This window comes from Falco rusticolus, chromosome 6 (assembly GCF_015220075.1).
Source record: "Falco rusticolus isolate bFalRus1 chromosome 6, bFalRus1.pri, whole genome shotgun sequence".
NCBI lineage: Eukaryota > Metazoa > Chordata > Aves > Falconiformes > Falconidae > Falco > Falco rusticolus.
The window spans coordinates 17711112-17776192 of NC_051192.1; the positions used below are offsets into that span (position 1 = coordinate 17711112).

The window sequence follows — 65081 nt, forward strand, 5'->3', positions numbered from 1 at the left end:
CCAAGAGGAGTGATCAGAGACCCAGAAACCTTCACTCAAGGCATCAGAGACAGAGGGCTGGTTGGTTAAGAAGTGTCTAGCTTCCTATGGAAACAGGCACCTAGCCATCACCGCCGTTCAGAGTTGCATTTTGAACTACATATCTTGCCTGAATTCCAGTAACACTTTGCACAAGTGGTCACCTTAATTGATGTTCAAGAGATACAGGTGTCTTTTTTACACTTTCCTAGGGACGATGGTTGACTTGGTCTCTAAACACTTTGTGAACTACAGTAGGTTGAAGGTGAATAATTCATGGGGGTGTACTGGTACAAGAGTAGCTGCCTGGTGTTGAACAGATCTGGAATAACATTTTCAATGCAATAAGACCAATATTAAAAAAACACCAAAACACAACACCAAAACACCATAGGATCCCAGAATAAATTAGGTTGAAGGTAGTCTAGGAGTTTCTAGTCTGAATCCATGCTCAAAGCTAGGCTATTTAGGTCAGGTTGCTTTGAGGTATATTCACTGAAAGTTTTCATATCTCCAAGGATGCAGTTTATGCTTTGTTCTTTGTTTGACTCTGTAGATTTTGTAAAATTTGTCTTTGTTTGGTGAGGGCATGTTTTAAGCAATTCCTTGTTCAGTGTCTTTCAGTCTTGCCTCTGCTAATTGCAGGTAAGGAATTCACATCCCACCTGTGGTCATGAGGATCCTTTACCATCTCCTGTTTGTCTTCTTTGTGGAGGCAGGGGCACTTCAATAGGCCGTGCTGTCCCGGGGCCAGGCTGGGATCCCTGGTGCAAGAGAGACACCCTGGTGTCCCTGGCTGGTGCGAAGCTGTCGTGGTTTAACCCTGGCCGGCAACCAAGCACCACGCAGCCGCTCACTCACTGCCCCTCACTCAGAGGGATGGGCAGGAGAACTGGAAAGGAATGTAAAAGTCAAGGGGTGAGATAAGATCAATTTAATAATTTAAACAGAATAAAGAGGTAAGAAGAACAATAATATATAATAATAATAATAAGAAGAAAATGCAAAGGTGGGGAAAAAGGGTAAAGCAAAAGCTGTGCACGCAAGCACCGCAAAGCAGGGAATTCATTCCCCACTTCCCACGGGCAGGCAGGTGCTCGGCCATCCCCGGGGAAGCAGGGCTCCATCACGCGTAACGGTTACTCGCAAAGACAAACGCCATAATGCCAAATGTCCCGCCCTTCCTTCTTCTTCCCCCAGTTTATATACCCAGCATGATGTCATATGGTATGGAATACCTCTTTGACTAGCTTGGGTCACCTGTCCTGGCTGTGTCCCCTCCTGATTTCCCCTGCCCCTCCAGCCCTCTCACTGGCAGGGCCCAAGGTCCAGCTGGTACCTTCCCCCACAGGCGGATGATGGTCCTTGGAGGAAAAGCGGGGAGAAAGCAGCAGCAGCGAGGAAGGAGCCTCTGCAAGGGAGCTCCCCGAGGAGGCGGGAGGCATGGCTCAAGGCGGGCCTCTCAGTGCTGACACCAGCTCAGAGCACCTCAGGAACTGGCCCTCCATCGGCAACATGCAGGAGCTCGCCAGATCCCTGATGGCGTCCCTGGACATCACCAAAATCTGCCGCAACCTGCTGGAAGAGCTGAAGAAAATGCGGCACAGCAGCACTTCAATCCCACCTCAAGCCTTTCAGGAAGAATATCGCGTCTGCCTGCAGTGCTGTCGATGCCTCATCAGCACCTGCCCGCACCACAGCGAGCCCGCGGCAGGACAGGACTTGCCCACGCTGGTCATCACCCTCCACAACACGGACATCCTGGTGCACGAGGAGGACCTGCAGCTGGACCTGCGGCTGCGCTTTGAGCTGGCCGTCGATGGGGAACCACCCTACGTGTGGGACACCACCCAGCGGCTCCCCGAAATAGCCCCTGAGAGGTGCTGCAAGAACTGCAACGCGCCTCTGCCCAGGAGCCCTGGGGACAGACGGAGCTCGCAGGCATCACACCCTGTCCTCAGGCCCCGGAGAACACAGAAGGGACAGAGGAGACGGGACAGGCAGGACGCAAGGGCTCCTGAGCGGGCAGAACACAGTGACACCAGCAGCACGGACCTGCATCCGGATGGCCAGGAGGACCCTCTCCCCACCGTGGTCCCCACGTCTGCCCCATCCCTGTCCTCTGCAGTCCTGGAGCCGGTCCCCATGAATGCCCTGTTCCTGTCCTCGGCAGACCTGGAGCCAGTCCCCACGTCTGCCCCGTCTGTGTCTTTTGCGGTCCTGGAGCCGGTCCCCACATCTACATCACCTCCATCCCTGTCCTCTGCGGTCCTGGAGGGGACGCAGAGTGTTGAGAAGCAGGCCCTGCCCCACACGGATCAGAGGGACCTGCGGCAGAGGTCTGCTGTGCAGCGCGTCGTGCAGTCCTGGCAAATGCTGAAGGCCAGCATGCAGAGGAACATCGGGGATAAGGTGGATGAGCTGTTGGAGCCAGAGAGCCCGGAACCCAGCAGCACCACGGAAGGCAAGCAGAGGCTGACATTCAGCCTCTTGTCTAAGGTCGACACACTCTTCCACGCTGCGGATTTGGAGGATTGAGGAGCACCGGCAAGAAAAGGTGGGATGGGAGAAGCGTCGGCAGAGCAAGCGCTGCACGGGAGGATGGGGATGGTCTGGGCCGCCTTGTGCAGCTCTCACAGCTGTGTCATTCGGGAGGTGTTTCTGTAGGACAAGATACTGTGGTCTGGGAGCGTTGGGATGGCGGTGAGAGCTGCGATGGCCTTTCACCGATGCTTGGTGTGGGCAAGAGGAGACGGCCCGCTGGGCACCCACCCAGTGCAGGTGGCAGATGATGGAGAGAAGTGCCTGGGGCTTCCCTGCCCAGCAGCTGCTCCTCACATTCCATGCTGTCCCCAGGTCATTGCTGCCTGCCTGCCTGCTGCTGTCCTGCCCAGAGGGGAAGGTAAAGCAGCCATCGGGGGACCAAGGATAAGAGAGGCCCTCAAGCGCCTTGTGCTCTGCTGGGATGGAGCAAAGATCATCCTGTCATCTCTGGAGGCCTCCAGCAGCAGAGAAGCCCAAAGAGCAGCCGTGAGCACTTTCCCCAGGAACGCGACACCTTGGCAGAGAGGTCGGCTGTGAAACTAAGCTTTTATTTGAATAAAGCAGCAGTGTCCTTCAAACGTCCACGAGAGCTCTTCATGTCTTGAATGAATGGGAGGGGGGGGGCAGTGACCTCCAGGGCTACGAGGGTGTCAGCGACAGTGCTGGCAGTAGGAACAGGCATTGAGGCAGCTCTGTGCCTCGTCCCCACCATGGGGGAGGCTGGCATGTCCCCAGCTGCCCCCACCAGCTTCATACCAGGTCCTTGCTTCATCCTCGTTTCAGACTGTCCCTCCAAGGAGCCTTTTGGGAGCACTCCTGTAGCTCCAGCCATGCAGCCCCAGTTGTCCTTCCCCTTCCCCTGGGGCCAGGGGCTGAGCTCCCCACCAGGGCACTGCCCATGGCCCCAGTGGGCACAGGGCTCTCAGACTGCCAGCCTGGGCAGTCCCGCAGTAGCCGGCTGGGCACCTCTGCCGGCCCCGGTGAGGGATGCACAGCCTTGGCATCGACACCATCCTCCAGCCCATTTCTCCGGGACTAAAGCTGCAACGGAGACCCACAGATGAGGCATGCAAAAGAGCAGCAGCAGCAGCAGCAGCAGCAGCGAGGCTTGAGTCTGCCAAGTCCCTTGAGGCTGCCAAAGGGCTGCAAGGAGAAGAAAGGCAGGGCGCACAGGGCACCCCCCTTTCCCCAGTCCAAGTGCTCCCCACCAGCAATGGGGCCCTCCTGGGCTTTGTTGGGGACTGGCACCCAGGGCCTGTGGGGATCCTGGCAGAGTGGAGACGTGCCTGGCACAGTAAGGCTGCTGGGCATGGGGTTCACAGCGGGAGGAACGGCTGAGGAGAGACTCTGCAACTTGCTGACGTCGTCCTGCTGATGGCATGGATGCAGGGCTGTCTTCTGCTGAGAAGTCACTTGTGCTTTGGCCGTGCACCTGCAGCTTTGGAGAACGGGGAAGCTCCACTTGGCATGATCCCTCCTTCCCACCCCCTGGGCAGGCCACCTGGGGTCAGGGTGGGCTACCGAAAAACGTGGGCTTGCTCTTTCCTCCTGGTCTGGGCTGCTGGCTGCAGCAGCCTGTCATCTCCTGATCTTCCCCCCTTGCTTCACTTTGGTTCTGTGTGACTGGGCTCCAGCAGGTCTGGACCTCGGACCTGTGAAGCTGCTGAGCCAGCTCAGGATGGGGTCTCATTCCAGTTGCCCACCCCAGACCTAATCCCGGTCCCGAACCCGCCTTGGCGATCAAATTCCGTGCTGCCTCTGGCTGGGATGAAGTCAGCTTTCCTCCTGGCAGCCCATATAGTGCCGTGCCCTGGAGTTGTAGCTGGAGCGCTGCTGAGAGCGCAACGGTTTGGCTACCACTGAGTACTGGCTGGTACGCCAGTCCCGAGAGACTCTGGCAGGCGGCAGAAATGGGCTGACAGGAACTGCATGAAACCCAACAGGGCCAAGCGCCAAGTCCTGCACTTTGGGAGGAACAAGCCCAACAGGTCACAGGAGGGGAGCCTTCCCTTCTGCTCTGTCCTGGTGAGGTCACACCTGGAGCTCTGGGTCCAGTGCTGGGCTCCCCAGTTCCAGAGAGACATGGACAGACAGGAGAGAGTTCAGGGAAGGGCCATGAAGGTGACAAAGCCTCTGGAGCATCTCTTCTAGGAGGAAAGGCTGCAGGAGCTGGGGCTGTTCAGCCTGGGCAGGAGAAGGCTGAGAGGGGACCTGAGCGATGCACACAGGTACCTTAAGGGCCAGTGTCAGGGGGCCGGGGCCGGGCTCTTGTCAGCGGTGCCCAGCGACAGGACAAGGGGCAACGGGCACAAACTGCAGCACAGGGAGCTCCGTGGGGAGAGCAGGAAAAACTTCTTTCCCTTGAGGGTGCCGGAGCATGGGGACAGGCTGCCCAGAGAGGCTGTGCAGTCTCCTTCTCTGGGGACGTTCAGAGCCCGCCTGGATGTGATCCTGTGCAGCTGCTGTAGGAGAGCCTGCTTGAGCAGGGTGGGCTGGGTGGTCCCAGGGGTCCCTCCAACCCCACCGCCCTGTGGTGCTGTGATTCCGTAAGCTAATGCCGTGTGGAATATTTTCACACGAAAAGTGTTTGGCTGGTGGCAGCCCTTGCAGTGCTGTGGCTCTGTTGGAGTATTGTGGCCTGCCTGTTCCATGGTGGACTATTTTCACAGTTAGTTGGGGGATTTAATCCCTCTGCAGGTCTTGGTGGGGGGGACGATTATGAGAGAGCAGCACTGTGAGCTGTTGCAGGTAGTGGCTGGGTCTGTACATGCTCAGTGGGGCAGGGCTGCATCTCTTCGGGATGTGACTGATCCTTGTGGCTCATCCTGCTCCTGCCTGCTCCTGCCTCTCCCGTGTCCCTGCACCCAGGAAGACCCTCACCACCACCATCCTCCTCATAGGTGAAGCTGCTCAGGTGCATCCCACACCCATCTGTGTGGAAGGTGCTCAGGGTGAATGGGGAGGGCTGGCTGCAGCAAACTGGGAGGTGGCATGGAGAAACCTTTGCGGAGCTCCTTCCCTGGCTCTTGGTGTGGACGGAGCTGGGCTGTACTCTCCCCTAGCCCAGCCTGGGTCTCACCCTCGGCTCCCTGAGATGGCCAGCAGTCCCTCGCAGCCTTGCGGTGCCACTCACCGGGGGCTCTGGGCTGCTAGGGTGTGCACAGGGCTGTGCTCACAGGGGCATGGCTGGGGAAAGGTTTCTTTCACTCTTCCGGTGTTTGGCACTGACCCAGAGTTGAGGTGCAAGGTGAAGGATGGTGAGGAGGAAGGGGTCAGGCCAGGGCAGGGGTCCTGGCTGGGCTGGGGGACCCGTGCTGTGCTTGTGCATCCCCCCTTTACTCATGGAGGTGGCGGATGTGAGCAAGCTGGGGCTGATCTCACCTCCTGGGTATGCCAGGTTCTGCATGCCCACGTGGCGGGATGGGCAGTGGGGCCTTGCCACAGCCCCTTGCCTGGAACCCTGGTGAGCAGCCACTTCTCCTGGGGGACACAGACTGGGTGGCATCAAGTAGGACAATCACCCTGACCCACATCCCCTTGGTGAGTCAGGCAGGGACCATGGGATAGGGTGCTTCACCATGGCAGGTGGCTGAGAGGGTGACTTGGCTGGCAGAAGAAGGTGGGCTAGCCTGGGCACAAGCTGCAGTACCCCTGGCTGACAAAGCCCCATTTGCAGGGAGCCTGAGCTGCCCCAGTGCCCAGCCTTCTGCCCCACATGGACCCCCCACTGCAGGATAGGGTCAAGGCACCACCGGAGCGATGCCCAGAGGCTGAGGTGAGCATGGGCAGGGGCTCAGGGGATGGAGATACCCCACAAATAATGGTGACTGGGAGACCCCTAGGGCTGGAGGCTGGAGCCACGGGTGCAGCCACCAGCATCAGCGCAGGGATGGGACCAAGGGTCCTGTTCAGCCTGGGTAGGGGGTATGTAGGTGGCATGGAGGAGCCAGCTTAACCCTATAGCTTCCATAGGGGCTGGAGGGATGAAGGGACATCCCACTCACCCCTTTCCTCCCAGCACAGGTGTCAGAGGGGGCCTGGTGGGAGCAGCGCCCATTGGGGCAGTGGACAGTGGCAGAGGTGGGTGTGTAGCTGGCTGCACGGAGCAGGGCCAGGGAGCTGGCCAAGCTGGCACACAAGCATGCCATCTCAGGACGGGTCCTGCTGCGGCTGACAGAGGGGACCCTGTGGCACATGGGGGTGGCCCCATGGAGCCGGCGCCGGGAGCTGATGTGGGAGCTGCTGCAGCTGAAACTGCAGCAGGAGCTCAAGGAGCTGCTGAGCATCACTGGGGGTCAGCATTGCCCATGCTGGGGCTGTGATAATGCCATGGGGTGCGTGGGCTGGTCCCGCCAGGTGGGTGGTGGTCACCATCACCTTTCTCTCCAGAGTGAAGATGATGTCCCTGTGGATGCCCTGGGGCCTGTGGGAGGAGAGATGATGCCATGGGAGAACAAAGCAGCAGCTGGAACTGAGCACCCAATGCAGGAGAGGTGCTGGAGTCATGAGGAGATGTCACCATGTCCCCCTCCAGAGAAGCTCAAACCTGGCTGGTGCCAGCAGGTAGAGGTGGCTACCAGGCCCCAGGTGGCACAATTCATCCCACTGCCAGCTTTCATGGGGTTCTGCTGGCCTTCATGCGTTCCCACTAGAAAAGAGTCCCCCATGGAGAGTCGGCCAAGTCACGACAACCACACCAATACGGCTACATGCCATGCTCACTTTATTAAACAAACAGGTCATATTTGTAACTTAAACCAACCGCTCACACGACTTTACACATAGGTGATTGGATAAAGGTTGCTGGTCACTTGGGCGCCCGTGTCGCTGATCGGTGAGCATGCTGCAGGTGCCGCTGAGAGTGTGTTGATTTCGCAGGACTTGCTCTGCACCTGGCTTCTTGTTTGTGCATAGCTTGTCTTCTTTCTCACACTCCTTGTTTCAAGGACAATTTAAAGTTGCTCTGCAGCTTCAACTAATAGGCCTGGGTTGTCCAACCCGGACAATGGTAACATATGTCATCGGTCCTTTAAAAATCCCTCTACATATCCCCTTTTTCTTTTTGGACTACCCATGTCTGTTTCACAATAGATGTTAAACCTTTCTTCACACAAGAAAATAAACAGTTAAAACCTAAAAACATTACAACAATGATTATAACAAAGCATATTCCTTCCATCAACAACATCTTTAAACAACCTGTTATCCCCAATCCTCTCAACCATTCATCGAAGAGATTATCATCAGCAAGAATATGCTTCATGTTTCCCTGCAGTTGTAACAACTTCTTGTGCATCGATATGGAATGATCGGAAAGGTTCATACAACACATCCCTTCAAAATCCTCACAACTGTGTCCATGTGCTAATAACAAAAAATCTATTGCAGCTCTATTTTGTAACATAGCCTGCCTAACATTATCTACATCAAGCAATAACAAACTTAAAATCTGCGATGTAAGATTAAATTGTTTTTCTCCCCAGCATGCTAACCTTCGTATATTCTTAGCATTTAATGCTGCCATTGCCCCCGGCATAAATATGGAGGCTAGGATATTTGCTGTTACAGAATGCAGATCGACTCGGTCATTACATGTTTCATCAAAGGTGCGCAGTGTCCTCTGTGATCTATAATATTATTGAGTCATTTTTAATAAGTCTTTCATATTTGGAGCAAAGTCAAGCGCCCTAAATAACATGGTCCACCGAGAGGATACACAGGAATCCCTGGCCATGCTCTGTCCCCCCATATCAAAAAGACTCCTGGTGGCAACTGATAACCCCCTGATACATCTATATGGAAACCCCCAGTTTTCAATTCACCCCAAATAGGTGAACCGGTTAGATCTTGAAACACTGTATAAAACCCCGTTGACGTGTTAGCCATAACTGCCACGGGTCACCAAACCAAATTACTCCAGTGCCATTCATGGGTTGAAGCGGTGATAACATGTGGGTACAGTCTGCCATATCAGTTGCAGTAACATTAACATATTCAACAGGTACAACGCTAGCCAATAGGTCTAACTCCTGCAAAGGTAAATGATGTGGCTGATTTAAATTCTCAAATACTGTCTTCTGCCATGCTGCATTATGCATAGAAGGCCAAACAAATTGCCCATTCGGACTCATACATGTACCATTCTGATTGGAAGTCAGATCCACTGTTTTAACATTCCAAAAACCATCAAAATTTGTTTCATTCTCTTGCAGGGGAATACCAGTTAAAGAAGTTCTAAAGGGGTTGTCTGCTTGTTGCAGACTTAAACAAAAGTCTGTTACTCCCGTGATATTGGCCCATGTCACCCATATGTTTGTCCTAGGCAAGATGTCAAAAATACTTAGGCCAATGGGTAAAAAATTCATCAAGACCGTAAACCAAGTCCACCACTCAAACATGTGTACTCCTGCAATTTACACTTTTTTTTTTTTTTTTTTTTTTTACATTTCACCCCACAAATCTGTGGTTTCACAGATTCTGATGATGTATATTGTCTCCAATCAGCATGGTATTACACTAGTCGTATGCTTTCTCTGGCTTCATGCCTGGTTACTAATAAAACACATAACTCTTTACACAATTTACATTTAAACTTTGGCTTACAGAACTGTTTTACCCCACATAGGATACATTGGCACAATACCCGTGGGTTACATCTCTTACAACATAGACAGTTTATTCTGTCTGCTCGCTCTGAGTCTTCTCTTCCATCTTCTGATCTTGACATACAGGTCGCACAAACTTGCTAGGGACCTTTATCTGTGGAGATACAAAAATAACCTCTACCAATAAATAACACCGGATTAGGCTCTTCCCATACACCTGAAGCCATATTTTTATACAAAACATTCAAACCAGGAACTGTAGTTGTTTGGTTCCCTCGCGCTGTTTGGTGATGTATAACAGGTGGTCCCTCTCTATCCTCTGTAAGGGAGAGAGAGTTTAAGGTAAACAACACCTTAGTCAACTGTTTAGTTACATCTATGTCCTGTGATACTTTCTGTCTCTGAAGATAATCCTTCAGGGTACAGTTTGCCCTTTCAACAACTGATGCAGGGTTGGGGAAAGGAGGATTCAAGGTGGATTGGATGGATGGACTATTTAGTGGATGAAGAACTGGCTGGATGGTTGCATCTAGAGAGCAGTGGTCAACAGCTCAATGTCTGGACAGAGAACACTGATGAGTGGTGTCTCTCGAGGGTCCGTACTGAAGGAAGGACTGTTTAATATCTTCATCAATGACACAGACAATGGGATTGAGTGCACCCTCAGAAGACTTGCAGATGACACCAAGCTTAGTGGTGTGGCTGACACATCTGAGGGGTGGGATACCATCCAGAGGGACCTGGGCAGGCTTGAGAAGCAGGTCTGGGTGAACCTCGTGAGGTTCAACAAGGCCAAGTGCAATCTCCTGCACCTGGATCAGGGTAACCCCTGGTATCAATGTGGGCTGGGGGATGAGAGGATGGAGAGCAGCCCTGCCAAGATTGACTTGGGGGTGCTGATGGATGAAAAACTGATTGCCCAGAGCAGCTGCGGGTGCCCCATCCCTGGCAGTGCTGAAGGCCAGGCTGGATGGGGCTGGGGGCAGCCTGGGTTGGTGGAAGGGGTCCCTGCCCGTGGCGGGGGGTGTGTGGGGTGGGACTAGATGGTCTTTAAGGTCCCTTCCAATCCAAACCAGTCTATGATTTGATGATTTGGGGCAAGAGGAGCAGGTCGGGGAGGTTTCCAGCTGAGAGCCCCAAGCACTGCCCAGCCCCTGCTGCCTTTCACCCCAGCTGCAGGCCCCAGCTTTGCCATGGCTGGATGGGCACACCCAGCACCCTGTGCAGGGTCCAGGACATGGTTTGGGGGACCTGGTGTGGGTGTCTGGGGCTGCTGCAGCTTTCTGAGCTGCTTGGCTCAGCTCCAGCTGCCACATTACTTTCACATTCTGTTTCTGGGAATGGTTTGATTTACAGGAAAGCAGAACATTTCCTCCTTGCCTCTACACATAAAACAAGCGGAAGCCAGCCTCTGAGGCGGGTCTGTATGAAGAGCTGGGCTGGGCTGACACCAGCTCAGGAGCTGCTGAGGACCAGACTGAGACAGTAGGACTCTGCTGAGGATCTGTGTGGCTGGGAGCTGGGGATCAGCAGAGAGCAGGGGTCTTGTCATCTTCTTATTTCTTGTGTTTTCCCATCAGTTGAGAGATACCAGGGAAGGTAAGAAAGGGGTTTTAAGGCAGTGGGCGAATGGTCTCTGCTCTGAGTGTGGGATGGAGCAAACAGGCTTTGCTCGTCTGTCTGAGGGAGCTCTGAGGACCTGTGTGTGCTTCCAGGGTTAACCCTGCCTGTTCCAGGCATGACCCAGCCCCGGGAGGGTCAGGCTGCGTGCCCTCGACAGCCGTGCCAGGCAGTGGGCTGGGTGACATGGCGGCTGCAGAGCTGTGCAGGCATCTATAGTGACCGTCCCCCTGCGCTGGGCACCGGTGCGGCCGCCCCTCGAGCCCTGGGGTCCGTTCTGGCCCCTCACTCCCAGACAGAGCTTGGGGGTCCGGAGCATGTCCAGAGCCGGGCAGGGGGCTGGGGCAGGGGCTGGGGCACCAGTCTGATGGGGGGGCTGGGGGGTCAGCCTGGAGAGGAGGGGGCTCAGGGGGGACCCGATCGCTCCCTACAGCTGCCTGGGAGGGGGCTGCAGCCAGGGGGGTCGGTCTCTGCTCCCAGGTCACAAGTGACAGGACAAGGGGGAACGGCCTCAGGCTGCACCAGGGCAGGTTTAGGTTGGAGACTGGGAAACATTTCTTCACCGAAAGGGTGTCCAGCACTGGGACAGGCTGCCCAGGGAGGGGGGGGGGCACCGTCCCTGGGGGTGTTTAAAAGATGCGCAGATGTGGTGCTCAGGGCCATAGGTTAGTGGTGGGCTTGGCAGTGCTGGGTTAAAGGTTGGACTTGATGACCTTAAAAGTCTTTTCCAATCTAAATGATGCCATGATTTTATGGTCACTGATAATGACTTTTTCCGTGGTATGCTCTCTGTCAGCATTAAGAGGGTGCAGAAGCAAGTGGGTGCTGGGCACAGTCCTCGGGCTGGCGGTGCCAGCAGCTTGGGTGGCAGTGCCTGCCTCCCGTGACACTCGTTAGAAAGCGTAGCAGCACTGGGGCGATAAGTGGCATTTGTGGGACATCCTGCTCTGTCCCCAAGCCTAGGGGGAGATTTTTTCCTATTCCTCCCTATGGAGTGATGGTTGGACTCACCTGTCCCAGCCTCTCCTACAGTCTATACTTCACCACCCAAAGTGCTGTGGTGCCTGGTGCAGCCCCTCAAAGGCACAAGTGCTTCCAGAGCCTGCTTCTCCTGATGCAGGGCTGGGGAAAACACCCTCAAGGGGGCTGTTCCCATGAAATGGGGTGCACGCAGTCCCATGGCAGGTCATACTGCCAGCCTTGCTGCTTCCCTCATTTGCTTCCAAGGAAGAAAGCAATCCCATGTTATTCCATAAATACGCTTTAGTGGTCCTTCGCATGCACTAACACAATTGCATGTGAGTTTTTTCCTTGTTCTTGAAGAAATATGAAACCATGCTGGGACTTCAAAATGCACAGGGGTGACAGATAGTTCAGGGTCCGGCAGGGCTGGTGTTAATCTCCACCACAGCCGTGCAGTGCTCTTTTGGGCATCTGAGACTGGAACAGCACAGGTAACAGGCCAACGGGTTAGTAGTTGGGAGGGGACAGAGCTGGGACAGGTGGCCGGAGTGGACCATGCTGCACAGCAATCACAGCTAGGGGGAAGAAGGAGTAAGGGGAGATGCTGGTGGCAGGGCATTTGTCTTCCCAAACAGCTGAGGTTTTGCTTTCCAGGGAGCAGCTGGACATCTGCCCGCTGATGCAAATTAGGGAATAAACATCTTGCTTTGCTTTAGAGCATGCACAGCTTTCCTTCAGTTGCTAAACTCCTGTCTTGACCCAGCAGATTTTCTTGCTTTTGCTTTTCTGCTTCCATTTTCCTCCCCATCCTGCTGGCAGGTGGGCATGAGATGCTGGTGGGGGTTTAGTTGCTGGCGGAAGCCGACCCCCACGATGTTTTTCCTCCTCTTTTGGGGGGCTTGAGCTTCACACACAGCAGCAGATGCATGGTCTGGCCAATGGTGGGATAGGGCATGTGCTTCTGCATTGTCACTGCTGTTCCGCTGGGCTCTGCCACATCCAGACTTTGTCATGAGGCTGGCTGAGCCTGACAGGAGAGCACAGATGTTGACGGGACTGCCCGCGTATCCAGAGCTGGGACTTTTCTGCAGGTCTCCAGGCTTAAGGTCCTGTACTGAGGGCGGAACAACCCCACATACCAGCACAGGCTGGGGCTGACCTGCTGGAGGGCAGTCACTGGTGTGAAGCTGGCAGTGCTGGTGGGCAGCAAGTTGCCCATGGGCCAGCAGTGTGCTCTTATAGCTAAGGGGCCAGTGGGATTCTGGGGTGCATTGGGAGGAATGTGGCCAGCAGGTCGAGGGAGGTGGTCCTCCCCCTCTGCTCTGCCCTGGTGGGGCCCATCTGGAGCTCTGGGTCCAGTGCTGGGCTCCCCAGTTCCAGAGAGACATGGACAGTTCAGGGAAGGGCCATGAAGGTGACAAAGCCTCTGGAGCATCTCTCCTAGGAGGAAAGGCTGCGGGAGCTGGGGCTGTTCAGCCTGGGCAGGAGAAGGCTGAGAGGGGACCTGAGCGATGCACACAGGTACCTTAAGGGCCAGTGTCAGGGGGCCGGGGCCGGGCTCTTGTCAGCGGTGCCCAGCGACAGGACAAGGGGCAACGGGCACAAACTGCAGCACAGGGAGCTCCGTGGGGAGAGCAGGAAAAACTTCTTTCCCTTGAGGGTGCCGGAGCACGGGGACAGGCTGCCCAGAGAGGCTGTGCAGTCTCCTTCTCTGGGGACGTCCAGAGCCCACCTGGACACGATCCTGTGCAGCTGCTGTAGGAGAGCCTGCTTGAGCAGGGGGTGGGCTGGGTGGTCCCAGGGGTCCCTGCCCAGCCCCACTGCCCTGTGGTGCTGTGATTCTTTCTTTGCTCTCATGGACCAGCCTATTCTCCATCATTCAGCCTGTGCTCTCCATCGTTCCACATCTTCTCCCCCAAATAAATCTGGTGTGAGCCCCACACCCTCCCTTGCTGGTGCCTTCTGGGTGGTGGCAGGAAGGCAAATATTTGAGAGGTCAGCAGGTAGTTGGGTACTGGGGGAATGATCCCTGTGCTGGGGGATCCTTTTTAAATTATAGTCAGATTGAACTTTGACTGCATGGCCAGGCTTGTTCTTTCAAGCTTGATGTTGTTATGGTGTACAGGCATTACAGTCCTGTCCCCTGAGGCACCTTCTGGCCACCTTTTGTTGTGTGCAGAAGAGACTCTTAAAGCAGGAGATACATACTTTGCAAACTTCACTAGGCTGATGTCCACAATGGTGTAGAATCATTGAATCACAGAATGGTTTGGGTGGGAAGGGACCTTAAAGACCATGCAGCTCCCACACCCCCCGCCATGGGCAAGGACCCCTCCCCCCAGCCCAGGCTGCCCCCAGCCCCGTCCAGCCTGGCCTTGAGCACTGCCAGGGATGGGGCACCCACAGCTGCTCTGGGCAGCCTGGGCCAGCGCCTCGCCGCCCTCACAGGGAAGAGTTTCTTCCTCATCTCTCATCTCCATCTCCCCTCTCTCATGTAAAGCCATTCCCCCGTGTCCCATCGCCACCTGCCCTTGCCCAAAGCCCCTCCCCAGCTTTCTTGCTGGCCCCTTTAGGCACTGGCAGGTGCTCTAAGGTCTCCCTGCAGCCTTCTCCTCCCCAGGCTGAGCCACCCCAGCTCTCCCAGCCTGTCCCCACAGCAGAGCTGCTCCAGCCCCTGAGCATCTCCCTGGCCTCCTCTGGCCCCGCTCCAGCAGCTCCGTGTCTCTCCTGTGCTGGGGACCCCAGAGCCGGACGCAGTGCTGCAGGGGGGGTCTCATGAGCATGGACTAGAGGGGGAGAATCACCTTTCTTGACCTGCTGGCCATGATGCTGGTGATGCAGCCCAAGGTACTGTGAGCACACAATGCTGAGTCACGTTCAGTTTTTCATCTACCAGCACCCCCAAGCCTTTCTCCTCAGGGCTACTCTCAGTCCATTCTCTGCCCAGACTGTATTTGTGCTTGGGATTGCCCCAACCCAGGTGCAGGAGATTGCACTTGGCCTTGTTGAACCTCATGAGGTTTGCATGGGCCCACCTTTCAAGCCTCTCAAGGTCTTTCTTGTATGTGGGTTTAGGTCCCAGGTGAAACCCTAGTTTGGTCACCACCCCAAAAAGGCCCTGATTAACCTTTGTTGGCTGGGCAATCATCACTGGTGGAGAAGGGATGGCCTCCACTTCTCCCTGGAATGAATCCTTCACGTTGATGGGTTGCCATCTCCTGTCTGGTCTTCTCTTTTAGGATTTTGGGCCTTCCTTCCTGGTATTCTTCCTCTTGAATTCTTGAGGTGGTCCATATCTTCATCTTACATCCCAGCCTTGTCTACCAGGCCTGCCATGTGACCGTGTGCTCTCTTGGCTGAGCTGGGGACCTTGGCTGCCTGTGTCCTCTGGAAAATCAAGCATCTGACCAAAAGGATCATCTACCGTGAGGTGAGATGAACCAGACCCCACATTCACTGAGCATATTCCCTAAAGGTTCACTGACTTTAAAGGAAAAGCTGACACTTAAAGGCTCTGAAAAGGTTCCAAAGTCCAGTCACAAGCATCTCAGATCAATGCCTGTGTTGGTAAGAGTCTTGTGCTGTTGGTGGGACGAGAGCTGAAAGCACAGGAAGGTTTTGTGCACTGCATAAATCTCTTCAGTATCTTACTGAATTGAGACACAGACAATAATCAGGTTTATATGACAGTGTAAAAAAAGGTGTAAAAGCATGTGGACAGTGAGAGCACCAGCTCCGTTAAGGTTAGCAGTCAAGGACCTTTCCAGTGCATATGGAATAAGTGAAGGGGTAAACGATAAACAAAACCACACAGGTACACAAACTGGATAGACAGGGGTTCCTGGACACAATGCCAAAGACCCAAAGTCTCCAGTCACTAATGATGGGCCAACAGGATGCTCCAGGCAAAACTCTGGGCAGGGATAACATAGCTTTTTCCTATCCATTGGGGTGGGAATGATGTGTGTCCCGAGAAGCAGCTCCTAGGGGGAATGGGCATGAGTGTGGGGCTCCGTGCTGGCAGCTGGAGCAGGACCACAGGTCACAGCCCGTAGGTGTGGTGCTGAGTATTCAGGGTGAGTGTGGGGTGCCTGTAAGATGAGTGTGTGAGCACATGCCTCTGCTGGTGAGCACCAAGCTGGACCACCCAGTGAGCAGTAAGGCTGGTAAGAGGGTGCACGATGCAGCAGGGGTGTTGGATGGACAGAGGGGCTGTGCTGGTGCTTGAGGGATTCAGGAATGACCACAGCTGTCTGTACTTAGGCATTTATGAATCCTTTTGGCTATACATGGGTGTTGTTGAAGGCAGCACCTTGTCCATGACAAGTTGTGTGGCCAAGTCAGGGTGTGTGAGGGTTCAACCCTCAGCTTCAGGGTTGAACCTGCAAATGGGAAAGTAGCAGGCATAACCACTGTCCCGAGACGGAGACCCCCCAGGCCTTAGGCCACCCAGGCTGGGCTCCAGCAGCTGAGTAGGAGGAATTCCCAGGGCCAGAGCTGCTGGAGACCCCTCTTATAAGAGGCTGGGGCCTCTTACAATATACCTTAAAGAAAGTGTTTTCTTCTTCCATAGCCATGGGTTCACAGGAGGACATACTAGAGGCCGATCAAAAGGCACATTCTGCTAAAATACAGCTGGCAGAAGCATGTGAGAAAGAAGGACTGGATGATGAATACTGGGTCCCCAAACTGTCAGAGCTACTGGGAGTGAAGTCCAAAGAAGCCCTGAAACATATGCAATATGAAGACTACCTTAAGCTGGAGTGTGCAGTACGGTACCCCTGGGAAACAAAGGCTCTCCAAAAACTCCTGGAACTAACAGACAACAAAACAACTTCTGAGGACCTGCAGAAAGAGCGCTTGGAGAAGATAAAGCAGAGACAAGAAGCAGCCAAGCTAGTCCTGCAGGAGCTGAAAGACATGCACAACATTCGCAGCCATAGCAGGGATGCCATAAGAAAGAAAGAGGAAGCTCTGTGGCAAGCCATGGAGATTCCCAAAGAGTACTGGATCCCACCAGAGAAGTCACTGCTGGATGTGCTGGAGAGCGTCCAGAAGCAGCTGGAGCAGCAGGAGTCATCAGTGGGCAGGGGTGAGAACGTCTCTGACACAGAGGTCCTGAGGCGGGCGTCGGGGGGGACTGGCCCTGCAGGGCATTTACAGAACCAGCAGCCTGGCAGATGTGCTGGCAAAGCGAGACCAGATCATCAGCATTCCCGATGGATTCAAGCTCACCGGTCCAGAGCAAGGGATGCTGTTTGAGAGGAAGGAGTTCTCCTCCTCTGCAGAAGAAGCCACTTTCACCAAGTCCATGGAGCAGCTGGGGTTCAGCATCAGCGTTTCTGCCAAAGCCGGCTTCTGGGGGTTTAATGTTGAAGCTAATGTAGATTACAGCAGATCCTCGCAGCTGGAGGATGTTCACCAGTCCCGCTCTGAACAGAGCTACATTTGCACCACCAAGTACCAGTACATCCCTTTGGCCTCCTGCTACTTACAAAAGCATCAGCTTCGCCTCTCAGATGCAGCCCTGTGGGAGCTGCAAGACATTGAGCATCTTTTGAACATCACCCAGGAAGCAGACAGGCCTGACATGCTGAAGAGCAGGTGTGCGAGCTTCTTCAGCAGGTTTGGGTCCCACGTAAACCAGGGTCCCCTGCACTTTGGGGGGATATTCTGGTGGAAGGCATCTACGGAAGGATTCAGAGCTGAACAGCGGGAAGAGATGAAGCGACAAGCATCTGAAGCACTGAACAGCTGCATCGGGGCCAGCTATAGCAACTTTGGTGTCAGCGCAGGGGTGAACGTGGACATTTCAAAATCCAGCTTACAGGCTTCTTCTCAGGGAAGAGATGGAAAAAGTGCCTACACAGCAGTTCAGGTCTACGTGGCCAACACAGGGGGCCCATCAGAGACAAGTTCTCTTCCTCAGTGGAAATTTGGGCTTGTAACTAACAACACAACCTGGTGTGTTATTGACCGAGGCTTTCAGCTGATCCCAGTGTGGGATATAATCCAGTTTAATCACAGCAGTGACTTTAAGTCTGTCTATCAAATAAGCAGCAGCCTCAGGGCAACATACGAAGCCCTAACGAATTGCTGTGTTGGCACCATGTTTGGAGAGGAATTGATCAGTGCAGTGGAAGAGGCCAAAGCTTTTGTGGATTGTGTGAAGACCTGGGCGGTGACAGGTGATGAAAGGAAACTGCTCACACTGATAGATTTCAAACAGAATCTGAATGAAAAAACCAAAAACCATAGTGTCTGGATCAACATATGCCTGTCAGACAAAGCACTGCAGGAGTTCCTGGTGAATACCGTTCTGTTTTGCAAGAAGTCACCTCCAGAAAATACCACCTATATCAAGTCTCTGTTGAAGTGCCTCCTGGATCCTCATGTCTATTCTGTCAAGGACTTCCCCAGGTCTTCCTTCATTATGCAATGGATCTTCCATACTGAGCACATGGTTCCCGAAACTCCCCATGTTGCTGAGCTTGAAGATCTCACCAAGACACTCCTGCAAATGAAGGAGTACATCCAGGAAGTCACCTATGCACCAGAAACCTCTGCATCTGCCATTCATGAAGCAAAAATAAAAGCCACCTTGACTGCAAGCCTAGCTGTTTATTCTTTACTCCAGTTTCTCCAGGAAAGGGCACAGAAAGACATAGAACTCTTGGTGATCTTAATTACAACCAGCACAGGATACCAGGTGGAAAGGGGCACTTTTCAGTACCTCCTTGGATATCCAGAAATTAACTTCATGATAAATGAAATGGAAATGGGACATAAGGAGTATCTGGGTCTGAAGGAGCAAGACATTTACAGAGCTCAGGCATTCCTGCTGCTGATGGGTCTAACTGTAACTTCTGAACATAAAGAGGTGCCCCCTGAGCAGAAGAATAAACGTTTCATTTTCATGGAAGATCAAATGAAAAACCTATGGACAACAGAGATAAAAACTCTTCTTGAAAAGCACAGTGCATTCAAAGACTGGGAGATGCTGGAAAGTGACTTGCTTTCCTTCATCAATGGGCGCTTGGATGACACACATGATGATCTGAAGAAACACAATATAATCAAAGACATGGAAGACACTTTTCAAAGAATACAGCCTTCCAGTGAGTCCAAATCCGAATCAGATGGCAGCAAATCCAAAGCAAATCAAGTCATTGCAAATCAAGAGTTCCTCCACTTACTTAAGCGCCTTGGACTAGAAAGTTACTATCCAAGAAAAATGGGGACGGAAGATTTCCACATCATATACAACACATCTTTACATGACAGCCAGCCTAGCAAGGACAATGAACTACCATTTTACTTCTTGCAAAAACTGTTAACTGTGGATTATCGGGTGAGGTACCTGACTTACAAGGATGAGAGCAACCCAGGACTCACACCTGTGCCAAAGAACACAGAGCAAGAGCATGAACCCTCAGATTCCTTTGATGACTTTTTCACTGATTTGGAGGAAGAAGCCCCTAAATCTCCAACCAAGGAAAATTGTGTGCACCCTATGGACCTCCAGATGGCAATATTTCATTGTGCTGATGATTTCATGAGACAGTACATTTCAACAAAACTGGCTTTCTGCCAGTTTGCACTACCTCTCCTGGTACCCAACCCATGCACTTCACAGATAGAGTTCCCCCTCTGGTCCCTCAGCCAAATAAAAAAAAGCTGGAAAGAGGCTGAGAAGTCAGGAAAGGAGGCCAAAATGAACAGTTACAAAAACAAACTGTTGTATCAGGCAGAAACACCCATTGTGTCCTTCATACGGATTGGCAGCTCTCCCTCCTCTTCCAAGTCTCAGATCCTGAATGCTCTGCTGAGCAAACAGAAGCATGACGTCTTTTTCCACCGACATTGCAAAGGCAGCACCAAAGACTGTTTGCTGATGAAAGGTGTTGTGGAGATCTCCTGGTACTGTCCCCGGGGCAGTGGTGATGACAGCTTTGACTGCTGTGTGGCTTTCTGTAACCTGCATGGAGATGCAAGGGAACACAAAGAACAGCTGCAGTTTTTACAGGAGATATCTGCTGTGAATGTGGTTTTTGTATCTGAGTCTGATCAGAGCGATGAGAGAGGGGTGAAGATTTTACGTGATCTGTGGCAGTCACAAACGCCTTTGGTTTGTCTTTTCACTGAAAAAGAGAACGTTGCAGCTAGCCGATCTAGCCAAAAAATAAAAATAGCTATCAAGAACAGAAATGAAGCAGAATTAATGGATGAGCTGACAAAAAAAATCAGGGATCTCCTGGAAGGGTCTAACATGCTTTCCAGCCTTGATGCCTGCCTGGACAAAGCTCGCAAGTACAGATTCTTAGTCGACCAAGATACAGATGCGTGTGTGACAGCCAAAGAAAAGGCGAAGGAGCTGGTGAAGCTTCTGAAGCAAGAGAAGTTGTCTGAGATCAAATCCCATCTTCTGCCTCTTCAAGGAAAGCTGTGGTACATGTGGTGCAAAAAGGACAAAGAACTCACTCGGTTGCAGGAAAAGAGAAACAAGAGCATAGAGCATCATCGGAGCCAAATTGAAACAGAGAAGTCAGCAATAAGAAGAAAGCAACTAGCAAAAGCTTTCCCCCTCAATCAGCTGATGAAATCAGTCCTTGGCTTTCTCCAGTCACAGCCAGCAGATACCAAGAAATACTTCCTGCAGTGGATGAAGATCTTTATGGATGACCTGTCCTCTGGTCACCTTGATGAACTGAAGGGAAAGTATCACCAATTATGGTCTCAAATCCTGGCAACAAAGAAAAGCAATGAGAAAAACAATCTGAAACCTGTGTTGCTGCGCCAGTTAGATGACCTCTCCAATGAAATCAACGATTCGTCCATTGGCCTTGAGCATATTTTGAGAGAGGTAGGGCAGATTTATGAAGCTCTGGAATCAATGGACTCACAGGATATATGTTTTGCCAAACTACCTGAAATTGCAGCTGATCTGATGGTTTCAGGATATCCTGTAGAGCTGATGGATGGTGATGCTTCTTACGTACCATTACGATGGGTCAGCGCAATCTTTGACAGATTAATTGAGAAGCTAGGGGACAAACGAATATTTGTTCTCTCAGTGCTTGGCATCCAGAGCACAGGGAAGTCAACCCTGTTGAATGCCATGTTTGGTCTTCAGTTTAGTGTCAGTGCAGGGAGATGCACTCGGGGAGCATTTATGCAGCTAATTAAAGTGGACAAGAAGCTGCAACAAGATTTGGACTTTGATTACATGCTAGTTGTTGACACAGAGGGACTTCGTGCCATAGAGATGGCAAATAAACAGTCCCTTAATCATGACAACGAGCTGGCCACCTTTGTCATTGGCATTGGCAACATGACTCTGATCAATATCTTTGGAGAAAATCCTTCAGAAATGCAAGATGTCCTTCAGATTGCTGTGCAGGCTTTTCTGAGGATGAAGCAAGTAAATCTTTCCCCAAGCTGTCTGTTTGTACACCAAAATGTGGGAGAAATAACTGCCAAGGAAAAGAACATGGAAGGACAAAGACGTCTGCAGGAAAAGCTGGATGAAATGACTGTGACAGCTGCCCAGCAGGAATTCTGTGATGCCTCCTGCTTCAGTGATGTCATCCGCTTTGATGTGAACACCCACATTCATTACTTTGCTCATCTGTGGGAAGGAAACCCCCCCATGGCACCACCCAACCCCACCTACAGCCAAAACGTCCAGGAATTAAAGAGCAAAATTCTCCAAGCTGCCAAGAAGGAGTCACAGGGCAGCATTTTGAAGCTTTCGAGCTTGAAAATTCGTATTACTGACCTCTGGAATGCTTTGCTGAATGAAAACTTCATTTTCAGCTTCAAGAATTCAGTGGAGATTGCTGCCTACAAGAAACTGGAAACCGCATTTAGTCAGTGGACCTGGCAGCTGAGGAGTCACATCTTAGACCTGCAAATGAAACTGGACAATAGAGTTCGGAATGGGGACTTGCAGAATATCACCACAGAATACCTTGAAAAACTAGTGCAAGAGACAAACGATGCCATCATGAAAGACATGGAAAAGTATTTCAGTGAAGACAGAGATTCTGAGATACTGGTCCAGTGGAAAAGCAGCACAGAACTGAAGCTGAAAGAACTAAAAGAATCTCTTCTTTCTGAAACTAGGAAGAAGTGTGAGCGTCTTATTGAACTAAAGAAGAACCAGTGTAAACTGGATGAAAAGAAGTCAGAATATGAAGACAAGTTTCTGAAAAGGAGTAGACAGTTGGCTCTGCGTCTAAAAGGCAAGAAACTAACCGAAAGAGAACTGAGAGACAACTTTATGTCTCTCTGGGCAGGCTGTGTTGCTGAAGTCTCCTCTGCTGGTCCCCCTCCAGAACAGGTTGATATCGATGTGGAAATAGAAGATGTCCTTCTAGAACACTTTAAGGAGCCAAACTTACCCACACGAATCAAGACATTTCCCAAACATGGAGTATTTTCTGTTGACTTGGAGAAACATGTTGCTAAGAAAAGAAATTTACTGAATTACATCTGGAGTACAAATTTTGATGATGTTGCTCTGAGCACCATACAACACATTACAGATACCATCATAGCACGTGTGAGGGAAAACATTGACAAGAAGGAAAAGGAGAAAAGGGATTACAGTCGAAGTTTTATTCATGAAATACTAAATGAAGTACAGAAAGGTATGAATTCTGTCCCTAGCAATGCAAAATATAGTTTTAATAAGGATTACAGGATAGATTTATCACTGTATCTGTGTAAAACAGCAGCAGAAAGATTTAAAACCATGCATGCAATGTTCAGAAAAGCAAATGATCCAGCCATCTACCTGGAGAGCAAGAGAGAAGATTTCTTTAAATGTTTCCAGATTTCCTGCCAAGGAGCCACTTCTATCACAATATTTGCTGTTTTCCTGTGTGACAAGATTGCCCCAGCTCTTCACCAGGCAGTCTATGAGAGGACAGCTCTTGCCATAGCTCGGGACATGAAGGGTAAAATCCGAGATTTCAATGGCAATAGATCCTCTCTGGAAGGCTGCATACTGAGGTACCTGGCAGAAGAAGAAAATTTTGAGAAGTTCAAGGATTACCTTAGTTGCCCACAAAGATTTTTAGAGAGTTACATTGAGACACGTGTTAAGGAGTACTGTTTAGATAAGAACAGGAGGCTGGATAAGTTTTTAGATGACTCTCTTGCTCACCTCTATGAAAGCATCCAGTCAGCTGTTTTTGTATCAACCAGCTTTGTCAAAGACAGAAACGACAGAAATGACAAAATCTCTCTTTGGCTGGATGCATTTTGCAGTGAACTTGAAGAGGTGCTAAGCTTGCCCAGAAGGGAACTGAAGAACATTGAACATCAGGAGATAACAGACATAGAGTTCCTGAAAAATGCCATGACAGAAGCACTGGCTCCCCTGAAGGATAGTCTCAAGGAAGAGTTTGCTAGTGCTGATATGAGCACATTTGAAAGGCAGCCTCACAAAATCCTGGCTGAACAGTTTGAAGGGTGCTGGGTGAGGTGTCCCTTTTGTGGGGCTGTTTGCACAAACACCATGCCGAATCATGATGGAGACCATCAGCTTGTCTTCCATCGTCCACAAGTTTTGGTGGGATACAGGTGGCATAAAACAGACAATCTGGTCATTGATATTTGTTCTACTAGTGTTGCAAGTGACTGTTCATTCTTGATTGGTGAAGAGACCTGGATGCCCTACAAAAGATACCGAGATGCTGGACCTCCTTATTCCACTTGGAACATTTCTTCTGATCCATCCATGCAAGCATACTGGAAATGGTTTGTGTGTCATTTCAAGACAAAACTAGAAAAGCATTACAATGGGAAATTTCATGGCAAAGGAGAAATCCCTGATTCGTGGCAGAAAATTACAAAGCAGGAAGCACTTGCTGAACTGGAGAAGTTTTAGGCCAAGTCAATATGAAGGAAGAATGGCAGCTGCTTTGCATTTTATAAGAATGTAGTACAAGTCTATCCACAAAATATTGTTATAATGACTACGAACTCAAGCCACATGAAGGAATTGGTATCTAATTGCTCACAAAGTTGGGTGGAATAAGATGTGCTACTCCTGCCACTGCTCAGTAATTCCCCTGCTTCACGATAAAGTCAGAATCCTCTTGCCTTCTTGCCATAAACATTTACATGTGCTTTGTCTTAGAGCAAAAAAGAAAAATATTCCTGCAGTGAGCAGTCATATGGCCAAGACTGAGACCAAGAGACAAAGTGCCAAGGGCAAAGGCAGCATTAGAAAACACCAATTTTATCAGCTGCCATGAGAATATAAGTGAGACTGACAAAAAAAAAAATACTTTTCATGTAGAAAGTACTTGTCACACTTAAAAAAAGGGCTGCAGGATCTGAAAGCAGCTCAACATTGGCTGCAAGCTGTGCTGTTTTGCTTTTCAGTATTACCATTCCTTTATTGATTCCTTATTGATAAGCTGAGTGCGTCACTCAGACCCATTGCTGTTCTGTCTCTGATGTTATTTAAGCAGTGAACACAACAGCCTCTGTGGGTTTCAGTCAGGGGTCCTCAAACTACAGCCCGCGGGCTGGATACAGCCCCCCAGGGTCCTCAATCCGGCCCCCAGTATTTACAGAACCCCCCCGCCCCCCCCCCCCTTTACAGAACTCCCCCGCCCCCTCCCCCCCCCCCCCCCCCCCCCGACGGGGGGTGGGGGGGAAACCAAGCAGCCGCAGATGACTGCCTGCCACTTCACCCACATCGTGCCGGCCCCCTGTTTAAAAAGTTTGAGGGTCCCTGGTTTAGGTGGTGGTTTAACTCTGTGTCTATGAGGTTTATTCTCATACATTTAGCTAAGCCATTCCTACACAGGTGCCTGGCCTGGCGAACTTTCCTCCAGCTCTTAGCCACAATTACAAATGCTCTTGCCATTTGCTTAGCTGTTAATCCAAAAGCCTTTGTATTAACAATGTTGAGAATTATGTATCTTTGCAGCTCCCTCAGCAGCTATAGGCAGTGTGTGATGTTAAGTGTTCATGCTGTCAAGACAGGCCAGTGGCAATGGGGCCGTGGACTGGAGAATATGTAACCAGCTGGGTCTGCACCAGTGAGAGGGTTCATGGTTTTTGCTGAGCAGTTCCTGATACACCTCTGGACATCCAAGGACAAGGCCCTCCTGGACAGCTGGCTAAAGTGATGATTCAGTCTAATCCCTTGTAGTCTTTGCTAATAAACTGGTCAAGTTGGACTGGTCTCTGTGTCCTTTATTTTCAGGTGAGCCACAGGTGTGTGTGACTTCAGTGTTTGTGCTTGTGAAGGTGGGCAGGTGGCAACTGCGTGATGGTCTGTGGAAGGGTGTGTGGAAGGCCAGCATCTGCTCCTTTCAGGCTGTCTGGTCAAGGACCTTCTTCAGTGTCTCAAGGGATAATAAGAAGGGGAGGAAGCCATAAACAAGAACATCCAGTTAAACAAATCTGACTGACAAATGATAAAGGAGGCGGCGGTAGGATCCAAGCCTGGTCAGTCACACTAACTGATGAGTGAGAGCACAAGAAGGTTTATGCCAGTGAGGTTACCTGATCGGGGAGTTGGTCAGCTGGGAAATTACAGGGAAAAAGGGGAATCAAACCCAAAATATACCAAGACACAGACCTGACAAAACAGACATGGAGATAATGACAGGAACCAAACCTCACTGGTGTGAGCATGCACTGCAATGACTCAGTGCCCATTATTGGTGAGACCTGTTTGTGTGAGTGGATTTGGGGCCAGCTACTGGGGTCAGACTGAGATATAGGTACCTCTGGCCCATGGTGTCAGCTATGGGAGTGAGAGGGGTCCCAGTGCAGCTACTGGAGTGAGAGTGAGGGTCTCAATGCCAGCTACTGGAACAAGTGGGAGTCTTTAACCTACAGCCACTGGGGTGGGAATAGTGTGTATGTCCTGAAAGCAAATGACCTGGGGGGACTGGTGGGTATGAGGTAAGTGAAGGACTGAGCACTGGCAGTTGAGGCAGGTCTGTGGGGCGCAGCCCACAGCTGGCTCCCTGGCTGCTGGGCAGGGAGTGAGTGTCTGTATCCCCCACACTAAATGTGTGTGGGGCGTGCATGCGAATTCACATTTTCTCCCACGTGTGCTGTGCACTGCTTGCAAGCTTTAGGTAATCTTCACCTTTCAGATGAAGATTCATCTTCTCCCAGCTCCTCCTCCAGCCAGTGCAGGGAGCCAGTACTCTATGCAGAGGCTCACACCTTCCAGCGTCTCTGCCAGTCCATCCTGGCCCACATCTCCCTCAGAAGGATCATCTGAGCTGTCCTTCCTCGCAGACATTGCTGTGGGGAGGAATGCAAACATGCCTTCAAAGTGACACAGGGATGCAGGATCTCTCCCTGCATGCAAGGTTTGTAATTAAGGTTCTTGGTGACACCGACTCGCTCAAAAGAAGTCATTAGGGAACGCAAAAGACCTGATGCTGTTGGGATGTGAATGTAAAGCTGGCAAGGAGCTGTCCAGTGGGGGTCTGTCTGATGCATACAGTGGGAAAGATGGGGGCTGGAGAAGGCAGGTGATGGGGCTGGGGTGGCAGGCTGGGAAGAGGCCTGGACAGTGCTGAAAGTGGAGATGGGGAAGCCTGAGTGCACCAACTTTGCTTTCACTTTCTCTTCTCCCCTTCCTTGCTTTATATTCTTCTCCACCTCCTTGCTTTATCCGTCCCAATCCCCCTCCCTGTGTGTGTGCCCCCCCCCCATCCCATGGGATCCCAAATATACACACTGCCCATAGGTTCCCCTCACCCCAGCTCTGCCCTACGTGCTCCTGAGGTTCTCTGGCTGGTCCTGGCCTGGGATGCCTGCCATCCAAACTGCATTGGGAAAGCACCCCTGCTCTGGTTCCCTGGGTCCACCTTTCTCTTTCACTTTCCTTTAAAGGAAAAACGAAAAAAGTGCAGCAAAACGCACAAGCAGAACAAGCAGGGCTGGGACCGAGCAGATGTTCCTGCGAGATGGGAAACTGAAAACGTTAATGCTTTTCTCTCCACTTGGTGGAACCCGTAAACCCCGGAATTCCCCATAGAACTGCGACGCGGGACGAGGCGCACGGGGGAAGATGAACCATAGAATCATTTCGGTTGGAAAAGACCCTTTAAGACCACGGAGGCCCACCGTTAACTCAGCACTGCCACGGCCCGCCGCCCGTCCCCTCGGCAAGGCCCCTGCCCCTTCCCCCCAGGAGGGGTTTCTTTTGAATCAGACACCTCGTCCGGGCCCGTAGCCGTCGGACGGAGAGGCGGGCAGCCCCCGGGCACAGCCAGGCTGCCCGCCGTGCCGGCCGCGGGCCCGGCCTCACCCGGGCGGGGAACAGCCCCCTCGCCTCCCCGAGCAGGGCCGGCCTCCTCACGGCCTCCCGCCGCGCAAAGGCGCCCGAAACAGGCCTGACTCGCCCTTCCCGGCGCTGGCGGCGGGGCCCACCCCTACGGGATCCCCCCAGGTCTTTATACCCCCCGCCAAAAGAAAACAAATCGCTTTTTAGAGCCGGCCCCTTAGCACAGGCCGCCCGCTCCGCTCAGAGCTGGCACCCTCCCGCCCGGCAGGGAGCGCCCGCCCTCAGCCCGCCCCGCGCCCAACGCGCGGTGGGCGGGGCGCCGTGACGTCACGACCACGCCGGGTGGGCCGTTGCGGCGGCGGGAGGCGGGCTACGGCGGCCGGCGGGGGCCTGGGCGGGCGGCGGCACCGGCACCGGGCGGCAGAGCCGGGCAGCGGGGCCGCCATGGAGTACGTGACCGCCGAGCAGCTGGCGGGTTTCGGCAAGTACAAGGTAACGGCGCCTCGAGTGGGGTGCGGGGGTTGGGGCGGCGGCGAGGGGCTCGGAGCGCGCCGCGGGGCCTGGCTCCGGGCCGGGGTTGTCTGAGGGGGCCGCCGGGCCCGGGCGGGGGCTCTCGGGGGTGCCCGGTGGGAGGGGGGTGGGGGGGCTGCGGTGGGGCCCAGTGCTCGGGGGGTGTGTGCCGCGAGACCCTGTGCCGTGGGGGGCGGGAGGTGCTGCGGGACCCCGGGGTTTGGGAGGCGGAAGGGGCGGCGGGATCCTGGGCTGGGGGAGGGGAGCTGCAGTAAGACCCGGGGTTGGGGGGGAGGGGAGCTGCAGTGAGACCCGGGGTTGGGGGGTTGGGGGGGGAGGGGAGCTGCAGTGAGACCCGGGGTTGGGGGGTTGGGGGGGGAGGGGAGCTGCAGTGAGACCCGGGGTTGGGGGGGGGAGGGGAGCTGCAGTGAGACCCGGGGTTGGGGGGGGAGGGGAGCTGCAGTGAGACCCGGGGTTGGGGGGGAGGGGAGCTGCAGTGAGACCCGGGGTTGGGGGGTTGGGGGGGGGAGGGGAGCTGCAGTGAGACCCGGGGTTGGGGGGTTGGGGGGGGAGGGGAGCTGCAGTGAGACCCGGGGTTGGGGGGTTGGGGGGGGAGGGGAGCTGCAGTGAGACCCGGGGTTGGGGGGTTGGGGGGGGAGGGGAGCTGCAGTGAGACCCGGGGTTGGGGGGTTGGGGGGGGAGGGGAGCTGCAGTGAGACCCGGGGTTGGGGGGTTGGGGGGGGAGGGGAGCAGGCAGTGAGACCCGGGGTTGGGGGGTTGGGGGGGGAGGGGAGCTGCAGTGAGACCCGGGGTTGGGGGGTTGGGGGGGGAGGGGAGCTGCAGTGAGACCCGGGGTTGGGGGGGGAGGGGAGCTGCAGTGAGACCCGGGGTTTGGGGGGGGGGAGGGGAGCTGCAGTGAGACCCGGGGTTGGGGGGGGGGGGGGGAGCTGCAGTGAGACCCGGGGTTGGGGGGGGGGGGGGAGCTGCAGTGAGACCCGGGGTTGGGGGGTTGGGGGGGAGGGGAGCTGCAGTGAGACACGGGGTTGGGGGGTTGGGGGGGAGGGGAGCTGCAGTGAGACACGGGTTTGGGGGGGGGGGAAGCTGCAGTGGAGCCCTGTGCCGTGGGTGGGAGGTGGGGGCTGCAGCAGGCCCTGGCCCCGCAGCACAGAGCTCTGTGGGGTGGGGGTGCCATGCATTGGAAGGGTGGTTATATGAAGCGTGTGTGTCCCACCACCACTGTCCCACCATGGGGTGCGGTGAGATGTGGGGCAGCCTGGTGGGTGCTGGGTGCAGGGCCTGCCCCATGCACTGTTCCCCAGGTGGGCCGTGCGGAGAGCTGTGCAGTGGGGGCCAGTGCAGTGTGGTGTAATGAAATGCTTTTCCCCTCTTCCATCCCCCAAAGCTGTTTCACGGAGGCGGGGGGGGGGGGGCAGGCTTGGATGCCATGAGGACCCTTGCGATCACAGTGTGACTGTGTGAAGGTGTGGCACCTTGTTCTCACAGGAGGGGACAGAGGGGCCGTAGTGTACCCTGCAGTGAGTCAAGGGGTGTTTGCCCGCAAATTGGACACTGCGGCCTGTTTCCCAGTGGGGTCAAGGATGCCGTGTGCGATGCTGCGGGGTATGATGTCCAGCAGCAGTGCGAGCCTGTCAGCATGCCAGGTGGGCACCCCCAGGCTGTTTGCCCCCGGGGTGTGTGTGCAGGCTGTGTGCTGTGTAGTGGGGTCCAGCGTGGGGACAGCAGAGCACGGGGCAGGGGCAGTGTCATCGCACACTGACTGTACTCCTCAGGCCACGCTCCTGGCATGGGGACACACCTTTGTGTTGTAAGTACAGCACAGTACGATGTTACCGAGTGCGGTGTGATCACATTCAGTGCATGTGCCCCCAGTCTGTTCCTGCAAGTGAGGGGCATTGCCAGGCACTCTGTGTGGGTGCAGGAAGGAGCTCTGTGTGTGTGTGAGATAGCATTGCGGTGGGAGCAGGGCCAGCACAGGACCACCCCCCATGCTCCCCCAGGGCAGGACCATGTTGCTCCTGCTGGGTGGCTGCTTTCTGCAGTGTCAGACCCACAGAAATGTGTCAGACCTCATCCCTGTCTCCTCGTGTGAGTGTGCCAATCTGCCTCTCATTCAAAGCACTGGAAGCCTTTGAAGGAAGCTGCTGTAAATGCCAACAGGCTCTGCTGTGGCAGCTTAAATCCCTAGGGACTGATTTTGGGCCAAAGTATGTGGCATCCTGAACACAGGGCAACGCTGGATTGCATGTTTATGTGGAAGGGAGGGTGTTTGCCATATTTTTTCTTCTCCCACACCATGAAGCTAAAATGTTTCACTTCGCCTTCTTTGCTTTGCTCTTGTTCTAGGATCCATTGCATTGGGCCATGTTGCAGTCATCCACCCAGGGTATTTTATGGGGTGTCATTTAAGCATGCAGGACAGTTGCAACAAGTCTGACGCATTGAGGGAGCAAAGCTTCTCCTGGAGCAGTCTGTGGGGGCAGGAGTGGTCAGGGCTTGCTCATGCTTTCCTTTTGCACACTCAGAGCTTATGAGGTGGAGTTAAATGGACTTGGTAGAGCAAGTTTGACCAAGTGACCGGTTGTATGGGGTTCCCTGTGGAAGATTGATTATGTGGGGATTCATCAGTAAACTTTTAAGTGTGTTTAGAAAGGCAGTGAAAGATAGCGGTTTTGTGTGGGTATTGGAAGAAGGTAAGCGAAATGCACTCAGCTTTGAGCCAAACCTTCCAAAGTGAATAATTTTACTCGTGCAAAGACAATGATTTTGCTTGAAGAATCACAGAATGGTCAGGTTTGGAAGGGACCCCTGGAGCCCACCCCCTGCTCAAGCAGGCTCTCTTACAGCAGCTGCACAGGATCACATCCAGGTGGGCTCTGAATGTCCCCAGAGAAGGAGACTGGGCAGCCTGTCCCCGTGCTCCGTCACCCTCAAGGGAAAGAAGTTTTTCCTGCTCTCCCCACGGAGCTCCCTGTGCTGCAGTTTGTGCCTGTTGCCCCTTGTCCTGTCGCTGGGCACCGCTGACAAGAGCCTGGCCCCGGCCCCCTGACACTGGCCCTTAAGGTACCTGTGTGCATCGCTCAGGTCCCCTCTCAGCCTTCTCCTGCCCAGGCTGAACAGCCCCAGCTCCCGCAGCCTTTCCTCACCAGGGAGATGCTCCAGTCCCCTAATCACCTTTGTACCCTCTGCTGCAAAGAGGAAGAGACTAAAGAGGGAGACGCTTGTGTCTTCAGCCTGTTTCCAGTAGTGCCTGGAGGGGTTTGTGGTATTGCTGCCTTCCCTTTCAGTACCTGTGCTGTGAGAAGGGGGTCTCCACCCTCTACAGTTGGTGCTGGCAGTTGGAACTTTGAAGGGTCCAGATGACTGCAGCAACCTTCTTGTTTATGTAGCAGGTGCTTCTGATGGAAATGTTGCAGTTAAATCTATGAACAGGATCCTGAATGCAGAGCAGGGTGAAGAGGTAGATCCCATCTAGCCCATAAAGCACAGCGTGAGCAGCATTGGCCACTTACTGTCACCAGTTACACTCTGGTGTTGTGTTTACTGGCCTTGGTTTCAGATGGCATAGGGCTGAATTGTGTAAACAGGTCTCTGATAGAGGTACCACTCCCTGTACCAGCCTGGCACAGTTGAACCAAGAGGCAGAGGCCAATAAAGCTGCATATGCCCCGAGGTCAGGAGTGTGTTCTTACTGGCAGAAGTAGCGTGTCTTGAGAGATTGTGGTTTTACTGCGTCAACATGGACTTTGATAAGAGTGGGCAGGTTCTCACCTGGCACTCAAAGAGCATCATTTCTGCCCTTTGCTGATGCCTCATCGTTGTGTACTCATCGGAGCTGTGCGGTACTAGCAGTGTGAGCACCTGCAGGTGAAAGCGCTTTGCTGGGGATGGCAATAAGGTGTTTTGAGGAAAAACAATTCTGTAGGAGGTAATGAAGTCAGGTCTCCCTGTAGCACTCCTTCCCTACATGTCTTGTTTGCTTGGGGAGCTTTTTTTTCTTTGCTATTTTAGCCTTGAGAAAGTGGCTGATCCAGGCACAAATCTCTGATACTGAGTCACATATTCCAGCCTTGCTTTAGGCATTGAGGCTTGTTGTGCTCTGCCCTTTCCTTGCCTTGAGGGTGCAACTCTAGGTCCCTCACTTCTGTGATGATGAAAAGCCGGTTGTTCTGGGTTCGACTAACTGATTTTGCCCAGAAAACTTCTATAGCAGCATAAACTGTCAATCCCAAATTCAGAGCAAGAAGGAGCATGTGGGATGTGTATGTATGGCAACGCAAAATAACGGGAGAGTAATTTAGCTGTTGCTGACCTGTTTTCTCTGCCTCATCCCCAAAGTGGGCCTGTGTTTTTAACCTTAGTGGAAGAGGTCAGTGTGTGGCAGCAGCACAGCAGGTCATCTGAGAAGGTGGCTTGTGTTATGTAATTTGAATATGTACCTGAAGCCAGGATAGCTGGAAGGCAGCTAGGACCAGCGATTGTTCTTAGGCAGGACCAGCCATAAAGGGGATGTGTGGTCAGAACCAAACCTGCTGCAGGAAGACTCTTCAAGTTCCTACTGCAAACAGCTCTGCAGCCTTTGACTTTGCTTCAGCCTTTAAGCTATGCCTGGCAGAAGCTCTGCAGCCTGTGCATGATAGATTTGGAGAAGAGCAAACAGATGTGGGGTGGGGTGTGTGTGTGTGTGGAGGAGGCAATGTGTGTCCAAGGGAAGGAAGATGTCCTTGGAGAGGAGATGGTGTCCCTGGAGCTGATACAGCAGGAGCGCAAGAGCTTCATGCAAGATGATCCACAGCTTTCTGTAGCCCTGGCTGGTTTGCTCCTCCCGTTGCTGCCAGGAGCACATATGGGAAGTGCGAGTCAGGAGTCCAGATGGTTTTAGCTTTGCGGCGTGCACATTTCTCCTGGCTGGGGGAGAGGTAGGTGTATGCTCCTTCTGTCAGAGCCTGGCTTGGTGCCATGGGTGGTAGGGGTGCAGGGGGAACCATCCTTTAGCTGCTCTTGAAGGGGCACTGAAGAGCTCCGCCACCTGAGGAAGCTGTGCAGTGAAAAGTGCAGTGCTCTCAGAGTTTTTAATTGTACCTCTAACACTTCTTCAATAGGAGACTGTGTGATTTGGGTGTAGCGGGTGTACCTTTGGAGACAGTTTAAGTTAAGTTAACCTAAAATAGGAAGGAAAGGTTTCTCTGCTAGAACGTCGTTTGTATTTAATGTGTTACAGCCTTGCCTGGCAGCAGCGTGCAAGGCTTCTCCCAAGGGGGTGCTCTATGCGGCTGTTGGAGAGCCGGACAAATTCTGTGCCTGCTCCAGCACTTCCTCTGGCTTGTCAGCCTAGTGCAGATGATCGATGCTTCTAGCAGGGCGGAGGTCTTGATATCAAAAATAAAAGGTTGGTTTTGAGGCTGTAGAGCAGGATGCATGTGTCAGTCTTCTGAAGAAAAACAAACCAGACACTCCGCTGTTGTTAGCGTTGAGTGTCCTCTGCCAAAACCAGATGCTCCGTTACTGTTAAGTATAGAATGTCGTCTGCCAAGAAAGATGCAGCCGGGCACTGTTATTTTGGTGTGTAAACCTTGCAGTTGGATGCCAGAGGTCATGATCTGCTTCTTAAAAACCTGTCTGCAAATTGCTTTCTGGCAGGCTTCTGAGCAACCTCCTCCTATAAATTTACAGTGAGGGGGAAAATGAGACCATCTGGAACATTCACAGAGGTGTCTGCTCCTACTCTGCTTTCTCTAGGAGAAAGACCTGGCCCTTTCTTCCCTCCAGACTGCCTCTGAGTCCTGTTTTCACAGAGAAACCCAGACAGCTCTCCCTTGTGCAGGTTGTCTCTGCCTTTCCTGCATGTGAAGCCCAGAGCTGGATGCAGCGTCTGAGTTGCAGCATTGCCAGCGCAGTGGAGACGGGAAGGATGGCTTTATGCTTTGCGTACAGCACTTGTAGTACTTCTGCTTGTGTGTCTTGATGAGCTTCATGTTGCTTTCTGTAGCGTTGTGACTGTTAATGGCTCATTTCAGCGGGTCAGGTGGCTGCATTGGCAGCTGCCACAGTGCTAAAAGCAGCTGTGGAAAGTGAAAGCACTGCAACTTCAGCATTCTGTTAGTTACAGATGGCTTCGATGGTTTGTCGCTGTCTTTCTGTATTCCAGTCACGTGCCCTGCATTTTCTGTAGCCTTTCCTTGCCCAGTGTTGTCTGAGCTGCTTGTGATTCTGTTGTGTTCAGCTCTACCCTGTGGGATCCTGCGTTGTACTGGTGTCTTCTGGTGTGATGGAGTTGCTGATGACTATTCCTGGGGCATGTCTTACTGTCTGATGTGTGGTGGCTGTGCGGCTATTTCATCCAGCTCACACAGGAGCAGGGAAAGTACTCGAGTGAAGAGTGCTCTGTGTGAGGCTCTGGCTGTGTAAGTCATCTCTGCTAGTGTGTTTTCCTCACTACGTGAGCTGAGTGGAAGTGCAGGTGTGAGCCTCTGTTGTGATGCCGTCTGGACCTTGGGCTTTCCTTAAGGGTGCATGTTATCCTCAGGATTAATCGTTTGGGGGAAACACCAGCAAAGGAGGACGTGGAAGTGCTGCTCCTTACACATGGACATGAGAGGGAAAGCAATGACGTGTCGTGTTTGGGTCCAAAGGTGGGACAGACGGGTGCCTCACCCCAGAAGCTTTGAGAGAAAGTGTGAGTTCAGTAAGAGGGAAGTGAATTGGGGCTTGGGAAGTGTCTTTTTGTAGCAAAACTACTGCACCTTAAAATCCTTCCATTTCTGTGCCCTTGCTGCCAAGGAGGAGCTGGTAATGGCAGCCTGTGGGTAACACACAGCTGGCAGTGGCACAGGGGAGGCTGGTGGCAGCCCACTTGCTGGTGGCTCTTGTGAAGAGGTTCTTTGTCCTGTTACCCCTGTGGGCGGTAAAATGAAGTCCTCTTGGTGTCTGCTGCCACATGCTTGCTGGGCTGAGGTTTGGGAGCAGCCAGCAGTGCTCACGTGCTAGAAAAAGTGTCCCGACTAGCTGCTCATCCCAGCTTCTCTTTGCAGCAGCCTGCACCTTGCTGTGGGTTTGGCTGGTGACATACGGTGAGCTGGTTCCATTCTCCCAGCCCAGAGGGCAGTTATCTCAGAAGGTCCCAGCCTTGCACTCTTACTGAGGCACCCAGCATAGAGCTGCCCAGAGCAGGCATTACAGGATGGCTACAGCAGCAACGGGTGACATCTCTTGTCTTGGGAAAGGACGGCTCTTCTCCAGCCACGTGTTCCTGGTGGTGAAGGCATCTGTTACTGAGCATAGCTGTGTGGCTGAGAGCATGGAAACCCTGTGGTGGTTTCATACCTAGCAAAGACTGTACCAGTAGTGCTGGTCTGTTATCCCAGTAAGAAAGTCATTTGAACTCTGTAAGGTGCCATTTAAAATGCTGTTTATTAGAGCTAACACTATAAGGAGAGAGTAATATAGATAATTTTGCATTCCTTTTAGATGGCGGGACCCCCCAGGTGGTGTAGCGTCAATTGGGCCTCCAATCCATGTGCAGTGTGCTGAGCAGACCCTGTCCATGGAAGATATTTCCCATATTTCAATCATTTGAGCTACTACAGAATTTTCTTACAGGAAGACAACTCAATTCCTCATTTCCCGAGTCAGGTGGAATCAGTCAGATTCAGTTTCCAGATGGAGAGTGTTCACAGAGCCTCTTGCTGCACTCCTAGATAAAGGCAAGGACATGCAGGTGGCCCAGTCACTGATGCTGTGCCCGCAGGCTCTTCTGCTGCCACAAAATGGCTGAGTTTATCCTGCCGCTGAGGGGTCTGTGCAGCACAGTGCAGGCCTGGGGACAGTCACGCTGACTGCGATGTGGGTCACTGACTCTTGGGTGTACAGAGGTCTCCTGGTCAGGGTCACTACAACGGGTTGGGTTTGCAGTATGTCACGCACGGTTGTCCTGCAGTATCAGATGAGACCTTGACTTGGGAGACCCCATGCACTGAATGCACCAAAGGGCTGTAGGCATCTAGCATAAAGGATTTCTTTTTATTGTGGAAAGTACTTTCCTCCTGGATGCTCTTCTCTCTTTTCCGCACCCTTCTTCCAGGTGGGAACCTCTGATCTCCTGGGCTGTCACCAGCCTGAGCCAGCACCAGCAGCAGACCTGCCAGGCACTGCAGATCCATGAGTTGTGTGTGTATCACACTTTGGCTGTTTGATTAAACACTTTCTATAGGTCCCTTAAGCAAACAGCAGGAAGCAGGACTGCTGGTCCCATGTGGGGCCCTCTCTAAAGAAGAGGACGCTTTTCCCCTCAACCAGCCTCAAGAAATCCTCTTGTCTTCAGACTTCCAAGTGCCGTGTAAAGCAGGGCTACAGATGCTGCGCTGTAGGAACCAGATGGCTGGAAGCAGTCCCTGGCAGGCTTTTATAGGCTGCTCTGGAAATACAAGCCCTAAAGAGATCTCTGCAGGGTTTCATCTGCTGAGCAGAGGCACCAACGTATGCCAGTGGCAGTTCAGACCAGTGGAACAACAACAAAACTGGTTGTGAGAGCAGCAGAAGGGAAGGCTTTTTGATGCTAGCAATGTGGATGTGAGACTTGAGCCCATGGTGATTAAAAGGCCAGTCTTCATCACCCACAAACAGCTTGCCTTGTCCTTAGCAGGAAGGGTGTGAAGGAGGGGAAGCCTTTGAGCTCTGCTCATGAATCAATTAACTCCTTCCCAAGGGCTCTTTTAATTGCTCTGAGACTCTGTGTTCGTGTGTGTGTCTGTCTTTAAACAGCACGCAGCTTCCCAAGGTGCTGCTCAGCTGTGCTGTGCTGCAGAGGATGCTGTGAGGAAGTCCGGAAGTCCTCCTAGACCCCATGACTTCCAAGATAGGTAGCTGTAAGTCAGAGGTGTTTTCCTTCTTTTTTCTCCTGTTCTGTGGAAAGTTCAGGGTTTTGAACTTCTGCTTGGCTTGATGTGTCCCTTGCAGCTCTTGGGGTCTGAAAACTGCCCAGCTGCCATGGTTGGAGGAGATGGCAGCAGCACTTACAGGTTAACTGGAAATGATCTGGCTCATGAGCCTTGGCTGAGCTTTTGCTCAGCTAAGCAGTGAGATGAGGGTAAGGGATTTTTCTTGCTTTCTAGAGACACTTCTGATGCGTTGTAAGGTTTTGATGAATGATGAGCTAGTTCCGCTCCCGGGACTTAGTCTGTATGTGTTTACATCTCTTCATCTTGAACAATCCTGAAATTGCTGCTGGCAGCTTGGGGTGCTGTTTGCTGCTGCCACAGGTCTGGTTTCTAAGTGGTGCCTTTACAGGTTATTAATGATACTGAATCATGTTTTGGTGAGGGATTCCCAGACTGTTTTTAGCCACACAGTGGCAGTGATGAAGTCCTTTGTGGTCGGGGACCTACTGCTACTTCAGTCCACAGTGGGTCCTGTAGGAGGAACTTTGAACCTCTGTGGGTTGGTTTATGAGAAGATGACTCTCCTGGGGACATGTGGCTTGGCTGTATTGGCTGCCAGACAGCACATGCCTTGGCACAACTGTCACAACTTGTTTTGGTTGATGCTCAGGGGGTGAGGCTTGTGTTGCTGCAAACCGCCTCTCTACCCCTTCCTTCTGGGGAGGGGAGCTGTCTTTGGCTCCGTGCTGCTGATTGTGTAGATTTTTTTACTGCAGTCCATACCCTTAAAAGTGTGAGTTGGGGAGCCTGTGTGTGATGGGTGCAGGTAGTGGGGTCCTTGTCCTGTCCCACAGCAGGAGCCCTCCTGGCTCTTCTCTTGCTGTGCAGGTGAAGGATGGAACTCCTGCTCTGCCCAGCTGACTGCTGCCTGCATCCCTCTGCATGCTTTGCCCCACCTGAAACAGGAGATGGCTGTCCCCAGCTTGTGGTGGGGGACTTCTGCTAAAACCAGGTGCCTTTCTCATGGGTGTGAGTGCAGTGGAGGAGTAGGAAGCAGCGCACAGCAGCCTTTTGCTGCTCAGGTTCCCTTTAAAAACAAAAAGAAAAAAATAACGTTATTTACTCTGCATTTTTGCTTTGGATACCTGATAGATTTTTACACGCACCTTTCTCCTTTGCTGCCCAGCTTGGGCTCTTCTGTGCTGGTTGTGTGCACCTCCTGCAGTCTCTGCACGGAGCAGGCAGCTGGCTGAGTGCTCCAGCTCCGCTGTGCTCCCCCGTCCCTGTTGTCAGTGTCAGCACAGAGCCGTTCCCAAACTGAGTGACCACGGGTATGTGGAAAGGAAGGAGTAGCTGAGGTGGGTGACACTAAGTGTTGCTGGTGTATTTGGCTGTTTGACCCTTTTCCATGTGCTGGAGCAGCCTCCCCAGCTCTGTCAGGGCCAGGCTGGCAGGTAGCATGTGCTGGAGAGCTGGGTTGCAGCTCTTGCTTTGAGTGTTTGCCCAGTGTTGCAAGATGTGTAAAGCATTCACTTAAAAATGGCGTAGGCTGCTTGTCAGTCCATCTTGGGTCTTTTTAATTGCACTGGAAGTTCACTGCAATGTTTATTGGTGCGTGTTGAATCTTGGCTACAATGAACATCACAAAAGTCGCTCTCTGCTAATTAGCAGCAAGTATTTGGCTGTTAGGACTGTTTGGGAGAGAACCGGAGCACATTGTGGAAGTTAAAATATCACTTCCCATAGCTGGCTCAGAAAATGGCCCTGTGTTATTAGGGCATGTATAATTGGCCTCACTTGCTGTGCTTCAAGTCTTGCACAAAGCAGAATGGTTGGGGCTTAGGAAGTAACACATCATTTTTCTGATAATTCTGAATTTTCTCCTGTTGGAGAGGTGGGACAAGGGATATAGAGAGGCAGGGTGTTATCTGCTATAGAGGGTTGCGTGCTTTGGAAAAAAAATACTTAATTTCTGCCTTTCATATACTCTGTCGCAACTCGAAGGTAGTCTTCCTCCTCCTTCCCTGAAGTGCCTTGCTTCATCTGTAAACATCTCCTGATGTGCGTGGGCTTGTGTTTTGCTTTGATAGGTATACTTAAAAGTTCAACTTGGTTTCTTTTTCTAGGGATTGTAACAAATTCTCTTTTCTTGCACTGACTTGTGTATTCTCCTGGTTGGTGGGCTGACATCAAACCCAGCTCTTTCCTGAATTTGGCCCAGGTCTGCCTGGCCTTGTTGTCCTCTGGAAAAGAGACTGGGGCTGCGGTCTTGCAAGTGTCTGAGGCTCCCTGATGGCTCATGGCCTCTGTGAGGGGCAGCCCAGCCTCGAGAGGCCAGTTCATCTCAGTGACCCAGCAGGAAATGGGTTTTGGGATAGTCTGCTGGGACCCAGTGCCCTCAGGAGAGCACAGGGTGGATGTTGAAGTGTGCCTGGGGATTGCAAGTGGCTGCTGCCTTCTCCCCTACCCCCTTGCCCAGGTTGCACTGGTCCCTTCTGTTCTCCTTGGGCACCAGGCTTGCAAAACTAGTTTGACACACACACACACACACACTTAGGTACTTCATGCATGTCCAAAACAGCTATGGCATCAGTAGCAAAGTCTTTTCACTGTCAGTGTTATTGTAATGGGTTTCCTGTTAGTGCATTTTTGCTTCTGCCTTTTCTCCCTTCCCCCTGTTTTTCCTTCCCAGAGTGGCTGCTGTGATCCTTCAATTCCCACTCCAGAGGTTTGTCACTGGCTGATCTTCCTCTAATTGCATCCTTGCCTTAGGTCCCTGAAGGTTCATCTTTCCCACTCCAGTGCTCACCATCTGTGCATCCTTTCTGCAGCTGATCACCTCGAACTGTAGCAGAAATGATGACCCATATTCATGGATATTTAATGCTTCCAAACAGAGAGAGCTCCTGGATGCAGCCGAAATTGGCAGGCTGCTCACTGAAGCCTGCCATCAACATCAGGTCTTGCTTCACATTACGTATCCACAGGGAAATGATTTCCCCCTTCACCAGAACGATGATGGGATGGGGTTGGGACTCTGTGGTAGGGTGGTGGTGGCTGCCTGCTTAGTCCCACTGCAGGGTGACCATGGTGCCAGCACAAGAGCTCCAGCCCTCTGTACGAGTTAGCTGGAGCTCAGGTAGCCGAGGATCGATTTGAGTGTGGATTCCCAGTCAGATGAGTCTTCTTAAGGTGAGCTCCTGGGGTACACCACAGGCAGGTCCTTTTGTGAGCCACGGTGATGGAGAGCAGAGTGAGTCTTCACTATGAGGGTGGCGAGGCGCTGGCCCAGGCTGCCCAGAGCAGCTGTGGGTGCCCCATCCCTGGCAGTGCTCAAGGCCAGGCTGGACGGGGCTGGGGGCACCCTGGGCTGGTGGAAGAGGTCCTTGCCTGTGGTGGGGGTTGGGATTAGATGACCTTTAAGGTCCCTTCCAACCCAAGCCATTCTATGAGTCTGGCCTGTGGAGGGACCTGGGTTAGGCTGGGTGGAAGTGTGCTGTGTGTCAGCTCTGCCTGGGCCACTTGCTGATGCTTTGTATCCAGACATGCTTGTTCTGTCCCTCTGCGGTACCTCTGCTCTGAGGCAGAGCTGTTGCCCCCATGAGCATTGCTATTCCTGTTGCTAGTTCCTCTGGCTGGAGCGGGGCCATTGCTGCGTGCTCCCCAGCCACCATGCTGGTGATTATAAACATCTTTTCTGCCCCCTGGGCTGTGGGGAAGAACAAGTTTCTCCCTGATGCTAGTCACAATCAGCTTTGCTGGAGGTGTTGTCCCATGTCCGTGTTTGCAGAAGTCAGGGACAATCTCCCAGCTGTTGCCGGTGAGAGCTGAGGCTCTGAAGGTGAGAGAGTGTTGGCAGGGTGGAAATCTGGTTTTCCCAATGAATTTGCACACCCTGTAGGGCTTGGAGAGCAGGAAGGAGGCTTCTGCTCAGTGCGGAGCATCTTGAATTGCTGGATGTCTAAAACCTGCACGGTGAAAAACAGGCAGGAGGAGGGAAGCCACGCTGGCACTGAAGCTTGTGCTGCTGGGCAGTGTCTGCTGGCTGCTTGGGCAGTCCCTTCTACCTCAGAGCTGGCGGACGGGAATCCTTCGTGCTGTTTTCTGCCTGCTGGGCTGCTGCTGCTCGTGGTGGGAGCCAAACTTGTCAGCTTACGTGGTCATTGTGGGTTTACCACTGCCAATGTTCTTCATTCTTATGCCAGCTGAGAAATGACCTTAGAAATGATAAATAGGACTCGAGTTAATCAGTACCATTAAAGCACGATGTGACTTCTCATGCATCAGTGGAGTGTGAGCATGGCGCAAATGTGACTTGTTCGTGCTGGCATGGCTCTTCTCAGTTACATTTGCTGGGGTTTGTTGAGTTTGCTGCCTTCTGGCTTATCTCAAGCCTTGTGCCCTCTTTGCGCTTAAGGAGATTTGTAGGTAACAGCCTTATGGACTTGCTGGAGCTGCTCTTCTGAGGCTCCCTCTGCCCTGGTCCTGCCATCAGTGCAAGCAGTGAAACACGGGCTTGTGGCTGGCAGTGCTGGCTGCTGTGGACCTTGCTGAAGCACCTGTGAGCAAAATGGGGTGTACAAATCCAGCTTTGCTTGCTGTTGCTAGCACAGGTGCCCGTGTCACCAGTGCTGTCCTCCCCCTGCCCACCCTGGATCCATTTGAATGCCTGACACTAGTGCACCCAGGGCACCCATGCAACAATGTTTGGTCTGCCGCTGGCTACAGGTAACCAGATTAGTTGAAAGTGGAATTGTTTTTGTGGGCAGGAAGCCTATTAGTAGAATCTGAACTACAAATCTGTGTTTTTTCCCCTTTTTGGACACGTAATTGGATCTTTCAGAAACATCCTGGTTGCGTGATTAATGCTGTTTTTAAGCTGTATGAGCCATTTGTGTCTCTGAATCCCTTAACGATGCCAGTCAGCTCATGGCACTGTGGCAGCCGGGACCATCTGCCAGCTGTTGCGGTGCCTGGATGAAGTGGGAGGCTGAGCGACCCTGTGGTGGTCCTGGCATGGATGGGGCGCAGGAGAGGCTGATGCCACATGGCGTGAGTGATAAGATTATTGCTGTGAAGCTGGTTTTGGTCTTTTCTTAAGGAGTTTTAAAACCAAATCCCGAGGAGAGTGTCTGGGCTGGATTGGCTCCTTCCTGCAATTGTGAGGAGCAGTGCCTGCATACATGGTGCTATTTTAGAGCAGGGCCTGATAGAAATGCCTGTCTGCTTTGAGAAGGAGGCTCTGGGGTGTATGAAATTCCTTCTGTGCACTTGCACTTTTCCTTTGACCTCTCCCTGAAAAAGAGGGAGAAATCAGAGTCCTAGCTGGTGGTAGTCATTGGTCGTGATAGAAAAATGACTTGGAGAAGGGTAATGGTGATATGTGTGAGTCACTAGACCAATATGTAGAGATTCATAATGGAAAAGATGATGCTAATCTGCAGTGAGGATGAGGTGGGTGAATGACAGAGCTGGGTACTGTGCATGGTGGGCTAAAACACTGCTGTGTCTGTAGCCTCAAGAGTGCTTCTTTAGAGCAGCTGCAGCAGCTGCGTGTGAGATGAGCTCTGGGGGAGTACAAGCCCCCTCCCTCAACCTGGTGTGCTCGGGGGCTGTCGGGCCCCTTCCTCAGCTTTGTTCTGAGGCGTGAACATGTATGAACAGGCAGATGGAGACGTATCCTGAGCCCACATTCCCAGAGAGGGAATGTCGGTCTCCAAAAATGTTGGCCACAGAGGGGCAGACGCAGGAATGAGGAGCCTGGATGAGGGCTTCCTTCAAGGACAGACTGCTGCCTCTGTCACTGGGATGGTGTGACCTGTTGTTTTCCCACAGTGTGGGCTGGAAGGTGAGCAGCCAGAGGAGTGAGCTGCGAGTGAAGTGTCTCCACAGCTTGCTTTGCATTCAGCTCTGGCCACACAGAGGCCCCGTGCCCGCGGAGGTGATGAGCATGCCCATGTTGCCTGTCTTTGCCTGTCCCTTCTCCTTTGCCTGCTACCAGCATCCCTGTCAGCACTGCTAGCTTGCTGTCCCCTGCGGAGCATGTGCTGTGCAGGTTGTGACCCTCTTCATGCTAGTGCAGAAAAGTAGTCATGTTTGTAGGAAAGAAGCCAGGTGATGAAAAGCAGTTGCTGAGAGGCTGGGTCTGGCAGTTTTTGAGTTTTGTTGCTGAAGATGCCTGGGCAGATCATTGGTATTCTGGCAGGCAGCTCTTCTCGGCAGGCAGCCTTGTCTTGGCTGGCTGGGAGCGCTGTCCCTTAGGGTGGCAGGCAGCCTGGCGCCAGAGCCAGCCCCAGCTCGGTCCCTTCGGTCTGTTGGTGTCCTCTGAGCTGGCAGAGCCCCTACCTGCCTTGCTCAGCAGGCAGAGAAGCATGCCTTCAGGAGACCAGTTGAAGCTGAGGTGGTTGTACCTGCAAACCTCTCCAGAACACCTGCCCTCTCCCCTGAGAAACAGGTCATTCCAGGTCTTTGAGTTCTGCAACCAAGGTAGGAACATGTGGGACCATGGGGAAAAGCTGCTTATTGACTATTATCCCCAGCTTTTGTGGGGAGAGGGTAAAATTTCCTCGGACGTGGGCCTGGGGAGACTTCCCTGAGGCACCTTACAAACACGAGCATAGAAACTCCAGAGCGCTTCCCCTGCTTTGCTTCCAGCGTTGTCTGTTTTCTTGTTCCAGGCTGATTTGGGGATAATGAGATTTAATTGGTCTCCAGCTCTCCTCCTCCCCTCACCAGTGGTTCAAATCCTATTACCTCGTAAAGCATTTGGAATTCTGTCTCCTGAAATTGCATTAAGCTAGGATGGAAATTCCTTGCGGCTTAAACCTTGCGTCCATACGGCATGGACTTCAGGGCTTTGTTGCTGCTTGCTCTGTGGCTCTTACGGGCTTGCTGCCGTGGGGATGCAAGCGCTGGGGTTAACCCCCAGTGAGATGGACTGATCGATCATGGGGAGGGTGGGGAAGAGCTCGGCGGGGGTACAGAAATGCTTGTCAAGGATGGGATTCACCTAGTTGGGAACAAATGCTGTAAGCTTGTAGCCTGTGCGCTTAGAGCCCAGTGATGCCCCTTCCTCGAGCTGGCACCTGTCTTCTGGGGTGTTGGTTTGCCCTTTCCCACCACTTTATTGCCCAGTTTTGGAACAGACAGCCTGCCTCCAGGGGAGATGGGGTTTCCAGCTGAGGAGAGGAGCACAGAGGGAGGAGGAAGCCATAGGTGCAGAGGTGGTGCTAGTTCAAGGCCGTGGGGTGGGTGGGGACCTGGAGCTGCTCTCTGCTCATGGGTTTCCTTTTACCAGCCAAACTCCCCTTATATCCGTGGCAGCAGAGGCTTTGGTTGCTTCCCATAACACTGCTCATAAACTTGAGGTTACACTCACGTGGGGTGGTGGCAGGCGCCAATGCTGGGGAGCTGCAGGGGTGTTGTCCCAACCGTGGGGACAGCTGTGGGGTGGGTGCCAGGAGCTGCCCTGCTTGGCACTGAGCACGTGAGCCGAGGAGTTCCCTACGCTATTAATTTCTTCTTGGGGCTCTTATCAAAGTGTTACTTGCGGAAGAGGACTTTAGACAGGGTAATCTTTGCTAGGAGGGCGCTGTGACCTGGAGAGCAGATAACAGCTTGTGGTGCTCTTGAGAGCCAAACAATGTCAAATTTTAACTTTCTAGAAACTGTTTCGTGGCTTGTCTAGGTCTTTGACTTTTATTTCTGTTCTTATTGTCCCCCCTACATACACACCCCAGCCACCTCAAATGATCTAAGGGCAGTGGGATGGGGGGTAAGAGCTCTTCCTCCCCATTTCCCAAGAGCTGCAGCTGCCTCTGCAGAAATCTCAGCTCCTTAACAGGGAGGAGCCCTTCTGAGACCTGTCCTGCATGGGGTTACCCACAGGCCTCCTCCTGTTCACCTACGAGTCTTACCCCTCTGGAGATGCAAATTCCAGCTCACTGAGCTGGACGGAGACAGGGAGCAAAGATGCTGATCCTTCACCAGGTCAGTGGGCAACTGCTTCAAACAGCTCTGCCCTGAGTAAGGAAAACCGACATGGGTCTTGCCTCCAAACAGTGAAGTCTGTCACCCGTTCTACTACAATCACTTTGCTCCCTTGCTGGCCCCAGTCTCTGTCCCCACCTCCTGTGGTGGGGCTGTGGTGCCCATGAACCCGCTGAGGTCACCTGCATGGCTGCACTGGGAAGCTGGGGTGCCTCTGCCCCTCTCTTCAGTGTCAAATGACCCTTTATGCCTGAAACTGTGATGGGATGTGCGGGCTCCAGAGATACTTGTGGATGCATGGTGTTGTACAGGGTGTTCTGGTATCTGCAGGACAAGGGAGGAAGGGGTTGAAGACCTTGCTCATAAATACCTGCTCTCTTTTGTGGAGGAGAAAGTCTCTTCCAAGTGACTGGAGATGGGTGAGACAGTGATAGCTGCTATCTCAATGGGCTTAGTCCTTGACTGAAGCACACCAGCTTTTGTGCAGGACCTCTGGGGTCAGTCACTGGTTGTCTCTGGGTCACTCAGAGCTGTCAGCACAGGAACGTGTCCCTTGGAGCTCTCTGTTCGTATCCTGTCAGAGAACAGTCTCCTGTTTTGGGGACCCCACCAGGGGCACTGGCCTTCTGTAGCCTGTGGCAAAAGGGATGCTGGGGTGTGAAAGCTAAGGAGCCTGAAGACCAGCAGGGCTGCAGGAGTGGCCTCAGCTCTCATGGCTAGAGGGGAAGTCTCCCTCTGCCCTTCTGTGTGGCACCTATGGGTGCCGAGTCCAGAAGGTCCCTGGTCCTGCTCACCTTAGGGGACAGGACTTTGCAGGGTTGCTCAAGTAAGAGCATGCCAAGCTGTCCTCAGCAGGTCAGTCCCATGGAGTGGGTTCTTGGGGCCATGGGACTGTCACTTCTTCTTTGACTTGTCAAGAGTGCTGCCAGGACGGTCATGTGGCCGTAAGGGTGCAGGGCTCTGCTGGGAGTGTTGGCTGTGAAGGAGTTTGCACGTCTTTTAAGTCTCTTCCTGCCTTCTGAAAATGGTTGCAGTGAGCATGCTACCCACTCTTCCCATGGAGGCCTTCCCTCCAGAGGGGAGGCATTGGATGCAGGCATGACATGTGCACCTGAGAGCTGCCTCTCTGGGTCCATGGCCAGTGTCACAGGAGCTGGTGGGTGCTTTTCAGGTTGTTCTGTTTAGCGCCATCCCTGGTGAGACTCCATCCTTGACCCAAGTGTTCTTGCAATGCCAAGACTCAGGTAGCAGGTGTCCTCATGGAAAGCTCAATATTCTGGCCTTTTGCAAATGTTGGTGGAGCCCTAACTATTGAATTTTTCTGTTTTTCCCTTGTCGTTCACAGTATAGTGCCGTGGACAGCAACCCCCTGTCTCTGTATGTCATGCATCCCTTCTGGAACACGATAGTGAAGGTGAGACTTCATCCTGCCCTGAGTGGGACAGCAAAGCTCCAGTCACCACAAAGTCTCCTCTGTGAAACTGTCGACTGAAAAGCCCTGCTTCATTTGTGGTGCAACTAATTACGAAAGGTTGCTGCCTTGCAGCCTGCCCCGAGCTCACTGCATTGCTGCCTAAAGCTTCCTGCCGCCCTGTGGTATGCCAGATGAGACTAAACACTACTCTCTGATGCCCAGATGATTGTAACCAGGTCTCTGCCATGGCTCGGAGCAGCATGTGGTCCTTATTACACGTTTTAATGAGTTCATGTGTTCTTTTGCTGCTTTCCCATAGATCTTCCCTACCTGGCTGGCCCCAAATTTGATAACGTTTTCTGGCTTCCTGCTGCTTGTCTTCAACTTCTTCCTCATGGCATACTTCGACCCTGACTTTTATGCTTCTGGTAAGGCTGCATGTTCCTGTCTGGATGCAAAGCATCGGAGTGGTGCACTGATCAGAGTGGTGAAAACTCTCACCACCTCTGCTGTGACTCCTGGTGCTTGTGGATAAGGTCTCTTAGTCTGGGCCTTCCCAGAGGCAAGTGACTGTGCCAGAGGAGGGACAGAGTTGAGAGGCTGAACTCGCTGGCCTTAGTGACAAGGACTTGTCTGAATACAGCACCTTCCCTCTGGCTGCTGGAGAGACGTGCATCTGGCTGGCATCATGCGTGCAGGCGAGGGAAGAGGAAACAGCCAGCATCTCAAGTAGGAATTGGCTCTGCCTACAGAGCAGCCAACACTCTTTATTTTAAGATCTGACGGGATAATAGGGGAAAACTGCTTCCCTGAAGTCAGCTTGTAGAGTACCTTGTTCTTTGCATCCCAGTTAATTGCCTTCTTGCAAAAACATGCCAGCACCACATTCAGACTAACAAAGGCAAAGTCCTCTTTCTCGGTTTCACCGTTCTGTGTAAGGCAAGGGTATGCCCAGCTTTAAACTTTTTGACGGTGCCTATGTTCATCTGTTCGTGAATCCAAAGGTTCAGTTGTGTCCTCTTCCTCATGAGGGTCTCCCAGGGGAAAGATCAATACAGCATGATAGCTCTCAGTTATCAATAGCTTCCTCTCTATTTTTTTCTCCCTTTGCCCTTGCCCGGTTTGGTTTAGGTTGTCCAGAAGGTTTCATCCAGTTCTTCTAAAACTGGACCAATTATCAAAACAGTTAATTAGGAAAAATGCTGGTTTCTTGGGATTGCCTTTATTGGTAGGTAGACAAGCACTGTTCTTGATCTGCCAGGCTTTCAAAAGCTTGGGTGGCATCAGTGCTGTTAGCTAAAATTTGAACTGTGGTTTTGTTCGTGAGCCATGGGAAGAAAAGCTGACAGTAGCTCAAGGAAGGAAGCTCAATGTGAGAATCCCCAGGACAGCAGATGTCCAGAAACTTGGTCTCTGCCAAAAGGATGGTGAAGGTCATGCTTTGGGACCCTTTTACACACGTGTTTTATGTGTCCTGCTTGTAAAGAGAACTTTTCATTGTGCTGGTGAGACCTCCAGAAGCTTGTGCCTTGCCTCCTTGGGGGTGGTTTTGTAGAAGTGATGCTCTCCATTTACTGCTGGAAAGGCACCACCACGCTGCTTTAAGGAAACAGGAGGTGGCATTTCATGGAATCATTGTTTCCCCTAGGAGACCCCCATGGGCCCTCCTCCTTCGAGGCTGCTGCAAAGAAGCTGTGCCTCTTGGGGTTTTTCAGATGCACCTTTGGGCTCCCTGATTTGCAGACAGCTAAGCTGGCTACCTGCTGAAACAGTGCTGGAGATGTGATTAAGAAGGAACTCTTTTTCAACTGGCAGGACACAAGCTGGAGACTGGGTGGGGGGGATGCTGACAGGCTTCTATAGAGGCAGTGTGTCACCACATCTCAAAGAGGCTGTACTTAATGCTTTATGAACAAGTAGTTGAGGAGAGTCCAATCTGCATGCGCTTCTGTGGCATGCAGTTGGGCCACAGTTACTAGCTGCCATCACCAATTCTTAGATCTGGTGACTCTGGGGAGCTGGGGACAGAGGACAAATATGTCCTGGAAAGCAAAGTCCTTGGTGACCTAGTTTCACATGGTGTTGTGGAACAGCTCTGCCATCGTGTCCTGAAAAGCTAATATCTCAGTTTCACTGTTTGAGTTATATAGGTGCTTTGTCTTGGTGAGCTGCTGGTCCTTGTTGCTGTGCCTCTAGTGCCAAAATAAACCCACTGAAAGTATGCCCTGAGCTGTCCTGACTTGGATCCTTCTGATCTCTGCAGCTCCTGATCACCAGCATGTTCCAAATGGAGTGTGGGTCGTTGTGGGTCTCCTCAACTTCATTGCTTATACATTAGGTAAGACTTTTTCTAGTTGATTGTGGGGGGCTGTGTCTGTCATTCTGTTCGCGCTGCGGCTGCATGTTGTCTTATCTCTGAGCTGGATGAGAGATTTTTTGATTCTGTCCTTCCGCCGTGCACTAGTCCAATTGCTACTTGGTCTGCTAGAGCAGTTTCTGGTTGCTGCTTTGCAAAGTGGATAGAAGTTGTCCCAGAGCAGCTGATGTGATGTTCCGATGCTGGAACTGACTTGGAGGTGAATTGTGAAATTCTGTCTTTGGTCCACTTTAAATAAATACAGTCTTGTCAGACTATTGCATTTTGCAGTCTCAAATAGAGCAGCTGGGTGGGCAGCACACTTCCCCTTCGAGCAGGAGGTAGTGAAAGCTGCTGTTTGCTGGCTGCATGTGCTTTGTTAGCTGCAGACCGGCCTGTTGCTTTATGTGGGGGTATTCAGCACAACTCCTTGTTTCCTCGTTTCTCCTTCCTCTTTTCCCAGATGGCGTTGATGGGAAACAAGCTCGCCGGACCAACTCCAGCACGCCCCTGGGAGAGCTCTTTGATCATGGCCTGGACAGCTGGGCTTGCGTGTACTTTGTCGTGACAGTTTACTCCACCTTTGGACGGGGCTCCACTGGTGTCAGTGTCTTTGTTCTCTACCTCCTCTTATGGGTGGTCTTGTTTTCATTCATCCTCTCCCACTGGGAGAAGTATAACACAGGGATTCTCTTCCTGCCCTGGGGATATGACATCAGTCAGGTGGTAAGTACATGCCGTGACCGCTGCTCGGCTTCAGCAGAAGCTCAATAAACTGCTAGCATGCCTACTGAGGGTGCGAGGGATGCATGCAGCTCTGCTGTGTGTCCAAAGCCTTGTAAATTGGTCACTGCAACGCTCTCTGGAGGTGGGTGTCTTTAGCCTGTCTCCAAGTGTTGTGGCAGATGAGAGCTGTCTGAGACTGCTTTTATGACTTCGAGCTATAATTGCTTTAAGAGCTTGGGGTCATGTGGCACTACAGTTTGACTGCTCAAAACTATTAAATCCAAGGAGGTTTGTGTGGTGTCATTTTTATTTTGTTCCTAGTAGCTTTTGTAGATGAACTCTCCACAAAAATACGAGGCTTGAAGAATGGATGTTGCCTTGCGTTTCCTCTACCTAGTTTCTGCTGTCCTAAGATGCATGTTCTGGTCACCTAAATTGTTGCTGTCATTAGTGTCCCACATTATAGTAGCGTGTGTAAATTCAAGTCTAGAAGTTTGAGGTGTCTTTTGGCACTAGCAGAATGTGTGCCAAAATGTGGCGAAGTAGCTAACTGGTGTGTTAATCACTGTGCCTGAAGCAGAGGCTCCTGGGGAGGTGCCCCTCTGTGCCACAATAACTGGCCAGTTGGTGTAGAGACTGACAGTGATGGACCCTTTGGTATGTTGGCATGTTCATCTCTCATTAAGGACTTCTCTGCAGGAAGCTCTTTCTGAAGCGCCCATCGGAACTGGGAGCAAGCTCTGGATGATAGAATTCACCTTCACTGCTGCCAGCGGTGCTAGCCAGGGTGCGGTCCCATGGCACCGTGCAGCACACAGTACTCCTTTATCTCCTGGTTTATCAGATACTGGGTGGGAAATGCAACAAGTTGGAAGAGAGTTCAATTAATGCAGCTCCATTAACTGCAATAATAATTTCTGCTAGTAAAAGGAGACTGTAGCTGGTCCCCTGTGACTATGCTCTGACCCCTTTGTCCAAAAGCATTGCTTAACCCTAATGATTTCAGATCTCTGTCTATTGCATAAAGGCACTGGGTGGAGGGCTAAGCTACCCTGCAGTGTGCTTCACCCAGCTTCAGGGTTACTATTAAAACTGAAATATCTTTCCCTGTAATTGCTTCAGCTGCTGGATAAGAAAAGAGTCCCCACACAAACCCTCCAGGGTCATGGCGGCTTGTAGTATAAGACCTCTCTTTCGTGCTTCAAGCATCCATCTTGTGAGTTCACAGTGTGTGAGGGCATCTTTGCTCCTGCTGCGAGGAGCAGCTCCTAGTTGTATTCTCAGCAGCTCAGCTACTATACTTACTAGACCTGGTCTGGTAACATGGGATGTTTGTGGATATATATTTTTTTTGTAAGTTTCTCTCCTTCCTGCTGGTGGGGAGAACCAAACGATGTTAGCTTTGAGTGTACTTCTCGAGCTGCCTTTCCCTGAAGCTGCCTGGCATGTGCGTTGCGCTGCCAGACTTGCCTAGGCAATTGCTCACACCTGCTTGTCCTGTGTTTTCTTTCAGACCATTTCAATTGTCTACATAGTGACAGCCATTGTGGGCGTTGAGGCCTGGTATGCACCTTTCCTGTTTAATTTCTTATATAGAGACCTATTCACTGCAATGATTATTGGTAAGAAGCTCCATGTTGAAGCTTGTCTTTTAAACACCACCTTTTTAATGAAACCCAGTGTCTGAATTATATGATAATGCTGTTCTGTTTGCTGTAACGAGAGCTCCTGTAGGCTGTTATTGACGTGACTAATTGAGGGTGTTCTTGCAGCCTGCTTTTTCCCAGGATTTCAAAGCAGTGTTGTCTTCTGCATGGTTACCTTCAAGAAGTTAACTCCGGCCTGCCTGGGCCTGTGTTGACCCAAAGAGCAAGGAAGCTGAGCGCTGCGCTCATGCCTCAGATGTATTTTGTGTCAGTCTTGGGGGTACAGGTGCATGATGCTGCTTGGGGGGGGGGGGGGGGGGGGGTGTCAGCCCCGCTGCTGCCTACCTGGGGCTCGGGATTTCTACAGGCACAAGCCAGTTCCTGGCCTGGAGCTGTATAGAGGGCAGATGAGAGCGGCTGAGGGTTGCAGCTGTTGCTCACAACTGGGTGTGCCAGGGTGCTGGGAGGCAGCTGGAGCTGAGCGCCGGCCCCTGGATGCTAAACAGGAGCCTCCCTCGTGCCTGGGACCTGCGAGCGTGTGAAGACATGTCTCCTCTGCATAGCTGTGTTGCCCGAGTGCTGGGGCTGTGTGCTTCACGTTGCCCAGGGGAAGCACGGCTTGTTTTCAGCGAGAGCTGTGGTGTTTTTAGGGGATAAATTGGAGCCTGGTGGGCAGGTGGGTGCTGGGAGCCAGGGGGGAACCCCTTGGCGCTTGGGCTCTTTGCAGAGCGGGCTGGGGGCTCTGTCTCGCCCTGCAGGACTCAGAGCCTAAATGCTGTCTGGGAGCCTGGGGCTGCTGCAGGAGGCAGGTTACAGCCACGGCCATGTGGAAAAGCACTCCGCTGTTTGGGGATCCTGCCCTCCATCCACCCATCTAAAAATTAAATGAAAAAAACCCTACAATGAATAAAAGCCTTTCTCTCCAGTGGTCAGTCAGAACAAGCCACTGCAAAAGGGAGAGTAATGCAGGTGAAGCTTAGCGAGGGAGAGCTGTCTTTGCTTAATGCAGTTTGACATAAAGTCCTTGCTCAGTTTAATTTTTCTTAGTCTGTGCCCCTTTCTTAAGGGAATTTTAAATTGTAACTTTAGGGAGTTGTTAATTGTAACTACTTAATTTCAAATGAATATGTCTTGAATTGTGCTAAATCTAATGCTTGCACTTAATCAGGTGGATATTCTGAGCTTTCCTTTGGCAACTGTAACTTAACATGAATAATAAATGCACTTTTTCTATATGAAAACTAGAGCGCAATGCCTACATTGGCTGGGTTTCAGCACTTGGATAGGAGTTGGGTTATTAAAAGCAGGAATATCTACAGCTTTGTTAAAATGCCTCCTGCTAGATGAACACGGAAGGAGTTGTGATAGACTATCAAGGATTTGTGTGTAGTTGGATGATGTTTCCTATTGAGGTCTAGATTTTTCAAAGTTACTTAGACTCTTTGTGTCATTTGTCAGGTTAAATGACAAGAACTTTTTTGCACAGTGGAAACTGAAAATGCTTGCTCACAGTGGAAGAAAGAGCAAATAGGTTTTATTAGGAAGACTGAAAACTGTTGTGCACAGCCATGTCACTTGTGGAGTCTGAACTCCCCTCGTGTCTCCTTTTAAGACAGTATTATGATTAAACTTTGTAACTGTTTAAAGCATTAATAAGCCCAGTATTATGCAACCTTTTAAAACTGAAATGTCTTTAATTTATAGCAGACTGTAACTTGTAATTACAGCTCTTGGACCAGAATTTGGAGTACCTACTTTTAAACATGCCGAGCTATTCTTGGTGCACCTCTGAGCTATTTTTGTTGCAAGCAACTTAAACCAGAGCACAACCACCTGCCCGTTCATGAGGTGCATGTGATGGTCTCCCTCTGTCATGGGGCAGTAACATGGCTCTTTCTTTTCCAGCCTGTGCACTCACTGTGACGCTGCCGATGAGCCTGTATAACTTCTACAAGTAAGTTTCTCCATCCTCAAGTCTCCCTCCCTACACTAGCACCTTTGCAAGAGCCCCCAAAGCCTTTATAACTTGGTTTCCTTAGTAGTTTTCAGGTGACTGCCTTCAGTGTGGCAGAGTGGCTCTGACACGCCAGACGGTCCGAGTTTGCAGGGCGCACTGGGAGGAGCGAGCTGGCAGCCTGCTTGGCAGGCACTTGCAGGAGGGCTTCCAGTTTTTGTCCTGTTGGCTGTAATCCAGAGAGCCAGACAACCAGGTGCTTCTGTAATTCAGGAGGTTTTTTGGTTAACAATGGAGATGTGCATCTTCCTCGTCTGACTGTGGTTATGACTGGTACCAACAGTTTTGAGTAGCGGGATGGCCAGTGAGATTTTGCAGCCCTCTACCGAAGGCAGGCACCAGGTATTTCTCAGCTGTGGTTCCATGTATTTTCATTTCTTTGTGTTTCAGGGCCTATAAAAATAACACCTTGAAGCACCACTCTGTGTATGAAATCATGCTGCCGCTGGTATCCCCAGTGTTGCTGTTCCTGCTCTGCACCACATGGATCTTTGTGTCCCCGACAGACATCCTGGAGGTCCAGCCAAGACTCTTCTATTTCATGGTTGGAACAGCCTTTGCTAACATTTCTGTAAGCAGCTTTTGCTTTATGCTCTGGTTTATCTCTTGGGGAGCATGAAGCCTGCCAGGACACTTGGGAGGCAGAAAGAAAAAGACCAGCTCAAATGTGAAAAGGCAGATGTAAAGATTAACTTAACAGCTTTTCTGTTTTGCTATGGTTGAAAGAACAAACAGGAAAGTAGACAGGATTTGGGGTCTGTGAATTTTGTGCTGCAGTTTTCACTCTTGAGAAACTAGAGAATGAGTTAAAGTGAGTGTGTTTACACACTCATGCACTCTGTGTTGTGAATAGCAAACTGCCAATATGAAAGGAGTGCCTGCTTCCTTTTTTGGGATACATTTAAAATGGGAGGGACTGAAGCTTTTGTCAAAATCTCATTTAGCTGCTTATTGCATCTGTGCTTGCTTGAGACTTTTAACAAAGGCGCCTGTGGTCATCACCTCAGCTGTGAGCAGCGCTGTGTGTCCATGCCCTGAGTCCAGCAGCTCATGCTGCTGCTTGGCAGGGTTTTCTGCTGATGGTGCAGATAATGCCGGTAAGTCTGTCAGCTCAAGGAAACTCCTTTTTCTTTTAAAGATGCCCTTGATGCTTGTTTCCCTATTACCTTCCTGTCCCATGAGGTTTTGCTCTGTGTCCCACAGGAATTCTAATGCAAAGAAAGATCCCGAGTGAGAAACTTGGGGAAACTGCATGATGGCAGTCCGAAGCGTAGACGATGGGTACATGTGTGACAGTCCTCTCTGCACTGTGGACAGACAGCTCTGAGCTTGCAGAGTCGATACTGGGTGTAAGCTCTCTTCCTGCTTTCTCTTCCTGCAGTGCCAACTGATCGTCTGTCAGATGAGCAGCACGCGCTGCCAGCCTCTGAACTGGATGCTGCTCCCCATAGCAGTGGTGCTGTTCGTGGTGATGTTCGGGTTTGCACCAAACAGCGAAACGCTTCTCCTCTACATGTTAACTGCTTTCCTCACCCTGGCGCACATCCACTACGGAGTGGTCGTGGTAGGTGGACTCAGCACATGGGCTTTGGGCTTGGCTGCTGTGCTGTGCCTGCGGGCTTTGCTTGGGAGCTGCTGCTCTTTGGGGCAGAGAATACTTTGCTTAAAAATGGGAATGTCATTGGGAATGGTGCTGTGTCATGCTGTCTGTGACCATATGAAACCTGAGATGACATTCTTGCAAGAGGCTTGTGCAGGCTGTCACATGGGTTTTAAGCAAGCAACACGCAATGTGACAGGGGCTGTTGTACCAGAGATTAGTTTGAAATGCATACTTGCACCTCTGCTGCCATGTTTAACTCATCCTGGCTGTGGTTGCAGCTTAGTGACCGGCTTGTGGGGTGTAAGCCAGCGTGGGTGACCCACACCCTTGGGGAGTGGGAACAGCGGCTCCAGTAGATACCCTGAGCAGCAGATGCTGTGTCTGCACATCAGGCAGAAATGCTTAATTTGGGAGTCTTTGTATAAGAAGTTAAACTGCTGGTGGTGTTACTTTGGTCGATGAGTTTGATCTGCGACCTTGCTGATGTGCCCTGTGCTGGAGTCTCTTGGAGAGCCAGGATGGAGGGGGGATGTCCCTGCTAGGGGAAGTGGGACACTGCAGCTGCAACATCTTCGGCCCTGCTGCAAGGGCTGTGTAGACATCCAGGGACCAATTTGCTCCCCTTGCTCTGTGCCAGCTCTGCCTGACTCCCTGAGTTTTGGTTAAGAGAGAAAACTGGGAGACTGAGTCTCACTAGAAATGCCCCAAGAAGCTGCTGAGGAAGGAGGGTGAGGGACCTGATGTCCCCCGCAGAGCTGGCCTCTGCCACGTGCATACGCCCTCCTTGGGAAGCCCTGTCCCTTGGGAAACCCATCACTAATGTGGGGCCTCCGGAGTCGAGTTTGAACTGTAATTACAGCAAAGAAGTAATAGCCAGGTTGTCTTGTCTTTCCAATTAGTGTAATGAGGCTTCTATGCAAGAAGGATTTGAATAGCTAAGAAGCTTAAATAAATTTGGTCTTGGAATCATAGCTGGAGAGGGGGACTGGCTGGATGGTGTAACCATCCTTCCCAGGCTTGTCCATCCCCTGCAGTGAGCTTCTGAGTGCTCTGCTCCCCTGAGTTTGTGTTCCCCTCCTTCCCCCCACCAGCTTTCCAAGGGCCCATCTGTGCAGTCTTCTCTGTGAGGATAAAAGAAGCTTTGAGCTGAAGAGCCTTTTAAGGCTCTGTGAGTGGGCTGTAATCCCAAACTGCTCTGAGTTTGGGAGTAATGATGAGGAATAAACCCCTCTGCCCAGCTCAGCCTCTGGTGCTGCTCAGCTCTGCTTGCTCTTGGTTCTGCAGTGGCCGTTACTTTGCAGGCAGCAGGTGCCAGTGCCACACCATCTGTTTTATCCTCCTGCCTGCAGTTCTCCGTACCGTGCCTGAAAGCTCGTGTCCTGGTGCAGCTCTTGGCCCTCTGTAGTTTTCTCATGTCCTCAAAAGAGGTGGTGAAAGCTTCTTCTAAAGGCTGGTGTAAAATGATACAAAATCTGGTGTTGGGTTCCTCTCCTTTTTGTGACCTTCCTGTGTGTGTCTGCACGGTTAATGTGAAGTACCCAGCCCCCAGTTTTACTTGCAGGTGGATTCAGGGAGCAATCTTTCATATAGATAGCTGCGGTGATCAGATTGATTAAGCAAAACAATAAAAATATCGCTGGGAGGGGCAGAGAGGGAGCAGAACCGCAGGGTAAAATGGTGCGTGCCTGGGCTCAGGGCAGGTGTTTCAGGCTCCTGCCCCTGAGGGTGGCAGGAAATGGAGGTGAGTCCGCTCCTGGATAGCCCAGGCTGTTACTTGGGAAGGTATGGGAAGGGAGCAAGACTGCAGCCTGTGGAGCCACGCACCTGGCCAGCCCCAGTGTCGAGCTGACAGGGACAGGGCTTGGCTCCTGAGCAGGACAGCCTGGTTGGCCCCATAGCACAAAAGAGAGGCTGTGGTCCAGATCTGTGCCCATGGGGAGCAGGTAGGGTGGGCAATGGCAGGGAAAGTGAGTGCAGGAAAGTGGCAGGGGCTTTGCTGGCTACAGGGAACGGGTCTGGTGCTCTGCCCACATTCCTCCTTGTCCCTCTGAGCCTTGCTAACCTAGTCCTGTTGTCTGCTTTGTCCCCAGGTGAGCCAGCTGAGCAGGCACTTCAATATACGGCCCTTCTCACTAAAGAAGCCCACAGCAGATTGACTAGGAGTGGAGGAAGAGAAAATCAGCTTGCGGTCTGCAGAAGTACTGTAAATAACCGCTGGAAATACCTGTAAATACTTCAACCATCACCACAGATCTAAACCTATCCTCTGGAAAGACATCAGGGCAAAGTACGCACGGTATCTAGTGCAGCCAGGGCAGGACTGGCATGGGGCAGCCCCTGCTGCTGTTTGATGAATGTAAGCTTTCGGTTTTGGGTGAAACTGGATGAGGAGGGTAACCTTTCAGGTCACTATTACTGTATATTAGACCAGCTGAATGTTCCCAGTGAAACCTCGGACTGAGGCTCTTGGTCAGGTGGAGCTGATTGAGAGTGCAGGTGGTTTTACCTGAGCAAAGCATCTTGGCCTGTCACCAAAACCCACATAATGGCTGATTTCTAAAAGGTCAGGGGAACATCCTGGTGGTTGGGGGAGTTTGTCTGCCCCTATTCCTGCTAGACAGCCCTTGACCTGGGCTGGGACTTAGGGAGCAGATGGTGACAGTTCTCCCACATTCTGTCCTGCCTTCCTGCATTCACCTATTTGCTATATGGGCAAATACTTGCACCTTTTTTTTCTTTTCTTTTTTTTTTCCCCCAAGAGGGGAAAAAAAAAAAAGAAACACCACACAAAACTTCTAGTAATACTCTGCTTGGGGGCCTTAAAACATCAGGGCTCAATTTCTTGTAAAAGCAGGAAGGCAGCTTCTGCCTCCTTGGCTCGAGCTGTGGATATCTGGGACCACATCTCGACTGTGTTCCTGTTTGTGTGTGTTCCCCGCCTGAGTGTGGGGTCTGGGCTCTGGTCAGCAGCAGGAAGAGGCTTACACCAGCCTAACACAGAGCCAGACTCCCCCCCTCTTCCTACCACTATGAACTTGCTGTTTCAGGTTGGCTGTGCTGGGTCATTGCATGCTGCCTGAGCCTCTTCCTTTGTAGCAGCACAGCCAGTCTCGGTTTGCACATCGCCCTTCCCACCAGACCATCAACAGCAGCAAATCCACCACTTAGAGAAGCACGTTAATAAGTGTTGTGTTGGTTGTGCGTGCAGTTTCAGAAAGCTCACAGGTGTATGTGTGGTGGAGTCCTTTCCGAGTATCACTTCATTTTCAAAACAGTTGTCCCCAGCGGCTGCATGTCTCATCCAGAGATATATTTGTTTACTGTCCATTTGTAAAAGACGTTTGCATTGATTGTTTTTTTTTTTAATTTGTTTTTGTAATTGAGTTAAGAGTGGGGTGGTGAAGACTGAATGCTGATTTTCTTTTCTGTTCACTTTATTTAATGAAGACCTGTGCTTGAATGAAGAGTGTAGCTTAAACCCAGGCTCTGGAAAGGCTGCATCCGGAAGCGAACAAGCGCAGCAGGTTGTGCATATGTAATTTACCATGGGAACAAAGTCACTTATACATTGATTATTGTGCAACGTGGTTCATGGAAGCTTGGTCACAGCATTTTCCTTCTGCAGGTGAAGACTCCTCCTGCTTTAGGAAACCTTCAAACTGTAACTAGTATTTAATGCTTTTTCTTTTGTAAATTTGAGTCATTGTCATGCAGAGTATGAGACTTGAAATCCTGAGGCGAGCTCGTGCATTCACAGGGCGTGACATTGGGGTTGCTCAGTCACGGTACACCCTGGGAGGAACACGCTGGTGCGTTCGTCTGGGCTGACATTGCGGGAGGGCTCGGCTGAACGTCTGCGTGCTCCTGTGTCTGTATGGCTATGGCGCGTCTGGGAAGGGTGCCTAATCTGGGAGAGGGGGCAAATGGTTTTCAGAGTTTATTAAATAAAGTAGCTTACTCCTATATATTTTACTGACATTGTACAGAAAAAAAAAACCCCTAAGCATACAAATGAATTGGGCTGTGCTTGAATTTTTTACTTACTATTTAATGAAATACAGTTATGAAGGGAGATGATAAATTTAAGTCACACTCACACAAGAACTACAGGGAATCTTAAAACGGGACACAACACTTATCTATGGGACATGTTCAAGTAGCAGATGGACCAGTACTAATGCTGTGAGAAGTTGTCTGATCTTAAATCTTAGGATGTCACTTTGTCTCCATAATACGCTGTTTGTCTGTCATCTCACCTAGCTGTGAGCTGGTGTGTATTACAGCACGTAATATACCCTGAAAAAACCCTTTGTGAAGTTACAAACATGGAAGCAGGACTTCCTCTCTAAAATCCTGCAAATGCTTGTCATGCTGTAGGAGAAACCTGTCTCAAAAACTGGAACCGCTTCATGTCTGACAGGCTTTATCTTTGGAGAGTCCTGGATTTTTGGTGCCTTAATTTATTGCACCTTAAAACTAGAAAAAATATCTCCTTGAATCAGTGCTGGTAAACAGGCTTGCTTGTCTCTAGTACTACCAGGCTTGTGCTGGAGTGAGGAGAGTGGGTCTGACCTCGGTGCACGTATGGCTCTGTTCCCAGCTCATGCTGCTGCAAAGCTGCAGGAGGTTCTGCTTCGGCTGTTAGAAATTAAGTGATTTCTGCTCCCGCATTTTGGGAGGGGAATGGAAACACACAGAAAGACCAATCCATTGTGCCGTGGTGGGATGCGGCATGCTGAGAAACTACTTATTATTAATAACGGTTTTAAGCCTTGAGAATAAATATATTCCTTGTGAACAGCATCTGAGGGTGGTTGTGTCACGGTGGTGGTTGCTTTCCTTGTTGGCTAGACTCTGCACTTGTGCTGGGATGTGCTCTTTGGGGTGGGACAGGGTCATGTACGGTCTGGGTAGGATGTGCGCTTGCTCCTCAGCTCCTGCCTGCTATTTGAAGGCTGATCCATGTTGCCTCTTCTTCCAGGGATAGTGTTAGTCATATTTTCTTAATTACTGATGGACCTGCTGAGTTGGTAACAGCACTGTCTTAAGCTTTCCTAAATCTCTTTTGCACATTTTATCTCAATACAGAGTGTTACCAGGAAAAAAAAACTGTTCAGGGAGGTGTGTGGTCTTTTGAGACCCACTGGGATGTCTGTCTCCTGGCCTCTGGATCCAGGCAGGACTTTGTGCTGTGGGAAGAGGTGGTGGCACTGCCAGCTCCTCCTGGTCCTTGCCATGCTGTGTCCAGTCAGCCTTTGCTCTGAGGCAGGTTTTTGTGGGAGCCTGGGACACACCAATGTGTTGATGCAGGACTTGCACAGCCAAGGCAGAGGCAGCTTTGCTTGCAGGCCTTTTTCGTTTCGGTCTTGTGGTTCAGGAGCTGGGGCTCCTGCCTCTGCACCGCGCCACGGACCTAGAGCAGGAATTCACAAGCAGAGCCGGGGCTGAGGGTGAAGTGCAGGTTTTGGGATCTCCTGGGGTTTGGCCAAAAGTTGTTTTTAGTGCAACGACCACATTTTACAAGTACAAATGCTGCAGCTGAGCTGTGGGCCTACAAACAAGCACCTACGCGCTGTGGTTTTCAGCTTGTTCCTTCCTCCGGTGTGTCTGTGCCACAGCTAACATGTCTCTTTTGCAGCCGGTCACTGCAGGGGCTCGACAGCAGTCCCTCCACTTGTAAACATCCATCACCTGATAACAGGCAGCTTTACCAGAGCCAGGGGAGCAGCATGTTGTAAGCATGAGCTTCTGAGGCTCTGGAAACATGTATTTAAGCTCCTTAAATAGAGCTGGTCTGATGTTACCTCCTGGGTGTGTCGAGTACCTGCAGCGTGTGGTCTGAGAGTGGCTTTGATCTCAGTTGGGTCAGTTCTAGCAAGGCCTCTAAACAATTCTCCTCTGAGAGCATCTGTGTCTGCTTGCAATAGACCTGGCAAGTCTCTAGAGAAGTAGTGTTTTTTTAGAAAGTGGCTCAGATATTTTTTTTTCATACACGGGTCCAAGGGAACAGTTGATTTGTGTGCAGCCGTGAGTGGAGCTCTGGTCACCTTAGGCCATAGCTGAACTGTCCATGGGGTTTCTGTATCCTGAAACCTGCAGGAGCTTCCCTGAAACAGTCTTGTTTCCAGTTGTCCCTTTTTGCTTAGCATGCGTGGCTTGCTTGAGAAGCAGGAGTCCCTCAGTGCACCAGGGTTCCCTTACAACCCCCCATCCCAAAATCTTCCAGTGCAGTGTGTCAGCCTTGCTGTGGTGCCATGGGCCAGTGGTGGGGATGAAGCTGGGTCGGCTAAAAGCTTATTTACTTTTTTGCTTTTCTAATGCAGATCCACAGCCTGCTGCCTTGGCTCCTCCTGCTTTTGCCCACCTGTTCTACCTCACCATGCTGTGTTGAAGCAGCAGCTGAGGTGACGTGGAGGCGGTTCTTGGTGGGACATAGTGACAATGGGTGCCACGCTGACCTCTTTGCTTTTAGAAGAGGTCACTGCTACTTAGTAGAAGACCCTTTGGCCCACGCAGTGGGGTCAGACTAGGCTTGAGAGGCTGCTAGGCTGGTCTTGAGGAGGCGGTCAGGGCATCACTGCCCTGGAGCGGAGGCTCTCGGTGAAATTTGCTGCTCACCTTGTAAGGTGCTGTTCGTCTTGGCCAGTGGCATTCATGGTGGCCATTTGGTGGGAGCTGGTGCTATGCTTCAGGCTGGAGACCTCATCCACAGAGTAGTTCGGGTTGGAAGGGACCTTAAAGATCAGCTAGATCCAACCCCCCTGCCATGGCCATGAATGCTTTCCACTAGACCGGGTTGCTCAAAGCCATATCCAGCCTGGTCTTGAACACTTCCAGTGGTCTACCCTGCCTTCCCTCCCTCCCAGCAGGGAGACTGACCTGCTTCTGTCCCTCAAGCTCTTAGTTGAAGCGGGTGCTGATCTCAGCAGTGGTCCGTGTTGCGCTGGCACCAGCCCCTCTGGAAGGAGGGTGGTGGGTCCCAGGCTGGTTTCGGCTCTGGTCTTCTAAGAGTGTGCTGCATCGCTCTCTTCTACAGCTGTAACCCTGCACGTAAAGGCAAAGCAAGGCAGCAGCGTCAAACCCAACCTGCAGGAGCGGGGTGGACCCAGGGCATTTCAGACTCAACCCTTACCTCTTGAGTGGTTTTGCAAACAGTCCCTGCTCTCCGGCCCTCTGCTATAAATGCAGGACAGAGACCTTCTCTGCAGCCCTTCAGAGCATCTTCAAAGGCACCTCTCTGTGGCTATTCACTTTTCCTAGGCAGGGTGGGAAAGGAGTTAGTGATGCTGCCTTGTCCTTCTGGAAACAAAGTTGGAGGCACAAAGTGGGCCCTCCTGCTCCGTCTTCTGCCACCGACCCTCTGTGCAGTGGGGCTGGAGAGGCAGTGCTGCTGGCTGCTGTCCCAGTTCCCAGGACTGGGGGGGCTGTGAAATGATGCAGGGAAAGATGCGTTTGGTGCTTGTGATGCTATGGTGGTTTGGTTCTGTCCATTCCCCCCTGAGCCTTTCAGAGGAGCCGCTGTCACACTGACAGCAGCAGCCTGGCTGCCCTGGGACTCCGGGTGCTCTGCCGGGCTCCTCACCGGAGCCAAGCGAGCTCAGTCCCTTGACGCAGGGGTACCCCTAAAGAGACATCAGATCAAGCAGCCTGGCCACATTCCCAGGGAGCCTGATCACATCCCCGGAGTCCTGTCTCTGGGAGTTTAGGTACTGCAGTGATTTGAATTCCAGTCTGTTAAATGCTATTACTGAAATATTTATTGTGTTTAAACCAAACAAAAAACTATTATTCAGTAAAGAATAAAATTTTCCAAGCCTTTTAATGGTGTTTGCCTTTGTTTTTCTTTCTTTCTTCCTTTCTGCTGAGCAGGCAGCCCACCACACAGGGCAGGTTTGGGCACAGCAGTGCCCACGCTGGAGCTGCAGCCCTGCTTTGAGTGGCTGTGCTTGTTGCAGCCGAGGTGGAAAAACTCCGGCTTGGAGTGATGGGTTTTATTCACCTGCTGTGTCAGGCTGCAGCTGTGGTGCTTGGCAAGGTGCTGCAGGGCAGGGAGTGAGCTGGCTGCAGCACCAGGGAAGATGTGGAAGGAGAAGGCAGCATTGCCTTGGGCTGTGCCTGCCCCATGGCACTCTCCTGGGATAATGGGACCTTGGGCCGTGGTACAGGGATATGGGGGTCCATGGAGAGGTGCAGCATCCTCTTTTAGCTGAAACTCTGACATCCCAAAGGCTTCTTCCCTTTGCTCTGCTATTTCATGAGCCAGCAGTGTGTCCTCATGGTCAAAGGGCCAGTGGGATCCTGGGGTGCATTGGGAGGAATGTGGCCAGCAGGTCGAGGGAGGTGGTCCTCCCCCTCTGCTCTGCCCTGGTGGGGCCCATCTGGAGCTCTGGGTCCAGTGCTGGGCTCCCCAGTTCCAGAGAGACATGGACAGACAGGAGAGAGTTCAGGGAAGGGCCATGAAGGCGACAAAGCCTCTGGAGCATCTCTCCTAGGAGGAAAGGCTGCGGGAGCTGGGGCTGTTCAGCCTGGGCAGGAGAAGGCTGAGAGGGGACCTGAGCGATGCACACAGGTACCTTAAGGGCCAGTGTCAGGGGGCCGGGGCCGGGCTCTTGTCAGCGGTGCCCAGCGACAGGACAAGGGGCAACGGGCACAAACTGCAGCACAGGGAGCTCCGTGGGGAGAGCAGGAAAAACTTCTTTCCCTTGAGGGTGCCGGAGCACGGGGACAGGCTGCCCAGAGAGGCTGCGCAGTCTCCTTCTCTGGGGACGTCCAGAGCCCACCTGGCTGTGGCCCTGTGCAGCTGCTTGAGCAGGGGTGGGCTGGGTGGTCCCAGGGGTCCCTGCCCATCCCCACCACCCTGTGGTGCTGCGAAAATGCAGGGCACGAAACATGGACAGAGGTGATGCGTTTCGCCGGACAACCCTTTCCTGCCCCGTTGAAGCCAGGGTCATGGCTTGCTTCAACCACAGCTCGTGGATGTGGTGCTCACCCCAACTGGGCTCAGGAAGGTGCCCCAGCAGAGGGAGGAGGTGAGTGTTGCTGGAAACCACTGTTTTCCTGGCATCAGTGTGGCTGCCCCAACAAGTCAGGACTCAGCTCTGCCCCAGCAAAGCCACCTGTGATCACAGCAAGCTCTTAATGCTGTCGTCTTCGGTGCTAATCAGGGTGATCCCTGCTTTATCCCTGTGTCAGCGTGGCAGGGGTTGCTCACAGGGGAATAAGCTGCTGTCGGTGGCTGCGTGCCCTGGACAGGAGACCACAGATACCCAATAAAGCCAAGGAAGCTGAGGTCAGGAATTAGGAAGAATGTCCTCTCGAGCCCCTGACTGACTTTCTTATGGGGTGAGTGGAGTCATGGCCCTTCTGGGTCACCCAGTGTCAGATCAGGAGGACTGTGCTGGGACGTGGAGGTGGCCAGGGACGTGGTCCTTGCTCCGGTGGGTGGCCAGGGAAGGCTGCGGCAGGGGAAGGGAGAGGAACTGCCTTCTTCCTTCCAAACACACACCTTGGGCTGGGAGGGAGGGCATCTTAGTTTGTGGCCACCAAATCACATCAAAATTCAGCCAGACCTGGAGGTCTGAGTTGCTGCTCTCTGTGTGCAGCTCCAGGCATGCCCAGGAAGGCACACAGGTGGCACAGGGCTAAATGGAGAGGCATGAACTGGTGGGAGCTTCAGTCAGGGCCAATCTGAGGGCAGAAGGTAATGCTTCTACTCCAGAAGCTCCTGGGCGACCCAGCAGACTGGCTGAGAAGTGCTGGATACATATCCCATGCCCAAAGTTCCCTCTCTGTGCCCTTTTGTTGGCAGAAAGGAGGACAGGGTTGGCAGTAGCGGGAGTTTCAGCCCCAGTGCCACCCTCCTGCTGTTTGCACCACACACCCGGTGCCCTTCGGACTGATGCCATCAAACCCAGGACCTCTTTGCAGTTGGGAAATCTCTGCCTTCCCCCACTGGTGCACAGGGGCATGGGTGCTGTGGCAGGGGGGTCCCTACGCTGCTGCTCCTTCTCACAGCATTCCACACCCAGCACTGCAGAGACCTCCCCATGACCATCAGTGCCAGTCCACCCGCCGGCATTTCTACCAAAAATAATAAGAATTGCTCTAAACCAAGGTATGCGATGGGTGCTGCTGCTGGGGCAGGAGCCATGCTCTCCCGACTGTGACACTGTGGGTGTGGAGCAGCCCCAGGAGCCGTTTTGCTACCCAACAGAAGGGGTTTCTCTGCATTCTGCAGCTCCATGAGGCATGGCCAGCCCCCCCCACCAGTGGGACGTTGCAGCAGGCACGGGCTCTGCTCTACCACAAACCTACCCAAGCTGCTGCAAAGGGTCTGATCCCCTCGGGCCGTGGCATCAACCCAGGCTCCCCAAATTTTGAGGGAGTTTGGCTTAGGCCAGGCAATGTGTGACCCACCTTTGCAGGACGTGGGTGAGCAGCCACCTGGGCCTTGCACTTTCCCTCTGGGCTAAAGCCGAGGTGTATTTAAGCGATGCCTTGTCTTTTATCAGCTGTCTCGACGGCTTCCTCTAAGAGGATTGTTGTGGTAGGTGTAATATGCTTAAAGGATTGTTAATAACAATAGCATTTTGGCAGCACACCGTGTGCTGGCTGCGCAGGCTGCTGTTGTGGTCCATTTGGACCTCATAGATTTACAGGACAACTTACTCTGTAAATTATTTTTTTATGAGCTTATTAGGAAAGAAAACAAGCCAACAAGGACATGATCCCCTTTGTATGGATTAGGCTAACATGAGAATTCACTAATTCATCACTTCATTGGGAGGAAGAGGGGGAAGAGTGTACCTGCTGCTGGCACCACGGCTGCCTGCCCACCCATACTCATCCAGCTCTGTGCCCCTGTCAGCCCACAGTGCGCCGATACTGCAGGGATGGGCTCAG

At 52.1% G+C, this 65081-nt stretch overlaps 2 protein-coding genes across 3 annotated transcripts; both read left to right on the forward strand.

The window, feature by feature from the left end:
- Positions 1-10550: 10550 nt before the first annotated feature.
- Positions 10551-24046, forward strand: LOC119150267 (interferon-induced very large GTPase 1-like). Its single transcript, XM_037392670.1, is given in 4 exon segments — positions 10551-10766; positions 14990-15180; positions 16324-16883; positions 16885-24046. Coding segments are annotated over 2 exon segments (7320 nt in total). The 5' UTR covers positions 10551-10766; positions 14990-15180; positions 16324-16325; the 3' UTR covers positions 23647-24046.
- Positions 24047-27387: 3341 nt separating this feature from the next.
- Positions 27388-58982, forward strand: SELENOI (selenoprotein I). Of its 2 annotated transcripts, none has more exons than XM_037391491.1 (10): positions 27388-27519; positions 45766-45834; positions 46154-46262; positions 48098-48172; positions 48654-48916; positions 50430-50538; positions 52468-52516; positions 52967-53147; positions 53958-54140; positions 56270-58982. In XM_037391491.1, the coding sequence occupies exons 1-10, from the start codon at positions 27472-27474 to the stop codon at positions 56384-56386; spliced, it is 1203 nt and encodes a 400-aa protein (XP_037247388.1). In that variant the 5' UTR covers positions 27388-27471; the 3' UTR covers positions 56387-58982. The 2 variants fall into 2 exon arrangements, with proteins under 2 accessions (XP_037247388.1, XP_037247389.1); XM_037391492.1 differs by having other exon boundaries at positions 56270-56335.
- Positions 58983-65081: the final 6099 nt, after the last annotated feature.

Bases quoted from the DNA above. Each gene is read 5' to 3' on its own strand.
- SELENOI (XM_037391492.1), top strand. From the start codon at position 27,472: ATGGAGTACGTGACCGCCGAGCAGCTGGCGGGTTTCGGCAAGTACAAG. The intron at 45,835-46,153 runs GTGAGACTTCAT...GCTTTCCCATAG, and splicing joins TCTGGAACACGATAGTGAAG to ATCTTCCCTACCTGGCTGGC. The intron at 46,263-48,097 runs GTAAGGCTGCAT...TGATCTCTGCAG, and splicing joins CCCTGACTTTTATGCTTCTG to CTCCTGATCACCAGCATGTT.